The sequence below is a fragment of the Hermetia illucens genome, chromosome 1 (genome assembly GCF_905115235.1).
Source record: "Hermetia illucens chromosome 1, iHerIll2.2.curated.20191125, whole genome shotgun sequence".
NCBI classification, from domain to species: Eukaryota; Metazoa; Arthropoda; class Insecta; order Diptera; family Stratiomyidae; genus Hermetia; species Hermetia illucens.
In genome coordinates, this window is record NC_051849.1 from 40,977,226 (window position 1) to 41,033,112 (window position 55,887).

Here is a 55,887-nt window from a genome sequence, read left to right on the forward strand (position 1 = left end):
TTTTGATGCAACCTGAGGAGGTGCTCCAGCTTGGCTGTTGTACTCGCGTGACGTGGAGCTTATGTATTTCACCTTGAATTTGCGCTCTAAGAGAAAATGGTCCAAAATTCCATGAAAGTGTACTGGAAGCAGCTTATTTATTTTATAAATCAGACCTTCGCTCTACACTTTGTCGAAGGCGTGCGCCACATCGAAAAAGACCTCTGAGCAATGCCTTCTATCCACATTTAGGAATTAGTGTAACTTCTGAAACCTTCCAAGCCGTACAATTGCGTTGAATATGTGAATCACGTAAGTGACTGCAATACCTGGAAGTTTCTTCAGCATTTTTCCTGTGCTTGGATCATGTCCTGGAGATTTCTTGTGGCCCACTTGTTGTTTAAAGACTCGAGCAGTTAGTTTGGCTCTAAATGAGAAGCTTCCTTTCGGCGTAGCCACGAATATTTTTGGAAGTTTTCACTCCATTTCCATTTTTTCCATTTTTTTCAAGTGTTTTGCAAATATCGCCCCCTTTGAACGATCACAAGAAGAACCTGTGAGATCTGGGTCCGATTACGTATCATGTTTGAGATCGTTGATAATTTCTCCTATCTAGGGTCAAAAATCACATCCGAAACAAGTTACGACGATCTAATCTGCGCATGGTTATTGGCAGTCAACAAAACCTATTTCAGGTTAGAAAAACTATTCCGCTCGGAACGTTTCACTATAAGGTGAAAGTTCTTACTGTACATGATTTTGCCACTCCTCATGTTTTCATCCGAGGTCAGGGTTCTTAGCAAGAAAAATTTCGAATTCTTATCTGCGTTCGAAGGAAGAATCTTCCGAAGAACTTTTGGCCCCTAGAAGAAGTTGGACGATTCCTTGGCCTATATTTTTTTTGGAGTTGAGTATAAAATGTTGGACTATCGTAACGGTCGGACTACCAACTAAACACCTCAACTACGTTAGAGAGCTAGCCTGGTATCGTTTGTCACATTACTTCCGGCTAAACCTCGAGCTCACCCCCTTGTGCAGCCTTCAAATCAGGGAATTCCTTTCACTAACGGGAGCGGAGAAGAGGAAGGGAACTATTAGGTTAAGTAACCAATGCCATTTGGCCCCTTCATCGGTCGAGCCCTATCTTTTTCCAACGAAAAGAACCCGAACGTAATATGCAACACAGCTCCGCCTGTCAGCGCTCCTCAGCATTCCCTCGACAATGTTGTCTGGAGAGAGATTCCCTGTATTTGAATAGAGTTGCTGGTAAATGACATCCCACCGTCTACAAAAAAAAAGGTGTGATAGGCGTCGTCCACAACTCCATTGAAAAGACATAATCATGAGATCGTGCCTTTCCAATTTTGTGTAGATTAGACTGAAAACTTCCATGCCCACTTAGGAGCTAGGCAAGGAAATAGTCAGCCTCATCTTGCTTCCTATTCAGTCACGCAAGTTATCAATCGTTCCCACGATCACCATCCCGGCCGGTTCAATATTTGCCATTAGCCGACTTAGGGCCAAAACTCCAGAGGCAGTCTTGTTCGCTGCTACTTTGATTTGCTCGAAAAAGCTCATCTTTTAGTCAAGAGTCAGGTCAAATTACTTTACAGTTGGCAGGGTCGGAGTTCCCTTTCTAGTCAGGAATCTTACTTCGATTATTTCCGATACAAAGTTGAAATTAAAAGCAATCGTCTATCCACTTACCCGTCGCATCAATATGCTAAGTCGGCTTTGCGCTTGTTCGACAGTGTGGTCAGCAACAAGTGCCGCGACATCATCTGCATTACCGACCAGTCGCGACTTTTCTGGCATGCCGAGGCTAAGCAGGAAGGGTTCCAAAGGTTCGGCCTTAGAATGGATCCCTGCGCTACTTTCAACGTGAGCTCCGTGTGTGCCTAATGTGCTTAGAATGTCTTACCATCTTACGGAGGAACACCACCCGTCGAACTAGGCGGTTGTGTGTTTCTGCTCGATGAACGGCATCCACGGCTTGTATAACAGCAACTGTGGATATACCTCCTCTAAACCCGAATTGCCGTGGAGATAAGTCTTCGGCAGCACGTATCACTTCAATGAGTCTACTTCTGATGAGGAAGTGTCAAGCATGCAAAGTGGTCAATATCAAAATGGCAACTCAGGGTCGCCTTCCTTTGCTGATTAGCACAAGCCTCGCTACCTACCAACGAGAAGGGAAAGTGTCCCCTTTCAGTCAAGCCTTGAATGCGCCGAGCAGTATGTTTGGTCGATGTTGGAACACCAGTTTGTATACCTTTGCTGGGATACCATCGGGTCTTCACGTCTTCTTATTTTTCATATAGAGGACTGCCTCTTCCAACTCTTTTATAGAGAAAAGTGCGCAGTTCTCAGCGCTCTTCGTGCCACCGTCAGTGTTTTCAATTGTTTTTAATTTCAAGAAATAGGTAACAATAATATATAGATTGGGAAATGAATAAAAAAAAACAATCTTTTAAGCTAACAAAAATAACTTAAATCTAATTGCCACTGTGCCACAATTTAATTTAATTAAAAAGAAAAAAAATATTTCTACTTTCTCTTTTTTTATTTTTTTTTACTTTTTTAGTTAAAAATTTGTATTTGTTTTTCTAATTTTTTGTTATTTTATTTTTCCTTTCGCTTTAAATATTTTTTTTTATTTTTGTTTTACAATAACAATAACCATAGCAAGAAAAAGTAATTCAACAGTTGTAATATTAACAAAGAGACATAGACACCCATTCAATATGTACATATTTACAAAGTCCCACCAAGACAAAAATGACTGAGGACGGCCGCCGCTAACCGGGAACCCGCAGCCACCAGTACCAGGATTTCTCTTTTTCATCCCGCTTAATATCAATTGCTTTCGCTCTGGAGTATCTCCAGTCGAATTCCGGAGCCCCCACAGTCAAGTTCAGGGGATATTTTCCCCTTTTGTCCGTGGTCCACCTATGTATATGATACATAACTGGATCACCGGCAAAATCAAGAATTAAACCTTTCCTGGCAAGATACAACACTTCGGGAGGAATGAAGCCTGTCGTGAGAGTTTTCACCAAACACCCATCTTTTGGGTAGAACGGCTGAAAAACCCAAGGGTTCTCGCCATGCCAAATGGGTCGCACTATATGATTCCGAATCAATCTCACGATAACTGCATATATCACCTTATTAGTTACATAATGTTCATAGTTTGATGAAGCAATTCTATTGAGCCCGTGCAAGCGCGCAGACATTTCCTTTCAAAGATCCTTATTTTCTCCATTTGGCTAGCACTCAAATTAAACCAGATAGGACACCCGTAGGTGAGCGCCGGTCTAACCAAAGTAAGATAGCAAATAATCTTGACCTTCCGGCTCAGATGTGGAGCATAAAAGAGTCTTCGAAGAAACATGAATGCCGTGCGAGCGCTTCTATCTATTTATCTATCTAACGCACTTCTTATGAGGAATGCGCTCAGAACTATCCTCGTTCGTGACAATGTGGAAATCTCTTCAACACCTTTTCAAGTTCCTACTGGCGTACGCCAAGGAATTTCGAAACAGAATCGTTAATTTGCGGGTTGATTTTAACCCGCCAGCTGTTCATGAAGAACTTTATGTCATTGAACATCTTCTGTAGTTCACGCTGGGAATGCCATCCATACCGGATGATCTCTTATTGTTTATCCTTCTAAATATGGAAGTTAATTCCACACATGAGACGAAGTAATCAAGCAGATTATCATTCGGTATGAGATCAGTCTGCAACGCAGGCTAAACCGGAGAACTCTAGTCCCGTTTATATTTGGAATTGCGGATACCTCGTTCTTCAATTTGTGAAAATTGCGTTGGCTCTAAGTCCGTTCTATGCACCGATTCCAAGTGCTAACCTATAAGTTCGAGTTTCAGAGCATCATCTAGCACTATTTAATTGCCTTGCGTATCAGCAGTTATTGTACTTGAGTCAATGAGGTGTTGTAAATCGTTACCATCGACTTTGATTCTTGACATTTATCTTTGTAAACATGGCATCTGAATCACTTGGGGAAATACCTTTTAACTTCTCCCCCCATTAGGAGTTCACTTCATTTATTAAATATTGGCGAATAAGAATCCACGCGATTTTGAGGAGTGATTTGAACTCAACCAATGTGGGATGATGATAGTCCCCATATCTACGATAGATTTTATTGACGCGAGTGAGCAGAAAGGCTTTTACTTTTTTGAGCCGATTTATGGCTGCAGTTTCATATCTTTCTATATTATTACGAGGTTTAATCTTAGGGACGACTTGTTCAATTGTATCGTCACGCGTCAAGTTCTCCAGCTTGAGAAGATACGGAAGTATTTGCTCGTTGCTAAAGCTCCTGTCACCTGGCGCAATTGTATTATATTATCGGTTTCCCCATCAAGAGGTGGGCATTCCTCTCGATATCTCCGAATAAACCTATATTGGAATTTCCTCCAATCTGTTTGAATAAAGTTTAGCTAGATATTATCTTTATAGTCTTTTCGGGCTGGATCATCCTCATCTATACGGATTAATTGACTGTCCCACCGCAACCTGTTGAGCCGGATTTTACCCACAACTTGATGGTAATGGTATCGCTCATAAATTTCGTTGTTATGTAGGCTACGGAATCGTCCATCCTCATGTAGGGGGCCAAAAATTCTTCGGAGGATTCTTCTCTCGAATGCGGCAAACAGTTCGCAATTTTTCTTGAATGGCATGTGCTATGTTACCTGTTTAACACTGTAAATTCCGAACGACTCCGAATATAAAAAAATCGCGTTACCCATATATTTTACACTATATCTTGATACAATTGTGCCAAATAAAAAGAAAATAGATTCCTCTGATCGACACACGGGATGACTCCTTTAAAGAGGATCGTTCCTCTTGCATTTACCAGCATTACGGATCACTTTTTCCAGGGCCAGGTTAAGGAGGACGCATGAAAGGCATCCTCTTGTCTTAAACCGTTGTTGATGTCGAATGGCCTCGGGAGTGATCCTGCTGCTTTTGTTTGGCCTCGCACATTGGTTAGGGTCAGTCTTATTAATTTCGTTGGGATATCGAATTCTGGCCATGACCATTTACATTTTACCCTGGCTATATACCATCATAGGCGGTCTTAAAGTCGATGAAAAAATGGTGCAACTGATGTCCTTATTCTAACAGTTTTTCCATTGCTTGCCGCAGAGAGAAAATCTGATATGCTGCTGATTTGCGGGAGTGAAGCCTCTTTGGAATGGGCCAATGATGTTCGGAGCATATGGAGCTATCCGGCCTAGCAAGATACCGGAGAATATCTTATAGATGGTACTCAGCCACTCGATACCTCTATAACTGCTGCACTGTGTGATATCTCCTTTTTCATGTATGGACAGATAATGCCTTATTGTCAGTCGTCATATATTGGTTCGCTGCCCCACACTTTGAGCATAAGTTGAGGATTCCTAAAATTAAATTTCAGACGTGCGTCTGCAATGCATGAATCCAGATAGGGACACTGCTCCCAGGGCAGAGATGAGGCTGCATCTGATGAGTTACCTCTGCCCTGGACGAAACCGTCAGTCACCTTTTTGCCTTTTTTTGTTTCGATCGTTTCCCACTGCATACTGACAGAATGTATAAATTCCGTACTGTAGGCAGTGAAAACAGAATACAAGAGACTTCCATACATTCAGGATTCAAATTTAGGCTTATTAATATGCCTGAAACGATAATGGCGACCCATAAATATTTCGGTGCCAGCTCCCATCACAATTTCGTCTATCGTTCCTCACGAATTCAAAATTTTTGAATGTTATCGCATGCCTCAGACAAAGGTGGTTTTCTGAAATCAAGATAATGTCAGGCTGTTGCCTGGTAGTGAAATCAAGGAGATACGCTTTTCGGTGGATTCCTATGATGATTCACATTAAACGTGATGATCCGGAGACCACCTAGTGGTACCGCTGTGACTGCAGACCTAGCGGCAGGCAAGCTGTTTGTGTAAATATTCTATTATACTGTTTATGTTTGTATTGTCTACGTGTAGCGTTTGCTACATGTTTTCACACATGGTTAATATTTTATTGAGGATGGTGTTTATCCCGCCACTTGCATCTTGTTGGAGCTTCTTATCTCACCCTTGTCGGACTACTTCTGGTTGGTAATTGGTGCCAAAGGGACGGTACCGTTTAACGCCGCTGACAACTTGGTGCCTGCTGTCTTGTGACCTTAACATTGCGATATGCAGGACATCCACAATACGAAGCCGGATGACCTCCGCTTCCGCAGTTGACTCAGAAGGTTTTTTTCCTGCACTTTGCTCCAATCAGCGAACATTCAGCTGCGGCTTGGCACTTTTCTACACTTTACACATCGCAAGATCTGGAATAATAAAAACTTGTTGTTTCGTTTACGTTGGTGTGAATATTTATTCTTTGCAAATTCCGATATTTCGGGAACCACTTGTTCCCTTCATCAGTGCTAACAAGTTGTTAGCCCCCATTAACCCCGTCGACCATGTCTTGTTTATTGCGCTGCTCAGTTTCCTTTTGGCTCATTCATTATGGTACATGCCTCCTTCTGGTCGTTGCAGCATTTCACTATTCTAGTGGTGCACGGGTGATAGCACGATAAATACCATATGAGCACCTCTGACCTAATCTAAAGTTCGAACCAGGAACGTAGTCCTTCCAATCATATGGCTCTCCACCCTCGGTATCCGAGCCAGCATTTTAAACTGAACAAATATTTTCCTCGATTTGAATACAAGTATATTATCCTTAGCTTCCCATCTCTCGTCCTTTACTGAATAAAAATATTCCTCTTCGAGTCCAACAAGGCATGGGCTCCTTATGCCGAAGGAAATGAATTCACTCAGGTGACCAACTAATTGCTATATCTAATGTAATAACTGATCCAAACAACATTTATTTTTGCTCGGCAATTTTCAATTTGCTCCCCATGCAGAAAAAACGGGAATTGCATCTGCAAGGGTTAAACCCAGCCGCGTGAATCGCCTACTCCGACACGAGGACTCGCAGTCGATTTGCAATTTTTCAGGTGTGCTCCCAGAACAAGCGAGAATACTTTCACCTCGTCAATCGGCAGCTACCTGAGAGGATTAATACTTTTTTACCGCGGATTTGTCATCCTTTTGCGATTTACAACTAATAGCGGTAATCGAGCCACATCCTGCCAATGTGCCCGCGAACACACTACACGACCCGCCGCTTCTGTTCGGCCGTCGCCAGCCAGCAGTCCCGGCTCGGTTACTGTTCTTCCTGCCGCGGCGTCCCGCCCCGGCCCCCGCTTGCGCATAGTGCGCCTGCACGGCCCCGCGCCGGGGGATGGGCACCCCACCGACATCCAACCGATTCAACTTGACAAGTTGCTTAAAAAAATTCAGAATGCTCCAAATACCGCATCAGGTTCTCGATTTGCAGGCCGCCTCGACAGCTCCTTGGTCGGCGGAATCTTATGGCGCGGCCGAACCAGCAGCAATCCGACTCCTGCCCAGCATCCGCTTCTGCAACAAAACGGCAACCTGATCGGGCGGATGCGTCCCATCAGGCAGGAAGTTTCCCGGTATCGGAGCAGGTCCTCGGGAAAATTACAAACTTGCCGGAGCGTCGCTCCATCATAACCGGACTAAGACGCCGCACCGAGGCTCTGTCAGGGGATCGCACACTTGACGGTGGAGCGCTCCGTCAGGTACCGGTTTCCAATGTACATGCCTGCAGCCTGCGAGATGTTCGGTACTTGCAGGAGCGGCGAGGGTACAGTCGGCGCAGCAATGTCGTGAGATGTTTGGACTGAGCGCTTTGGTCGGATGCGCGCCGTTGATGCGGCGACTGTTCCAGGCTGTCTTGTCGTGGAAAAGGATTTGTCTATGGAGTGAGTGCATGTATACGTTCGTGTATGGTGAGTGCCAAAGAGTTCTGTGCGGAGGGTTACCGGCCCGTGAGCTTCGTCCTTTGCTGCAGGCATAGTTTCATCCTGAATTCGGAGTTGTGCCTGGACCCAAGTCATTTCTCGGACGATGCTGCACCTAGGAGTTGGCTTCCGGTATCCAGTGCAAGGAATTGATACTGACGAGTGCGAGTTTCGCTTGCGAGGTTCAAACAGTGAAGAATTTGCAATTCACCAAATTATTTATTTCCCATCTCAGAATTCAAAGCCTTTTGCGTAAAGAATGACTGAGAAACTTTTATCTATTAACAGAAAGTTATGCATAATTACGGAATTCGCACAGTCATGCAAGGAGCACGACGTTCGAAGAAAGTGTGGAGGCTGCAACCCTTTAGTGCGCTTCATAGCACATGTGATCCGTGTGAAGAATGTCAAGGGGTTGCCGCTTGTTATGCGAAGTAGAAGAAAAACGCATACAAAATTGCGAACGCTATTGCGATTATTTTCGTTATTATTAATTGCGGCACCGTACTCGGCTCCTGAAAATGACTATAGTGATAGATATAACTACAAGATAAAGTTTCAAGACGGCAGGATCCACGTCAATATGGGGATGTGTTAAGGTCTAAAAGCAAACAGTACTATAGTTACTTAAAAAAATATTACAAAGTCCACATGCCAGCTAACTTCACCAGAACGGTCCAAAGCTGGGCTGTAAAGTTTTAGGAAGTAGTGAAAAAATTAAGACTTGCTTTTTTCGATTCACTAGTGATATTTATTATGCTCTAAGTCCAGACTTGTTACCACTGTTGAAGGAAACAAGTCATCATAATCAACAACCGGTATCCGATCTAGGCCTGCCTTAGTAAGGAATTCCAGACATCCCGGTTTTACGCCGAAGTCCACCAATTCGATATCCCTAAAAGCTGTCTGGCGTACTGGCCTACGCCATCGCTCCATTCTAGGCAGGGTCTGCCTCACCTTTTTCTACCATAGATATTGCCCTTATAGACTTTTTAGGTGGGATCATCCTCATCCATACGGATTAAGTGATCCGCCCACTGTAACCTATTGAGTCGGGTTTTATCCACAACCTGACAGTGATGGTATGGCTCATAGATTTCGTCGTTATGTAGACTACGGAATCGTCCATCCTCATGTAGGGGACCAAAAATTCTTCGGAGGATTCTTCTCTTGAACGCGGCCAAGAGTTCGCATTTTTCTTGCTAGGCCAAGTTAAAGAGGACGCATGATACCACATCCCCTTGTCGTAGACCGTTGTTGATGTCAAATGGTCTGGAGAGTGATGCTGCTGCTTTTATCTGGCCTCGTATATTGGTCATGGTCAGCCTAGTCAGTCTTATTAATTTCGTCGGGATTCCGAATTCCCTCATGGTCGTGTACAGTTTTACTCTGACTATGCTATCATAGACGGTTTTAAAGTCAATGAAAAGATGGTGCAACTGATGTCCATATTCCAACAGTTTTTCCATCGCTTGCCGCAGAGAGAAAATCTGATCTATTACTGATTTGCATGGAGTGAAGCCTCTTTGGTATAGGCTAATGATGCTCTGGGCGTATGGGGCTATCCGACCTAGCAAGATAACGGAGAATATCTTATAGATGGTACTCAGCAACGTGATACCTCTATAAGTGCTGCACTGCGTGAAATTCCCCTTTTTATGTATGAGACAGATATTGCCTCTTTGCCAGTCATCAGGCATTGATTCGCTGTTCCATTTCCCTCTTTGTCTCGGCAGGATGAACATCGAAGTGTGTAAGGTTTCATCCTACTGACATGTTGGTAAAACTTCCGCGCCTCGTGCGGTTGCTCCTTGTACTTCTCGAGTTCATAGACCTGTTGGTTCTCCCAGCCTTCCTTTTTCCGTCTGTGAAGTCGCTTCTTCGCTCAACGGAGTTCGTGATAAGTCTCTGCGCGTGCCCGCGTTCTTTGAGAATGCAACATTACTCGGTATGCAACATTCTTCCGTTCCGTTACTTGCTTACATTCATCGTCGAACCAGCCGTTTCGATTCTTTTTTGCGGCTGGGGTCAAGTATCTTTGTGGCCGTATTTATGATAATGTTCTTCAGGCGATTGTGAAGATCATTTGTTGATGTTTCATCTCCAGGATCTCTGTTGATAGCTGTTATTGCGGCATCCATTTCCCCCTTATAGGTGTCGCGGAGGGCTGTGTTGTGGAGGGCTTCAGTGTTAACTCTTACTTGATTGTCAGAGGGGATTCTGCGTTGTGCTGTTATTCGAGCTCGGAGCACAATGCCAACGAGATAGTGATTCGAGTCTATATTGGCGCCCTATATGTTCTGACATTCATCAAGGCTGAGAGGTGGCGGCGTTCGATCAACACGTGGTCAATTTAGTTAAAAGTGGTCCCATCTGGAGAGGCCCACGTTTGTTTGTGGACCGTTTTCTGCGCAAACCAGGTACTTCCAACAACCATTTCGTGTAATACTGCTAATTGAATAATCCGCAGTTCGTTATCATTTGTATTTTGCTGTAAGCCATGGAAGCGAAAGTATCGCCTGAATACGGGCTCCTTCCCTACTTGGCAATTAAAATCCCCAAGTGTGATTTTGATATCATATCTGGGATAGGTTTCGAGGGTTTGTTCTACTGCCTCGTAGAAGGTGTCCTTCTGCGACTCTGCAGTCTCCTCTGTAGGGGCGTGAACGTTAATGAGGCTTATATTTTAAAATTTGCCTCACAAGCGCAGAGTGAGCCTTTCGCTTATGTCTTTAAAGCCGATAACAGCAGCTTTCATTTTTTGGCTGACTAAGAAATCTACTCCGAGCACATGGTTTACTGGATGGCCACTTTAATACATGGTGTAGTGACTCTTCTCCAGAAAACTGGTCTCTGTCCAACGCATTTTCTGCAACGCTGTTACATCAGCCCTATATTGGGGCAGGGTATCGGCTAGCTGCTTGGAAACTCCATTTCTGTACAGGGAGCGGAGATTCGCGAGCGTTGTCGTTGCCGGGTTCGTCGTTGAGCTATCAGTTCAATTCGAGGTTCCTGTTATGGCTTCGTAACAAGTTGTTTTCCGTGTAGGGTTGTCAGCCCTACCCAACCTCCAGCCTGGAGGACCAGTTGACACAATTAGTGTCCCATTTTTAGGGGCGGGTGTCTCCCGCAGCAGCTTTTCTATAAGAAAGAGCTCCCAGCGGTCACCACGTGGAGGTGGAGATTGGGTTTGGTAAGTAGAGCTATTGGTGTTAGTTCAGAAGGCGTTTCTCATGTTTTATGCTCCATCGTGGGTACCAATCCACGTTTCGCCCTAGGACCTATACTACCCTTTGACCACCAGGGAACAAGTGGTTTCCGAAATATCGGTATTTGCAACCATAATAAATATGGAAATAATTAGAAACACCGCGAAATTACACTTATATTAGGAAGTAGGTTAGAAAACAGAAGGGATGCAGTTGGTAAGAGATGCTATGAAGTTTAGCTCACTACCCTGTAGAGATTAGTCACTCCTCTCCCAGGGGACTAAACACAATGGTCGCTGCTTGTGGTGAGAGTTGAAGTAGATCGAAATTTGTAAGAGAGGACCTGTAAACTTTGATATTACACACGCGCTTGAAATATCTCTATCGGATAAGGATAGGTTTTTCGTGGATGGGATCCGGCTGCCGAAAATCTGGGAAAATCTTTTTGGAACCCGCGGACGATCCTTAGTAACGTTGTCGGTGAGAATTGAGGGACTCCCAAGTCCACATTCAATTGATGACTGACTAATTAGGTAGAAGTTTTCTTCCACATTTTTACGGACTCTTTTTTAAGGTTTTGTGTAAACACAAAACCTTATTAAAATCGGTTTACTGTCTGTCTGTTTGTCTGTCTGTCCGTCACACGCATTTTTCTCGGAGACGGTTATAGCGATTGAAACCAAATTTGGTAGAAAGGTGGGAACTGTGAACGCTCACGCATACAGTGAATTACGTCCTTTTACGTCAAATTTAAGGGGGGGGTCCCCATACATGCAAAAGGGGGGTTTAAAATTTTTCTTCATCGAATATAGTCATGTGGGGTATCAAATTAAAGGTCTTGATTAGTACTTTTCAAAATCGATCTTAGTTTTGACATTCGTTGGAAGGGTGAGGAGCGCGGGGGGTTGAAAGTGATCACTTCTTTAAGGGGGCCATTCTCAGAAACCACCAAACCGAAAAATCTGAAAAAAATCAGGAGGCTGCCACTATATGGTGCCTGGGCTCCGAAATACCTTCCATGCCGATATCTGTTTAAATAAAGTTAATAATAGTATATTACTACAAGTTTTTGTAATTGGTTAGAAACCCCCCTTAAGTTCATCCTAGTACCATGAAATTTTGCAGTGATATAGGCTATAATATAGAGCATGATCTTACCAAGTTTGGTGGAAATCGCACTATTACTAACAAAGTTATAATACCTCAAATTTGTTGCTTCTTTGAAAATTGAAGACTATGAATGTCAATATCACCCGAAAGTGGATACTCTCACATAATATATGGATATATTACGTGCTACGTACTAAGAAATACACAAAACCTTTCGTACCTGAAGCGTCCAGCTTCCGGTTTCCCGACTTGTTTTGGGTTAAATACCAAAATTTTCCAAAGGGGGGATTGATGGTTTCGTGCAGTATTCCGACTTATCATCAACTGGATGCGGACTTAGGTGATTATAAGGCTGTTTTTTTTTCGGATGTAATTCGCATTCGTGACGTATTTATAATTATATTTAAAGCCACTTTCGGTCAAGCTGCTCTCAGGGCAACAGCACCTAATGTGTTGCCCCTATCCTGGACGAAACTGTCAGTGGTCTTTATGGTCGATGAGTTGCGAAATTTTCGTTCCTGAACAAGAAGGCTCGCGGTATTAGGGAGAAATTTCGATTAAAGCTGAATAAGTTGATCATCATTATTAGCGTAACAACCGGTATCCTCTCCAGGCCTGCCTTAATAAGGAACTCGAGACATACCACCATATACTTCGCATTAACAATAATAATCGTTGGTGCAACAATCCATATGGGATCAGGGCCTTGAAGTGTGTTAGATCACTTCATTCAGACCGTTACGGTACACTGCAGTACACTTTAGGAGGCAATGTGGTCAGCATTGCGCTCGTCCGAGGTTATTACCCTGATTTGACTCAGGTACTCATTCACAGCTGAGCCGACTGGTATCCCACGTCAAATTACGATACAAATCCCAGATTTGAACCGCGACCTTCCGTACGCCAGCCTTGTGCTCTAACCACTCAGCTATCCGGACATTAAAGTGTAGCCCAAAATCTCGTGGCCTCTGCTCGATTTGGATGATGGCAGTATGTTCATCTCAAATTGTTCTTCAAATTATGTAAATATCGTCTGTATGGGTCAGTAACTGGGTGAATTTGGGGAATATGGTACCTCTCGCATTTACTTCAGCATCAAAAGTGATCTTGATGCTTTTATCTGGCTTCGCACATTGGCCAGGGTCAGCCTAATCAGTCTTATAAATTTAGTCGAGATACCGAGACCTTTAATGCCCTTGAACTTTTTTTGTCTGGCTAAAGTCGATGAAGAGGTGGAGCAACTGGTGTCCATATTCCAACCGAGAAAATCCGATCTGCTGTTGATTTGCTTAGACTGAAGCCTATTTGGCATGGGCTGATGATGTTTTGGGTGTATAAGACTATCTGGCCTACGAAGATAGTGGAGAATATCTTATCTCATTCGAAGGAGGTGTTCTTGTTAACGGAGACTGGGTTTCAGTCAGAGCTTTGGGTATATTATTCCGATTAAGAAGGAAGAACAAAAAAACTGCAGGAGTGTCCAAGAAAGTGGCTTCCGTTGAAAAATTGGATGCAATTAAAGGAGAGGTTTTGTGGAGGTGACATACGCGTTTTCCCTGTTGTTTCAACTCAATTAATCTTTCCAAAAAAACTCACAGAAAGTGTACAAATCTTATTTTCCAATGGAATGCCATAGCCTTGTACCAATGCTTATATATAATTGCCATTATCCTCTCAATTGGGCCTAGAGCGTCAACATTATTAGGGCGCCATCGCCAATATGCCATGTTTTTCCAGGAGACTCACACGGCGACGTTGAAATATTTGCATTTTCTTATTTGAGGCTAAACAGTGCTATTTATTCGGCTACTAACGTCGAGTTCGGGGTTACTATCAACAGAGAAATAATGCAAAGTAAATGCCACCAGCATAGTCGAGATTCTTGAGGAAAGACGAAAGAGTCAATAAAACCTCTGCATATCCTCTGGAAAAGGCAGCATGAAGGACATCACCGATGACTTGACTTTGATTTCACATTCAAATTTTCAATCGATGCAATACAGGATATTTTGCGGAGTCCTATGTCACTCTGACAATGGCTATTGAATTCTCCGGAAACTGGAACCGGAAGTTGTCCCTGCGTAGATTTTTTCAGATACATTCTAACCTCCGAACGATTCGAAGCGTTTTGGTGAGGTCAGCGCAGGAAGATTTAGAACGGAAGCCAATATGCTCTCTCTCAATCAAGTTTTCAAGGTGTTCTTGGATACTATGCAATACTATTCTAGCTTGTACTTTTGATCATCATGATCATCTCTTTTTTCCCTTACGTATATCTTTCTTCTGGGATTTATAGGACTTAGCCATAAGTGGAAGAAGTAACTCTACAGAAAATGTAGAGGTTACAATGAGCAATTCCGCAGGCAGGCTGTAAATCTCAGCGATTTTGTCCTACTCGAGAGGATTCTTGGTACAGATGATTTCACTTCTGTTTGGATGGATAGTTTAGATTTGCATGATACGGCGACTAGTCAACTCATCCACAAGATCGTCGTGAAGTGTTCTTACCACCTCTTAAGCTGCTCGTCATCGGACACGTTCTTGACTAGGCGACCAGATTCCATCATGATGCACCATACTGTACTGAAATCGTTATTTCTTGCAGTTCTTCTGCCTTCGTGACCGACACAATGATAAATTCCCTTTTGTGATGTTAGCTCTATGAGTTGGGGTTTAAAGATAGACTCTGTTACCTGCTTGTTGTAAAAGGGGACTAAAATGGATCAAAATTTCTGGGCTGTGAGCAGTGGGGAGTTCGGCGCGCCAGAACTCGGTTACTGTGAAAAAGTACGAGAGAGCATACGCAATTCCACCATTGCATTAGTGTCTGAAACAGGAGCACCAAACAATAACATCGTACACCGTTTTCTGAAAAAGTTTGCAGGTGGTCGGAAGTGGTCGTCTATTATCCTTAAAAGATGTTAACATCAAATGCGGATACCAACTGCTTCCTCACTTTATTCATTTGTAAATGTTGGGATTCCGAGATCTTTCCCAATGGCTGGAAGAAGGAGATCATTGTTAATATTCCGCAGAAGGACTCCCAATTTGATTGAGATAACTGGATGGATATTTGCGTGCTTCCTAAGGATTCGGTGGCTGGAAAGTTGGGTATTACATATGATTCTAAACAAGGAAACTATGGTAGAAACCTTAGGGAAAATACGTGGAGTGGCAGACGATGGCTAAGATAAATGCTTAGCCATAGAAACCCCCTATAAAATGCATTAGTGGACATTATCTTATTGCATTCACCATAGCGAAGTTGATCAAGGAATAGGGAAAGAGCTAATATATAATACTTTTATGGAAGAAAGAAACCGTAGTTAGTAGATCTAGATACGTAAATATGCACATTTCCTTAGCTTAGCTCCGAAGAGAAGGGATGGAATGATTAGCGGGTAGATAACTCGCATATAACAATCCATTTGCATCAGTGTTTATAGCATTTTCCTGATCAATTCCTGGCTTAAAAGTATGTATGTCTAGTTCTGAAAAGAGTTCGATCCCAAAACGGACACGAAAAAACGTGAGGAGGAAAAGGCGCGGTCTCGGAGTGGAAGCAACACCCCTCCCCCTCTGGAAAATACATAATTAATCTAATCTATAATTTCATTAAACTTTCCCTACTTCGGGCCTCCGTGAAAATTCCTGGTCCGCCCTGAAATCCTCCTCTCTCGGCTGGTCTGGCATTTTCCTAGGAGTTGCAATCTCTTTCACAAAATCTGTACCGGAACACCATGCATTTTGGTAGAGGAGAAGGTCTAAATGTGGCCCCCCCTTTTGTTTTTCGAGCATGAAAAGAAAAATGAAGATCGGCATGTCAAGTTTCATGTGCTATGCATTTCAATATTCTCCTGGTCATTGATTCGTAAGGAAAAAACATGATAAAATTATATATATATATTTTTAACAAAATCGTATATTTCGACGTATCCAAAATTTTGGTTTTGATGTAAAGTGTGGGTAATATGGCACCCAGGGGGCCATATTGGAAGTATGAAAAATTCTTTAAAAAATATTCTCCAAAACTTAACAATTAAGTAAGAAATAAACAATAAATTACCTTCTTTTCTTAAAATTAAGTAAATCTAATGGATTTTAAATAATAATGAACATAATAAAAACGAAATCAAGATAAAATACATATAAAATAAAGTTATCGGCAAAAATCGCAAATATAATAATCTCCTTCGTTTCCCGCACAAACGCAATGAGCCCATAAATTGCATCCCTGGCATTGAATCCACTCCTCCCCTTGTTGGTCATTTGAATACCTTGCATCACAAAATAAGCATTCTGCATCTAAGCTCCTTGGTATTTTATCATTTGAAGGTCCTTCGTCGAAGCTGTCGGATTGTGTGTCTAAATGATTTTCATCTGAGACAGTGGTTTTCCCTCCACGGCTACGACTTTGGATATTGTCAGGATTCTGATTTCCATCTGAAGCACTTGATGTACCTGCCAGGTGTGTTCTATATGCAGAAGAAGTGAGTACTTTTGGTGTGGTACGTTTTCGCCCTCGATTCGAAGTTTTATTTTTAGGTTTTGGTATTGGTTGAATAATTTCTGGTGAAACTATGATGTTTAACTGATGATCTCATCTCTTTGCGATGCAGTCAAATTTTCCTGTGTGTTGCTCCCTGGGTGGTTTTCGGAAGTGTTTTCATCGTTTTAAACTTGAGCTTCTGCTAAAAAATCTGCGTCAGAAAAAATCTGCGGATTAAAGGGGTAGATTCCGGTGACGCGAAATCCATTTGCAGCGATTTCTCCTGTTGAGCTTCGTAGATAGGCTCGACCAAACAATTCGGCGATATCGTAGGGTTTAAGCAACCGATCGGAATGCAACAAGAAATTTCGGATTTCTTCACTATAATAGGGTTTTAGTGCCCCCATAAAGGTTTTATCCAGGGGCTGCAATTTATGCGTGGTGTGAGGTGGAAGAGTAACTATTGTTACATAGTTCTCATGAGCTAACTCCAGAAGTTCAATGTTACGAGTGTGGCTGTAATGCCCGTCGAGTATTAACAGTATAGGCGACTCCTTAGTTGGATTTGTTTTAGAAAGAAAATGACGAAACCAATCGGTGAATAAATTCTTTTGAATCCAGCCGGATGGGTGGACTTTGCCAATAGCACCATGCGGAGCTCCTTTCATAAGTATATCGGAATAATTTTTTCTGGGGAAAATCATCATGGGTGGTATAAAAAACCCGGAAACATTCATACAGCAAACCACGGTCATCAATGATCCTCGTTCCGCAGCAGTTAAAGCACCTATTTGTTTTTTGCCTTTCTTCCCAATTATTTGAGGAACTTTAGATTGAACGATTGTCAGCCCGGTCTCGTCAACGTTGAAAATGCGATCAGGAGGGTATCGAATTTTTTCCATTTCCGCCTTCAAAATCTCAAAAAATTGCTTTACTGCCTCAAGGTTAAAGCCTTGAACACGGGCAAAAGATGTTCCTAATGGTTTCCTTAAAGAAAGTTCGTGTTTGTGTCTTCGTAGAAAAAGGTCTAACCACGAACGCCCTGCTATTTCCTTTGTAAAATTGTTGGGTATGTTATTTTTCAAAGCTAACTGATAGGCCATTCGCCGAACATCTATTCGTGTTAGACCATAGTATTTCGCTTCCATTAGAAGAATATACTCCACGAGTTTCTTTTCTATATTAAGTGGAAGTACAGTTTTCCTGCCTAGCGGTTTTTCAACAATTTTTTCAGACTCTCCTAGATCGTGCACCAACCTTCTTAATGTAGTCCTCGGTACGCCAAACATTTTTACGGCTTTTTTGTAACCCATTGTCTTACTCCTGACTGCATCTATAGCTTTTTCATTTGTTCCGGGTCCCATGTTTTCCTCTTTTTGGCTACGGTTAACATAATGCTGTTCCGGGGCATCTATAGGAAACAATGCAGCAATCTTTAATACTTTTGTGTTTCAAACATCGATTATGGCCCCCGGAGGCCATAATCGAAACCGAACGGGGGGCCATATTAGACTTATGCAATCACAGAAAAAAAAAGCAAAAAATAAAACGAAAAGTAAGCCGTGCTTCAGCATTACCTTGATATGTAATACTGCTGAACCTGTAAAAACTTTTTAGCACAAAACACCATTTAAACATGCCACATTTACAGGAATACCGACAACAAATATCTTCTTGGAAGAAAGTTAGAAGAACACAAAGAACAGAAACTAGAATTTGTCTCTACCATTTGTCATTTAAATGACATATGGATACATAAAAAAACAGCTGTTAAGATTGCGGTTGTTGCACAGTGGCGTTTTTATCTGTGGCTGTTTTGTGTCGCGTAGAATCGTGATAATGATGATTATTAAACTGACCGAATATAGGTTTTGCAAGTCAAATTTGAAATTTCCCACACTTGTCAAATTAACTTCATAATAGTCCAAACTAATTTCAGACTTTTCATTTTTAATTCAGAATTTTCCGTTTCAAATTCAGACTTTACCATTTTAAAATCAAATTTTTTCATTTAAATTTTTTTCAACATTTTGTTATACAGTTGTAAGTCAACTTTTTACCATTAGGTGAGGATGGGACCAGAATTCTTTAAAAACAGTCTGAGAAGCCCATCATTTTGTTCCTAATGGACTATTGCTTTCAATTGGTCTATGAAAAAATCAATCACCTTTGAACTGTGCTGTTTCTTTCCGACTTCTAGATTCAAAATCAAAAATAAAAGAATGCGCTCTTGCTTATGGCTACAATTGATTCAACAGTTAATTGTAGAACCTTATCAGTACACATCTATGATCATCCAAGAATTGAAAAATTTTGAGTTGTTGGGGTGCTAATTATTTGCAAACATTTACCTGGAGCGAGAAAATCGGAAACCGCTTTAATTACTTAACTTCTCTACCAAAGTAACCTTCCTCCTAGATGTTACTTAATTGTTAAAGGGTTAGATTGACCTTTCTATTGAGTGACCGCACTACCTAACTCTCTGATAATTAAATATCTCTTTAGGGGAAAGATCCCTACAATGCTCCATTAGAACAAATAATGATACAAAATTGACAGACCACTCATTTTCAAAGAATCCCAGTTACATTATTCATACCAGTCATTGGTGGAAAGTTGGTCTAAAATTTTATGAATTTGGAGTGGTAAATTCTGAATTCGTTATGAACAGTTTAAAATTGGCTTGGAAAATTATGAAGTCATTAGAAAGTTCTGAAAGTAGTTCGGAAACCTTTGCAATTGGTTAAAAAAAGTTCTGAATTGACTTGCAAACCTACATATATATGCATATTCGGGTACAATATCCATCTTTCGTCAGTCAGTACATTGCCTGACGGCGGATTTTTTTTTTTTTTTTTGTGCGTACACGGAAGTGGAAAATCTTAGAAAGACACGTCCGCCGCAGCTCCGCCGCCCGAACGGCGGAACAACAGCGGGCGCGTGTGGGATTCACACCCACTAAAAACCACCCCCGGTCTCTCCAGCCCCAGCCCCGCGGGACCACCATTGAGGTATTACTTCGCGGGGTAGGTTTGCTCTTAGGCACTCATCCTTCTCCTATTTGCAGCTTTCCTCCTTCTTTGTTCTTTCAGCAACTCCTCCTGCATTTGGATGATTGTGGAGCTAACCGCAAGCCACTTCTCCTCGGACTCCAGCATCTCAGTAACCAAGCTCTCCGGGGTCCCGCTCCTGCCCAGCACCTGGTTTAAGCTCCTTCTCTCCATCGCAAATCGTGGGCAGTGAAACATCACATGCTCTGGATCCTCCGGTATGCCATCGCATCTGGGACAGTTCGGAAAATCATCCAACCCAAAGCGGTGCAGATACTGCCTGTAGCAACCACCGTGTCCCGTGAGGAACTGGGTAATGTGGTAGTTGGTATCCCCATGTTTTCGCTCAAGCCACACCCTAATGTTGGGAATGAGTCCTGTGCGTCCACCGACCTTTCGCAGACTCGTCCCATCTGTGTTGCCAGAGATCAAGCGACTCTGACCTTGCCGCATTTCTACGCTGTGCATGCCCCTTCATATGTCTTGCATTGTACAGGACACTCATTTCTTTGGCCAGAATGTCAACCGGGATCATGCCTGCCACCACCAATACTGCCTCATCTGATGTGGTTCTAAAAGCACTGCAAACCGTCAAAAGCCATCCGCCGGTAAACCGAGTTCACCTGCTTCCATCTCTGAGAGTTTGCAAGCGCCTCTACCCACACAGGCGACGAGTAGAGCAGGATGGAGCGCACCACTCCGGCTAGCACCAACCTCCGGCAATGTTTCGGCCCACCAATATTTGGCAACATTTTTGCAAGTGCCGTGGTGGCACTGGCTGCCTTTTGGCATGCATACTCTAGGTGCTCCCTAAAACTCAATTTGGTGTCAATTATTACCCCCAGGTATTTGATAGCCGGCTTTGATACGACCGTATGTCCACCGACCTCCACTTTTACAGTATTATTTTTCCTGCGTTTCGTTATCAAGACCGCTTCCGTTTTCGCGTCCGCCTAAGGTCAGCCCGGCCTTTTCTAGCCAGGACTTTACCGCTCTCACTGTTTCCGTTGCGTAAACCTCCACATCTTCTGGGTGTTTTACTGCAACAACCACAGCTAGGTCATCAGCAAAGCAGACAATCGTAGTCCCCTCTGGGACGGGAAGAGCAAGCACCCCATTATACATGATATTCCACAACAGGGGACCAAGTACCGATCCCTGTGGTACCCCGGCTGTGACAATGTACTCTTTGGGGCCCTCATCCGTCCCGTACCAGAGAGTCCTCTCTGAGAGGTAGTTTTCCACCAAATTCGCTAAGTATCCGGGGACACCTATGTCAGCCAACGCCCCTTTAATTCTATTCCAGTTGGCCGAGTTGAATGCGTTTTTGACATCCAACGCCACCACGGCACAGCAGCCGCCAGAAATCAGTGCACCCTTTGCCAGGTTTACCACCATGCCAATTGCGTCCACCGTAGAGTGGGCGCGTCGGAAACCAAACTGGCGTTCCGACAAACCATTGTTGGCTTCGACGATGGGCAGGAGTCTATTGTAGATGACTCTCTCCATCATCTTCCCCATTGTATCCAACAGGCAGATAGGACGATACGACGCTGGGTTTCCAGGTTGCTTGCCAGGCTTCGGAAGCAACACCAACTTTTGCTTTTTCCACTGGGCAGGGAATATTCCTTCTTTTAGGCACGCCTCGAAGGTGTTGGCGAAAAGGTCGGGCCTAGTCTTCACTGCCAGTTTCAAAGCTCGGTTGTGGATGCCATCCAAACCTGAGGCCTTGTTGTCACCGAACCTACCACATATTTCCCGCAGCTCCTCCACAGTTACAGGCGGTATTATGCCGTCATTTGGCTGGACAAAAACTTGCCTTCCCCTATTTTCGTGGTGAGGGAACAGAGTGGTAACAATCTGTTTCAGGAGGCGCGGACAGGTCACCTGGGGTGATTTCCGCAGCCTTTTCATCACCACTCTGTAAGCCTCGCCCCAAGGGCGGCATGGTCGCACAGCTGTTTAAAGCAGTTCTTTTTGCTCCTCCGAAAGGCTTCCTTTAGGCGGCCACTGCAATTGCTTGTGTGCCTCCTCTCGACCGTCGCCACCGCGTTTTCCCCTGAGCCTCTGGCAAAGCCTCCTTGCCCGAAAACATGCGGCTCGCAAACTTGCGATTTCATTGTTCCACCAGTAGTTGGGTTGCCTACTGGGGAGCAATCGCCTTCTGGGCATAGTAGCATCGCATGCTTCCGTCACCCATCGAGCTGATCTGGGTGGCTTTCTCTCCAGCCATACCATTCAGGGAATATGTCGGATTTGAGCACCGCGGAAAACGTGTCCCCCTCGAACGCTTTCACTGTCCAGCCAAGCATACCACCCGGCATTTTGCGAAAACTCTTTTTCGAGCTCGATCCGCCCTTGATCTCTATGCAAGATTGCCTGGTGGTCGCTGTGAGTATAGTCCTCACTGACATGCCAAGCGATTCTACTGGCTAAAGTGGCACTCACGTATGTCAGGTCCACTATAGACCCCAGGCCCCTTCCCCGGAAAGTGTACGAAGACCCAACATCCGCCAGTACCACCTCCAGCTCCGCGAATGCTTCGAGGAGAACACGTCCCCTCACATTAGTTATCCGGCTGCCCCATTCAAGAGCCCACGCATTGAAATCGCCTCCTATTATGATCGGCCAACGTCCCCTTGCATCCAAAACAAGAGCAGCAAGCATCCGCTCATACTCGACGAGTGTAGCGCTGGGTGGAGCATAGCAGCTGTAGATGTGGATGCCCTTCACCTTCGCTCTGATGAAGCCCTCCTCCGGGTGCTCCATTATTTCCTGGAAGGCTTGTTCTCCACAGGTCCACAGCGCTGCTTGGCCCGTTTGGTCTGTGACCCAAACAATACCACCGCGGTTTCGGTATGGTTCACTTAGTATGGCCACATCGATGTTTTTCTCGCGGATGGTTTGCGCGAGTAGATCCTGCGCCGCCTCGCAGTGGTTGAGGTGGATTTGTATCAACCTCATCTGCGATTTGTGCTAAGGGCTCTCCTGTATTCCGGGCACCTGCTGCTGCCTGCAATGTGCCGATGGTCCACACCCTCCTTTCCTTTGCACAGTAGACAATTTGGGTCAGCTCCGCAGTCCTTGCTGATGTGGCCCTCCACTCCGCATCTCCTGCATTGCTTTGACCTGTCATTTGGGTTAGTGCATGACTTCGCAATGTGACCAAAGCCAAGGCATCTAAAGCACCGTTTTAACGCCACCTGTTCCCTAAGGCGACACATAACCCAGCCTATTCTCACTCTCCCTGCTGCTAACAGTTTGAGTGCGTTCTCCACTGGTAGGCTGATGATGGCGGTTTGTGTTCCCCCATAGGCTTTCCTTAGCGTTTTCACCGCTGACTCTTGTAGTCCGGCAAGATCGAACTGTTTCTCCAACGCTTTCGCGAACCTCCTCCTTCGTCGTGATTTCATCTATATCTTTGCAGATTATAGTGATCTCCGGCCTGCTAGCTCTTATGTCGGTTTCCTGCCCTAAAGTCTTCCCGATTTGGCTTAAGGATTTGTCCGCGGTTACATCCTTGGATTTCTTAAGTTCCAACATAATATCTCCCTTCTGCGACCGTCTAATACGGCTGACGTTGTCTCCCAAATTGGTGAGTTCGGGGTCTGCCTTCACTTTCCTGAGAATGTCGGCGTATGACCCTTCGCCTCGTTTGGAAATGAAAATCACCTCCGGTCTAATCTTCCTCCGATAATTTCTTTTCCGCGGTTCTACCTTCCTCCAAGCTTCCGCATCCGCCTTTGAAGGTTCGATCCCTTTTCTCGAGGTAGCCACTGCAATATTTTCCCTGGTAGCTTCAGACATACTTTTCATGAACTCCGCCTTTTTGGGAGTTAACTCCTTTCTTCTTTTCGGGGTTTGCTGGCCTGTTGAGTCATTCAGCTTCTCGCGCAGCCTCTTCCCCGGTTTCTCCTCTTTTGTGTTTTGAACCGGCGTTACTTGAGTTGCCTGGTTCACTTTTCCAATCGGCGACTTCCCTACTCGTTCATCCTGGGCCTTGCCGTACGTCAAACGGATGCCTCTTATCATGGCCCTTATATTTTGGTGAATGTTCCTGCGCTCCTTTATAAATTCACACAGCTCCATGATCTTTTTACCGAGGGCAGTAAAGGCAACTCCAGACTGATCATTGCCCAAAACATCGCTCGGGTGAATCGGCGTCAGCGATTCTTCCTCATCGAAGACTCCCGCTATACGCTTCCCATTGGGGGTAGCGATCGTGGGGACTTGTGCCCGTGTGGGAGGGGATCTGCGAAAAATCGAGCTCCTTCTGAACGGATCCATCACTGGAGCCAGTTCAAGTTCCTCCCGTACGCTTGTAACATTAGATGCCACAGTAGCCAAGGTTCCCACTACTGAGGCACTGCGGTCGTTGGATATCGACGGCCGGGAGCCCGCTTGCTCACTCCCAAAAACCGCTGGCACTGGGTTTCCGAAGCCCTGCACCGTAACTTCATTCTTCTTCTGCTCCTCCATGTTTGGTTTTATTTCTGGGTATCCTTCCCATAGCCAATTTTTATCCACGGGTGGGCGTTTAGTTCCCACCTACCCGGCCTGCGCATAAACATGCCCATACACGCACATCTCCGGATGCGTGCATGTGCATGGCCATGACACATTCGCCGAGCATTCCCTTATCCGCACGAAGGGACGCGCCTGATGGGAGATTTGGCAATTCCACACAGGCGTAGGATATCTATATTGACGATCATAATATTATGCCTTTCCTTAAGGTTTAGCGGGCTAGAAATTTGCAGTACGAGCTATTCGTCAGAAAGAAAAATTTTGTTTTCTTCATCCGGTTCTGCTGTTTCGTAACTTTATTTCCTGAACGGTTTAGGAAACCTCCATTCACTCGATATTTACTACTTGCAGAGTGTCGAACGATCACCCTTTCACTGTACAACATGCATCGCCTGTGCTGTCGGAAGGGATATAGAAAAATATGATAAAAAGATATTAAATGATAGTTTTATATGAACGTAGTTAAATTCAAGCAAAAAGACAAGATTTTCAGCTTTGTTGTTGTTGTAATTTATGTCATGCTCACTTATGACGCGTAATGTGACTACCAATGTTGCTACACTGTGAAAAAATTCTAGGAAATAGTAAACTTCGGTACCCAAAATACTCTGTTCTAAATTGAACCTGTCAGCGTGCATCAATAGTACAAGACGAAAATATTCCTTCATATATTTCGAAACTTTCGTATATATATAGGACATAGAAGACATAAATATTATGCACATTCTAAACAAACATTGTCTGTTACTACATATTGATGTTTACATATCCCCCACCCTTGCGATAAACGTTTCGTAACTCAAAAAAGTTAGTTTTTCAGAAATTGAAAAAAACCGTTTGCTGTTAGAGAAGTGAGTTTTCTCTTCATTCGAAAATCACGCACCTTTCCATATATTTGAATTTGTTCATAATGTAAATATTAAGGTTTTTGTAATTACGACTGTTTTTATGTTTTTTGAAGGTAATTCGCAAATATCCTTTTGAACCACCCGAAGTTTTGTGTCATAGCGACAACTATTTGCATTGCAGTTCAGGGTTCATCTTCCTTTTATAACTTTGGCTGTAATAGTTAGATTGCATTCAAACTTTGTGTCCTATGTTATCGCTTATACTAATGCCACATTTCATAATTCTGTCACGAACTTAAGTATATTTCTAGAATATATTTATACGCAATTATTAACTTTATTTGTGCAGATATCGTAATAGAATGCAGATAGATTTGATAGAGATGCAATGCTGCGATTTTTTTCAAATTCTTTGGGACGGATAATTTCTGTGAACGAGACCTCTTTCACTTTTTGGGGAACACATTCGGAGTCCTCACTCCAGGGGAGCTTCAATCAATATATAAAAGAACAGATTATTTTCGAAAAGTACTAATTGAACCCTTTTGTTTGATATCCTACTTGACCATATTCTGTTGGAAAATATGCTCCCCTCTTTCACATATATGGGGAAAGCCCCCCTCAAACCCAGCACAAAATGATACCACTCGTTGCGCGTGTAGCGGTTCACAGACCACATATTCTAATCAAATTTCGTAATGATAGCTCCAGCCGTTTCGGAGTAAATTTCGTGTGACCGACGGACATTGAACCGATTTTAGTAAGGTACTGATGGACTTCAAAAGGTACTAAATTTGTCACCTTTGGTAACAAAAGGACAACATTGTATCGAGATTTCCAGTGTAATCTTTGGTTTGTAGTCTCCACCTCTACACTTTATGCACATTTTTTTGATTACTTAAAACACCCCTTTAGGGATACTGGCTCTCTAAGTCTGCACATTATTCCGCCACATCAATAGGCTAAAAATCAAGGATTGTATATATCCATATGGTAGTCTCTTGCTTTTTGCAGCGTTCCTCCTAAGCAATCAAAACGAAAATGTTCTTCAATCCTACGTTAAGCCCTTGCAATAGACAAGCTATCTCCTGCTTATATCTTAAATGCAAAAATCTTATTTCAGTTTATGAGAAACCTTTGGAAAAGGTAGCATTATTTTCTTTTAACTGCCCATTTGTGGCGCCTCTTAATATTTCATTTTCTACCATTGATTTGATGAATAAAAGGTGAATAGATGAGTCTTCCTAACACCGCTAAAGTGACCCAAATTTTTATCTTCACCACAATGTCAGTTTTTTATCTAGAAACTGTTACTATCATTTGATTACAAAAATAAGCGGAAGATTTTACATGACGAGTAATTTAACTAACGAATTAGCAACAAGGTCTTAAAAAACCCTACAGTTATTATAACACTTTATCACAATCTCCCTCAAAAAAGATGGTATGATTCAAACCAAACATAGATATCTCCTTTCATATAATTTATCCTGTGTTGGACTTGAACTAATTTGTGTTTATAGCTCTCCACTTATCAATGTGAAAGAGTTCATTAACAGTTTCTTATTAATCCTTGAACGAGATTTAACTTCTAGACCAACAATTCCAGCCTATCATTGATTTGGTTTACTCAGGCAGATAGACAGGCAGATCCTTGTGTTGAGATAACACTACGGATTTGAGCACCATATTTTAAGATAAACTCATCGCTAATCTGTTTCCAATTATTTTCAGCAGGTCGAAAACGTGGGTATAAACCCAAATATTTAAAATTATAGTTTAATACCTCTGGATTTTGTTTTGAAATTACTTCAAGGACATTTGCAGACTGAATCATCATAAAACTTGGGTAATCCTCTCCCTCAAATATTAGTTATCCTTTCTTCGACACTACACAAGGTCCTAAGCGGCGGCCATTATCCGCTTTTGTCTTGGAAGGTAAAAAACTTGGAACTATACCTGGTTCCCTGATGACAAATTTGAATATGGTTATAATACCTTAGTTAGGCTTTTACTGTATTTATGCACTCCTTATTTGGGTAATCTCCATAAAATTTCAGAATTTCATCGAATTTTCCTGAAGGTATTGCCAATTAGACGATAGGGTGTACAGGTCGGATTCCTGATTCCAGAAAGCGTCTGAACAATTGCATTACTTGAATGTCCTCGATTACCGGCATCATTGTACTAAAAATTTATTTGGGTTTCAACTGACATGCAACGGGGTCAGCTACTTTTATGTGTCTACTATTGTCACTGCTGTTTTTATTGGTATTTAACGAAATATTATAATAAATGCATATTTTACGGATTTACGTTTTGAAAAGTATGTGACTATGCTGAACCAAAGTCGGTTTAACCCAAGGAAGGTACGAATTTCGAAGGATGTACAACTTCCATGAACATTTCTCTAACATCCTTTTATTTTACTGGTATTGAGAGGGCCTCTTTTTAAGCAGATGATGAATTATAGAAATTTGGCGATAGGTATTCAGACGTTTCGTGTCTCCACTTTATAGGTAATTTTCAATAAATGAATGGTAGAACATTTTTTTTGGTGATGCCTTTCTTAATTTCGAAAGTAAGATATTTCGAGAATTAGTTCTTTTTCTCAACATCATATGAAATACATAACATTGTGACGGTTTTCAAGTTTCATTGGAAGAAATATATTCTTAAGGTGACTGCTGGGAGCTGTTTTTTAACGCTCCTGGTGACGCGGAAGATGAAGGCGAGTCTCCCGCGTCTAAAAACGGGACAAATTGCACCAACTGGTCCTCCAGGTTGGGGTTTGGTTAGGGCTGACAACCTTTCACGGAAAACCGAAGTTACGAAGCCACACCAGAGCCTGAGACTGGACGGATAACACAACGACGAACCCGGCAACGACAAAGAAATAACGATTTGCGCACTTTTTCATAGAACTTGCGCTCCCTGTACAGAGATGAAGCTGCCAAGTAGCTAACCGATACTCTGTTCCAATATAGGGCTGATGTATCAGCGTTACAGGAGATGCGTTGGACAGGGACCGGTTTCTTGGAGAAGAGTCCCTGCACCATATATTATAGCGGCCATCCATGTGTTCGGAGTAGGTTTTTTAGTCAGCCAAAAAATAAAACCTGCTGTTATCGACTTTCAAAACATAAGCGAACGGCTATACACTCTGCGCTTGCGAGGCAAATTTAGAAACATAAGCCTTATTAACGTTCACGCCCCTACAGAGGAGATTGCAGAGTCTGAGAAGGATATCTTTTACGAGGCAGTAGAACGAACCCTCGAAACCTGTCCCAGATAAAAAATCAAAATCATACTTGGGGATTTTAACAGCCAAGTAGGGAAGGAGGTCATAGTCAGGCGATACGTTGGCTCCTATAGCTTACATCAAAATACAAATAATAACGGACTGCGGATTATTCAATTAGCAGTGTTACACGAAATGTTGTTGGAAGTACCTGGTTTGTGTGGAAAGCGGTCCACAAACATACGTGGGCCTCTCTAGACGGGACCACTTTCAACCAAATTGACCACGTGTTGATCGAACGCCGCCACCTCTCAGCCTTGATGGATGTCAGAACATATAGGGGGGTCAATATAAACTCGGATCACTATCTCGTTGTCACGGTGCTCCGAGCTCGAACAACAAAACCACCCAGAATCAATAGTACAGGGAGCAACCGAACCAGGCGGGGAAATTTTACCAACAAGTCAACAGGATGAAGCCTTACACACTTCGTTGTTCATCCTGCCGAGACAAAGAGGGAAATCTGATTTCCGACAGAATGGACATATTGGAACGATGGGTTGAGTACTTTGCATGCAATGCACTTTCCATGCAATCATCGGCTTAGAAATCATAAGTCGCCAGGAGCCGATGGAATTACAGCCGAATTGGTTAAATATGGAGGCAACCAACTACACCAAGTGGTTCATCAACTTGTGCTCAAGATGTGAAACAGCGAGTCAATGCCTGACGACTGGCAACGAGGCACTATCTGTCTCATACATAAAAAGGGAGATATCACACAGTGCAGCAATTATAGAGGTATCACGTTGCTGAGTACCATCTACAAGATATTCTCTGCTATCTTGCTAGGCCGGATAGCCCCATACGCCTAGAATATCATTGGCCCATACCAAAGAGGCTTCACTCCAGGCAAATCAGCAACAGATCAGATTTTCTCTGTGCGGCAAGCGATGGGAAAACTGTTGGAATATGGACATTAGTTGCACCATCTTTTCATCGACTTTAAAGCCGCCTATGATAGCATAGCCAGGGTAAAACTGTACACGACCATGAGAGAATTCGGTATCCCGACGAAATTGATAAAACTGACTATGCTGACCCTAACCAATGTGTGAGGCCAGATAAAAGCAGCAGGATCACTCTCAAGACCATTCGATATCAACAACGGTCTATGACAAGAGGATGCCCTATCATGCGCTCTTTAACCTGGCCCTCGTGATCTGTGATGCTGAGATAAATGCAAGAGGTACGTTCCTTTTTAAGTCCACCCAACTACTGGCCTATGCTCCCGATATAGACATAATGGGAGAAACAACCCGAGACGTACAAACTGCCTTCATCCAGGTCGAGCAGGCGACGTGAGATCTTGAGCTGCACATCAATGTAGGCAAGACAAAGTATATGGTAGCAACGTCAGCACCAACATCAAACCGCACTGGTCAAACGGGAACACTAAAGATATGAGATTAAGTTTGAGACCGTTGATAATTTCTCCTGTCTGTGGTGGAAAATCACAACCGATAACAGCTACGATGATGAAATCCGCGCACGGTTGTTGGCAGCCAACAGAGTCTATTTCAGATTACAAAAACTGTTCCGCTCGAAACGTCTCACCACAGGGTCAAAGCTCTTACTGTACAAGACAATGATCTTGCTAGTCCTCAGGTATTCTTCGGAAATTTGGGTTCTTAGAAGAACAATTGCGAACTCTTGGCCGCGTTCGAGAGAAGAATCCTCTGAAGAATTGTTAGCCCCCTACATGAGGATGGACGATTCCGCAGTCTACATAACGAACGAAGTTGTTGATAAAATCCGGCTCAATAGGTTACGGTGGGCGGGTCACTCAATCTGTATGGATGAGGATGATCCAGCCCGGAAAGTCTATGAGGACAATATCTATGGTAGGGAAAGAAGACGAGGCAGACCCTGCCTGAGATGGAGCGATGACGTAGGTCAGGACTCCAGACAGCTTTTAGGGATATCGAATTGGTGGATCTCGGCGCGGATCTCTGGAGTTCCTTATTAAGGCGGGCCTAGACCGGATACCGGTTATTGCGCCGTTGAGAGTCCGCTCCCGTCATGAAGCCGCCGTCACTACAACTTTGGCCACATAGCTGATGTTTGAACTGAGTTATACCTCGTTTATCTCTTCTTGCTGAGTTGGATGTGGGCTGCTGATGTTTGCCGCATCAATTAAAGTGGGTCAATTTCATCTACTTTGCTCTAGCTGTTCGCCTCTCTTTCAATGAGTCGCTTCACTCCCATGAATAGACTAACTTGCACATTTGATTGAACTCTCTCGTGAGTTACGCATCCCTATCAACGACATAATTTTTGTTTGAAGCACTAACTTTTAATTGAAATTCTAACTGTATCAAGTTGCTGCACGGTTGATCCTTTTGGGGAGCAAAATACTTCGGTGGTTCGAACAATTTCGGTGAGGTGACCTTCAAAGTGAGCCACGTGGACATCCAGGACCATCGATTGACAACGGCGAGCTGCGTTTGCTAGTTGAATCAGACACACGTCAGTCTGTGAGAGACATTGCAGAGAAACTGGGCGTGCACTATTCGACAGTTTGTCGGTACTTGCAACAACTTGGAAAGGTGAAAAAGCTGGACAAATGGATTCCGCATGCCCTTACGAATGGAAATTTACTGTTCTTTACTCTCCCGCAACAGAAGCGATCCATTTTTGCACAGAATAGTGACATGTGATGAAAGTCCTGGGGGGTTTAATGTGAGTACCTGTCGTGTAGGCATAATCCCACGGTCCTCTGCGGACACGGATTGATTTTGGGACCACAATCAGACCCTCGCCATGACTAGCACAGCGGTACTGGTTTATACTGAGTGCAGGATTAGCATTCATATCAGTGGATGCGAGGCCTATCTAACACCTCTGCCGCGACTAAGGGGTACGGCGCCCGAGTTGTACAGCGTAACTCCACGCTTGAGCTCCGACGACAATCGTCGCCGATCAGCACAATGGCTAGATGCTGATGGGCCACCGAAACATATGCCGAAACCGAGCCTGCTTCCGAAGAAGGTAATGGTGACTGTTTGGTGGTCTACAGCTGAAGTTATCCACTATTCTTTCTTGGCACCTGGAGAAACGATAAATGCACAGAAGGTCATCAGAGGTCATCAAAATTGTCACCAGAGGTCATCAAAATTGCCTTCGACGAGTTTATCAACTCCTGAAAATTGGACTTCTACGAAACTGGCATACATGCTCTTGTTTCTCGTTGGGTGTTTTGTGTCGACTGCCACTTATTTCGACGAATTAAATAATTTTTTGTAAACTTTACAGTCGTTTCAAATTTTAGTATCCCCTTCGACTTTCTCTAGTGTCATCACCGGATCTACAATCTCGTTGCCACAGACGCAGCGAGAAAGAGGCAATTATGTCTCCGATAAGTAGCTTTAATATAGAATAGGACTAATAAAAAACATGAAAGTATCTAATATCTAAAATTTTATTTGATCCGACTGTTTTCAAACATGGCAGTTATGTGATTTTTTCCTTTTACATATCGTAGTCGATATTATTGTGTTACTTTCTATTCATAATATTTATAAGTCAAAATGTTATGTTCTAAGTAAAATTTGTTTATATAACATACACGCATACGCATAATGGCCGTGGCTATCAAAAGAAGGCATCAAGTCTGCAATAGTGCATGAACCATATTATCGCCTCTCTTAGATATAAACCCTTGATTTCGCTCTAGCTTTGAATTAACTAAACTTGTTGAAACCATTCGAAAGAAAATCTTTCCCTACGGCAGCGGGAAGAACACTTTATTATTGAAAGATCTTAAGCTTTACCAAATGGTCGAGGTGCATACATAAGTGAAATGTTCGGCCCAGAATAAAATCTCAGATACTAATAAAAAAATGCAATTTTATTTTTGTTACTTTTTTTTCTCTTTGTACCTAATGGGTTATAGGTAGAATATATATTAATATCTTTTAAATATGTTCTGTTTCGACGGTTAAAAACTCGTAGCCACTAACAATGTTTTTTTTTTGGGATATTCTAATCAAATCTTTTGTGGAATATCCGAATCAAATTACTGAATACTCTTCGTTGCAATCTATAAAATGTTTGCCTGTTTCATTCTAAAACCTCGGAGGTTACAAATTTTAACTCTTATCAGCTCTGCTCTTATCGAGGTTCGTACATTCTCGAGAAATGAAAATTGCAGTCCAAAAATGTTAATTCTTGAGATCGTCAATAAAATCAAAAAGTTACATACAATTTAGTTTTTGAATAGAGAGATCGAACGAACTAAGTAGTTCTGTTACTACTCGCAATTTGGAAAAGTATTTGCGATACCTACAAGGCATTAGAATTAGGCCAATGGTAGAATAAATAAAATTGAGATTTCCTTGGATACATCTCCACACTCCCACAGGAAAATGGATACTAAGATTAGGTATAATTTACGGGACCTAACTTAACATTAATTTATGTTTTTACAATATTTCCATAACAACATTGAATTGAAAATGATTCTGTACCGCTTCAATTCGTTTGTTTCTGACACAGGTACGGCCAATGAGGAAAATTTGGATGAAAGGATGAGTTCTTCCACTCCCTGGAAGCGGAAGAACCACGGATGCACATTTGGTTAAGGGATGGGGAACAAAACAAAACACTGCCTAAGGCCTGGTAAAATTGGATGAAAGATGATAATTATTCGTCAGTTCCCAGGACCGGCGTTTACTGGAATCTGGGACTGAAAACAGAGAATGTGCAAAATAAATATGAATCTAGACCAATTTTTGTCGTTCAGTAATTTACTTTCAATTGCCATCAGAGAGCAAGAAGTTGGTTGGCATCAGAGAGAACATCAGAGATCTCAAATGAATGTGATGACGGTACATAAAAAAGCCACAATAGAGTGGCAAACAGCATTCGCCGAAGCCTTAACAGTCAAGTCTTTTCTCAATAAACGACAAATACCAAAAATGTGGTCGACAGATTGTTTTAGTGATGTTTAGTGATGTCAGAGAGAAGAAAGTGGAATTTTGTCGTTTGTTTCAACATTTTTTTTTTGGAAACCATCGTCTTGAGGGAAATCATATGTACATAAAAACATGAACCTTTAAAGCTTAACAAAGTAAATTTCGAATAATTTACGAACTTCTCACGAAGATTTTTGTCTGAAGTTTTGAAAAACTTCAAACAGTACTCCCCGCACCTTCTTTTAGACTCCTCGCCCTACACAATTACCTTAAATTACTAATATTTTATATTTAGAAGTACATTTAACTATTTCATCATCATCATTTATCATTTCAATTACTTAACTACGTGAATCGTTGCTTTCACTAAAACTCTGCTCGCTCGACTCACGTCGATTCCCTACCGGTTTTGGCTTGTATTCAGTTATAACAACGGTCACAGAATTGACGGTCACTTCACGTGTTTGGGCAGTTGAGCGATCCACATTCTTCAAACGGGCAGGATATTTTTTGTGTTTATTTTTATGTCGCGATGATATCCGTGATGATGACGATTTATTTGATGTTCCATTTGGTATACCCGATGCCCCCGGTAAGGTGGCAGCTTGTTGAGCAACTAATGCTGAATTTAGACGCGGTTTACGCGTCGATGTGCCTAGAAAGAAGTGTAAACAATGGCTTGATAAATATTAACAGGACTAGAAATTTCTTTATCAATGTTTAAGGGAAGCGTATTGATTTTTGTACATATATTGCAAATCATGTAATCCGAATCGCGGTCGCTGTAAGCAAAATCTGGCAATTAAAATCAGTGACGTAGAGAGGATGGTTAAAACTAAATAGACGTCGAGCCGTTGAAGAGCTAAGGCAACGATTTCGGTAGCAGTTGCAGTTGATGCAACCATAATTTTGCAACTTTCAGGGCCAACCATTTAGAGTGGAAGAATAGAGCAACCAACAGAGCCTATTTCAGCTTACAAAAACTGTTCCTCTCGAAACGTCTCACCATAGGGTCAAAGCTTTTAGTGTACAAAACAATGATCTTGCCAGTCCTCATGTATTCCTCGGAAGCTTGGGTTCTTAGCAAGAAAAATTGCGAACTCTTGGCCGCGTTCGAGAGAAGAATCCTCCGAAGAATTTTTGGCCCCCTACATGACCGTCCGGTTGTGGATAAAATCCGGCTCAATAGGTTACGGTGGGCGGGTCACTTAATCCGTATGGATAAGGATGATTCCACCCGGAAAGTCTATAAGGGCAATATCTATGGTAGAAAAAGAAGACGAGGCAGACCTGCCTAAGATGGAGCGATGGCGTAGGCCAGGAGGCCAGACAGCCTTTAGGGATATCGAATTGGTGGACCTCGGCGCAAAACCGGGATGTCTGGAGTTCCTTATTAAGGCAGGCCTAGAACGGATACCGGTTGTTGATGATGATGATGAATAGAGTAACTTTTTACATTGATGACAGAGGTTTGGATGGATCCACGCCCTGAGGAAGGCGACAAGTAGTCACCGAAATATGCATATTTGCCAAGTAATAAATAATCTTTTAGTAAAACGAAATTACGTTTGGATTTTCTACTTATATTACTTGTGATCTTAAAGTATGGGTTCCCCTTACAGAGCACCAATTACATAATTAAATCTACAGAACCGGTTTTGCATTTGGGTTCATACCGACGAAATGTGGTTGAGGTAGTTTTTCAAGTGAACTCAGTTCCGAGTTAAAATCCAAACTAGTTAGGCGTTGGGAAAGGCTAATATCTTGCCTATCTATTGCAATTAGCATGCTTACCTATCGGGAAAATCTCGCGAGCAGATGCTTCATCAGTTAGTATCGAAGAGTGAGATCGCAATAGAGAATAAGAGACTGCTATCATAGACCTAAGAAATAGTGCAATCCTTTTTGACCAGACCTCCTTTGGATCAACAGTATCAGTCTCTAGGAAGTACGATACAGAAAGTATTTCATCTGACGGGATTCTCTTTACGTTGCCATATGCATGGGGTGTTTGCAGCGCAGAATATTATATTTTATGTGTGGGGGTAGGCAAAGTACCAGTGGAATAAGATAGAAAAAGATGGTATGATATATCGAGTCGTATTCACTCCCGTACATAACTATGGGGCATTAGCATTGTAGTGGTACCAATTACTTCCAGACACTACACTACCTTTCTTTTCTACCGAAGTGATTTCCCTAAACGTTGCTAGAGGGGTAAAGTAGAGCAGTCATTTGGTAGAAGAGTCAGTCTACTCACAGCTCTCATACCACAATGAGAAGCAGGATCGATATTGGATTTATATAAATCAATTAAACATGGTGGTCAAAGGGTAGTATAGGTTCCAGGGCGAAACGTTGATTGGTACCTACGATGGAGCGTAAAACCTGGGAAACGCCTGCTGAACCAACACCAACAGCTCTACTACCAAACTCTATTTCCACCTTCACGTGGTGACCGCTGGGAGCTCTTTCTTTACGAAAAGCTGCAAATGAAGAAGGATGAAGGCGAGTCTCCCGCACCTAAAAACGGGACAAATTGTATCAACTGGTCCTCCAGGTTGGGGGTTTGGTAGGGCTGACAACCCTACACGGAAAACAACTTGTTACGAAGCCACAACAGGAGCCTCGGACTAGACGGATTACAAAACGACAAAGGAATAACGATTTGCGGATTCTCTTATGGAACGTGCGCTCCCTGTACAGAGATGAAGCTGTTGAGCAGCTAGCCGATATCCTGTCCTAATATAGGGTTGATGTAATAGCGTTACAGAAGATGCGTTGGACAGGGACCGGTTTCATGGAGAAGAGTCGCTACACCATATATTATAGTGGCCATCTAGTAAACCATGTGCTCGGAGTATGATTTCTTAGTCATGGAACCTGCTGTTATCGGCTTTGAAAACATAAACGAACGGCTATGCACTCTGCGCTTGCGAGGCAAATTTAGAAATATAAGCCTCATTAACGTTCACGCCCCTACAGAGTCGGAGAAGGTTACCTTCTACGAGGCAGTAGAGCGAACCCTCGAAGCCTCTCCCAGATATGATATCAAAATCATACTTGGGGATTTTAACAGCCAAGTAGGGAAGGAGCCCGTTTTCAGGCGATAAGTTGGCTCCCATAGCTTACAGCCCAGGCAAATCAGCAACAGATCAGTTCTCTCTCTGCGGCAAGCGATGGAAAAACTGGACATCAGTTGTACCATCTTTTCATCGACGTAATGATGTACACTATGAGAGAATTCGGCATCCCGGCGAAATAGACTGACTCTGTGGCGCAGCAGGGTTGGCAACATTAGAAATTTATTTCGAATGTTGTTAATGTGACAGATAAATGCCACGACCGGTGCCCTAGAGTAGTAGTTGTTGTGTGAAGTAGGTCTTGCCAACTGATTTGAGAATTGTATAAATAATTGAATATAGTTAGTTGTGAACCATCGACCGGACTGGTCGACTTCATTTTAGCAGAAAAATAGAAAATGTTCTTTTATTATCTAAAACTATCTATTATCTAAAACTCAAATAATAATTATAAATACTAGTTGTAAAAAAATAAATGTGGAAATAACACTTTTCATCCATTCTATCCCGAATTGGGGGTCAATTATTAAATTGGTGACCCCGACACCGAACGCGATCAGTGAGTCAAAATGAAACGTGTCCGCGCATCCCAGTGTACGGAGCGCCCACAGTTGAGCTTCACAACCTGCGTGGAAACAAGAAAAAACTCTCTTATGGCCAGCGCCCGTAAGTCATAAAAAAAGCATCGTCGTGGAACTGGAATCGAGTCCACAGGTACCAGTCGGGTAAACGGCCGCCCGATCAGCCAAGTGGACAAGTGAGCCCCGTCTAGGGAGTGAAACGCAACCCCCGATAATGAAATACTCCTCGGACGTGCAAAGCGCTCACGGAAAATGAAGTCTTTGGACGAGTGTCGGCTCCAACTCAAGTGTTCGGCATTCAGTGAACGAAAACAATTTGTGAAAAAAACATCGGAACCAAGAATTTCGGTTGCAAGTTGGCAAAATACAGCACGGCCATAATCACAAGACAACTGAAAATCTTTGAGCATTAATAAGTATATTCTAAGTTAAATTAGATTTTATTGTAATTCAAATAGAATTTAAATTGATTGATTTAAATTGAAAACCACTGCAAGAGACGGCGTCAATATTTTTTAAAATTCACCGTTGGAGTTCTGTCCTCGTGATTTTTTTCTTTCGTACGGGCATTTGGGGTGCGGTCTGCCGTCGTCAAGTTATGGAATTAGGGTCTGTTCAAATTCGGTACAGCCGCGTCCTCGACTCATCTCGCATCGTTTTAACTTAACTATTGTCATGTCTGTCAACAAAACAAACGCGCCAGGCGCGTCGGACCCTCAAGTGATCGCCCTCGCTGTGCGCGTCCTCCCTTTTTGGCGAGGGAACCCGGAGCTGTGGTTCGTCCATCTGGAGGTGCAATTCCAGGTTTCCGGAATCACGGCCGACGCGACAAAATTCAACTACGCCATTGTAGGTCTGGATGAGGAGGCCTGGTGACAGATATTGTCAAAACGGCCTCCTATAATGTACTAAAAACGGAGCTAATAAAGCGGCTATGGGTAAGTGAGTCAGCGCTGGCCGCTGCGGCTGATAAGGTGCATGAGGTACACGCGCGTCCCACGATAGCGGCCGATCTGCAGCCTTCAGAAAAAATAGGCGAGCTGAAGGGCGAGATGAAGGTAAGTGAGTCAGCGCTGGCCGCTGCGGCTGATAAGGTGCACGAGGACCACGGGCGTCCCACGATAGCGGCCGTTCTGCAGCCTTCAGAAGAAATAGGCGAGCTGAAGCGCGAGATGGCCGCTCTTATGGCCAGCATGGCGGAGATGAGGGCAATGCTGGACGCTCAGCGTTCGGGCGGCAGGTCGCAAGCTCGCTCGGTGCGGAGGTTTCGGTTCTACCGGTACTCCGGCACCACCGGCTATTCCCACAACCTTTAAAACTTTGCGGCAGCAAATTCCACGAGGAATTAACACCTACGGTTATGGGCAAGTGGACGTAAGTCTTGGCTTCCATAGGACGTGGCGATTCATCCTGGCGGATGTCAGCTTCCCCATTTTAGGCGCAGACTTCTTGTGTCTAGTGGACCACAACCAATCTTAACTCGTCAGGCAGAATCTCATCACACCTCAACAACAATTTATCCGTACTTTTGGAGGACATTACTGACTCTCGTGTTCGGGCACTCTTCCAAAAGTTCAGCAAGATTACTACCGAATGTAGTCTCTCTAAACCAGTGAAGCACAATGTGCAGCACCACATTAACACTATTGGTTCCCCTATCGTCTCGAAGGTGCGTCCTCTACCACCCCAGAAGCTGGCTTTTGCACGGAAAGAATTCGAGCAACTTATCCAACAGGGTATCTGCAAAAGTTCAGATTGCTGTTGGTCTTCCCCACTACATATGGTCCCTAAGCTAAACGGCGAATGGCGCCCATGTGGGGATTATAGAACGATAAAAGCAGAGACTGTTCCTGACCGATATCCCATTCCATTCATCCACGACTTTGCACATCATCTCGTAAGCTGCCGCATTTTTTCGACCTTGGATTTAACCAACGCGTACCACCAAATCCCTGTAGCTCCATTAGACATTATAATGACAGCAATATGCACACCCTTTGCACCCTTCGAGTTCACACGGGTGACTTTCGGGTTGTGCAATGCGGTGCAAACCTTTCAAAGGTTCATCCATTCCGTCCTGTAAAACCTCGACTTCTGTTTCGTGTATTTGGATGATGTTTTGGTCGCTTCTTCCTCAGAGTCTGAGCATTTAGCCCAACTTGAGTGCATTTTTCAACGTCTCCTTGAGGCCGGTTTAGTCTTAAACGTTAATAAATGCAAGTTTCTCCAGACACATGTTAGATTCCTCGGCCACACCATTTCCCCTGACGGAATACAGGCCGATCCAGACAAGGTGCAAGCGATCACAAGCTTCCCGCGTCCGAGAACTATGAAAGAGCTGCGGAGGTCCTTGAGCATGCTAAACTTCTATCGTCGTTTCCTGCCCAAGGCCGCCCAACACCAGTCCGTATTGAACGCGTACTTGTCTGGCCCCAAAACAAAAGACACACGAGAGATTGTGTGGTCTGGAGAGGCTGTCCGCGCGTTTGACAAATCTCGACAACAACTGGCTCCTGCCACACTCTTGGCATTTCCTCAACAAGATGTACCCCTAGCCGTTTTTGTTGATGCCTCTGATATCGCAGTAGGTGCTGCTCTTCAACAAAAGGTGAATCAAGTTGCTGACGCTTTGTCACGTGTCTCCGAGGTAAACATCCCCGCCTCACTGGACTTCTCGGCTATCGCCAAGGCGCAGGAGGATGACGCAGTGCTTCAGAACCTCAAATCCAACCCCAAATAAAAATTTCGGGAGTTGCCCATCTTCTGCTCGAACCTCTCTCTCTGCTGCGAGTATTCGGAAAAGGGACCCCGGCCATACATTCCGGCCACTTTTCGCAAGGAAGGGTTCCACGCAGTTCACGACTAGTCATCGAAAAATATTTTTGGCCCTCCATGAATAAGGACGTCAACTCCTGGGCCAGAGAGAGCATCGCATGCCAGAAGTGTAAGGTCATCAGGCATGTAAGAAAAGAAGTGGGTTCATCCCCATGCACTACCAAGCGATTCCACACAATACACCTCGACATCGTAGGCCCTTTGCGAGACTCGCACGGTTTTAGGTATGGCCTCACAATCATCGACAGGTTTACGCGATGGCCTGAAGCAATACCTCTGAAGGACATTATGGCGCAATCTTGTGTCGAAGCCCTCTGTCGAGAGTGGGTCCACCACTTTGGTGTCCCTGCAGTGATTATCGCTGACTAGGGGATCTAATTTCAGTCCAACCTTTTTTCGTAGTTAGGCAAACTGCTGGGATTCAAACGCCAGCGGACTACTGTATACCACCGCAATCCAATTGGATTCTAGAGCGGAGGCATCGGACGCTGAAAACCGCCATTATGGCCCGCGACGATCCGTCCTGAACTCAAGTCTTGCCTCTCGTCCTGTCTGCGCTCCGAAAGAGCTGGACACGTGCATGCACGTCCTGGTCAGGACGGATGTTGTCCGGAAGCCACTGTAGCCTCCATACGAAGGCCCGGCCCGGCGGGGAGAATATTTCTTCCAGCTCGAGATCGGGGGACACAAAAAGGCGGTTTCCTTGTCCAGGCTGAAGCCCGTTTGCGCACCAAAGTAACGTCGCGTTCGCTTCGCCGAATGATGGAGAACGCAGTTCCGGATTCGCTTGCTGAAACCCCTAGGTTTCATCTGGGGGCGGAGCCTACATACCAATTCAACACCAATAACGGCCTACGACAAGCGGATGCCCTATCATGCGTCCTGTTTAACCTGGCCCTTGAGAAAGTAATCCGTGATGCTGAAGTAAATGCAAGAGATACGATCCTCTTTAAGTCCACCCAACTACTGGCTTATGCTGACGATATCGACATCTTGGGGAGAACGATCCGAAACCTACAAACTGCCTTCATCCAGATCGAGCAGGCGGCTGCATATCAATGAAGGCAAGACAAAATATATGGTGGCAACGTCAGCACCAACATCAAACCGCACTGGTCAAACGGGAAGAATAAAGATAGGAGACTACAACTTTGAGACTGTTGATAACTTTTCCTATATAGGGTCGAAAATCACAATCGATAACAGCTACGAGGATGAAATCGGCGCACGGTTGTTACCAGCCAACAGAGCCTACTTCAGCTTACGAAAACTATTCTCCTCGAAACGTCTCCCCATGGGGCCAAAGCCCTTACTGTAAAAGACATTGATCTTGCCAGTCCTCACGTATTCCTAGGGACTTGGATGCTTAGCAAGAGGATTTGCGAATGAGGATGTACGATTCCATTCCCTATATAATGATGAAATCTATAAGCAATACCATGACCGTCAGGTTCTGGATAAAATCCGGCTTAATAGGTAGCGATGGACGGGTCACTTAATTCGCATGGATCATCCAGTCCGAAAAATATATAAGGGCAATATCTATGGTAGGAAAAGAAGACGAGGTAGAGCCTTAGATGCCTGAGATGAAGCGGTGGCGTAGACCAGGACGACGGACAGCTTTAGCTCCGCGCAAAACCGAGATGCCTGGAGTACCTTATTAAGCCAGGACTAGATGGGGTACCGGTTGTTGTCCCGTTGATAATGATGATGAAATTACCAGTTTACGGCGCTCCTTTGTTGTTCGACCAAAAAATGTAATGTTATAATACCCAAACACGACAAAAAACTTGCAAAATAAAAAAAAAACCTATGAAGTGCGCGACAAACGAATGCTTTTTGACACTGAAGGAGACTGTATCAAATAATCTGAGTTGATATTCGGCAATCTACCTAGAACATCGATCCTGTATGCTACAAACAACAATTTTTGGCACTATCTTTATTCGAAACTCGTTCATTGAAATCTCCTAGTTTTGATATCACAGTCATGTAAAATTAAAAACAGTGACTGTATCAAATAAGTTGGGAGTCACTGAAGATTCGATTACTGATCAGCGAAGGGTTAACCCGATTTTAGCTGAGTTCATTTGATTAGCTTAACATAGAGACCCCTTGTCCCAAGTGGATTATGGAAAGAATCTAATAAGCATTTAGCAGTTTAGTACTATTTGCCTTCTTGACATTAGTGGACACTAGACCCAAATCTTTCGGGAACTGTATTGGTAGCTTTTCTTTGCTTCCCACGAAACACCGTTACCTGAACCACATTTAGATTCTCGCTGAAACCCAGTTGCATTGGAACTAGCGGCATTCCCCCTAACAGTCGCTGCTGCATCGGAATGCTTGCACCAAAGCAAAGTTCTATAAATCATCCAATTTGTCACAGAAGCACACGCAATGCACGGCCGCCGCAGCACCGCGAGCCCGCGAATCGTGCCAGAAGCGCACTCACCGCGGAGATCCGCGATATACAACAAAAACACGCAGCCTATATATAAATAATGATAGTGCACTAACCTTTTCGTACGTCACACATTAAACACTTGAACGCTTCGGCCGTGTTTCGATACGTACAAACACTACAGTCCCAGAAATTGTCTTCTAACACCTTCGATTGACGTTTTTGCCTGCGAATCGGTGATTTCTTGTGATCCATTATTCATCTGGAGATGTCGGGCAGAAATACTGAACCCTTGGGCGCTCGGCGGGTTGGTTTTTCACCAAAACAATCCTCGGTTTGTGGCGAACTCAGCACAATACAAGACTTCTGTAAACTAGGCGCCCGTCTGACAGTTGGACGAAGCGGCCATATTTACACCCCATTCGAGGCTTGCGAGAGATTAGGGTAGGGGCACACGCAATGTCAGTTGCGCTGTGGAATTTTCTTGAAGTCGGAATCCTTTATTCAGGGAATTTACTAGAAAGAGGTAAAATCCATTTCAATTATTTGCACCCTTATCATGAATTTTCTATTGGGGTTTCATTGCTTGTGAATTAGTACTAATCACTTCTTCGGAGTGAATATTTCATATTTTATATATTTGTGGTGGGTGTACACCGTAGGAAGAATATCGACCATTGATTGTTAGCTGTTTGCGTCTAAGCTAGTGCTTTCGCCGACACCTCGTGTCGAGAACTAGAACCACAGCAAACATGCAGTGAAACGTCATCAAAATTCGTTACAGACTGAAATCGGTTGAGTCATGGAATGTAGGAGTTCCGGAGAATGCAAATATTTGGCCCAGGTAATTTCCTGAGACAAAAGGTTGCTTAGTTAGTCATTCACTACTTAATGGGAGCAATTGAAATTTGACCACAGCATGTCGTAAAATTGAGATGATTTTGGGTTCAAGGCTGATTGTACAATGGTAATGTGTATGTGTGTAGCGGAGTTTTTCATTATCGTGACGGCCGGCGGTGGTTCTTGGTTCCACCCTACTGGTCTTCGGATGCACTATCACCTTGGGCCGCTATGTTTCGTCCCAGTTGAATTCCTGCGGAGGCTGTAAATTAACTAGTATTATCTTACGTGGTTCACACTACTTCTATTCATCGAATAAAACACTCGGTGTGTGATGTGCCACCTTATGTGGTTGTTGCCAGTCCACTTGGCAATACCTTACTCTTCTTTCTTTGTAAATTAGATTATAGTTAGTCGGAGCAGCTAAATGCCAAAACTCCAGACTAACCAGTTATGGGAGCAGCAATTGCCTGAACTCCACAATGATCTAGTCAAGCAGTGTAAATTTTGGGAGCAGCAAATTGCCTGGACTCCACAGAATAAAACACTTTAGGCTTGTATTCAATAGTTCTAACGAACTATGTATTTTTAATTTATATTTCCTATTTTATACAATTTTTACCTATACTTAGTAGGCCGGTACATATGAATTTACAGTATTTTAGAGAAAATATTACATAGTAGGCAATGATAAAGTGGATAAGTTTACAGTATTTTACACGGTGTTTCAGTATCACCCCTGTTTATTCGAACACTTTCCAAACTAATTTACAATTACTTGGTCTAACTACCTTTGCTTATGCACTTTGACTCTAGTTGAGCTACCGCCAAACACAGCTGGTTGAATACTCCAGTTGAGGCTTCTTTTTTCGAACTACTAGACTGCGCCGTTCGATCCCATGGCCATTTGTTTGAATATTTTTTTCACCATTTTGAAGGTTTTGTGTAAAACAAAACCTCACTAAAATCGATTCAATGTCTATCTGCCTGTCTGTCCGTCTGAAACAAAACCTTATTAGAATCGAGTTGGTGTCTGTCTGTCTGTCTTTTTTTTTCGAGGAGGTGGAAATCTTCAGAAGACACTGGTCTGGACACACCAGTGTGTGGAATTTTTACCCATTAAAACCACCCCCGACTCCCTCCCCGCCCCGCGGAACCACCCTAAGGTATTACATCACGGGGTGGAGTTAGCTAATTCTAGCTTAATCCCGTTTCTTCTATACGTGGCGTACGTGACCGCGCTTTTCTCCTCTCCTCTGCCTTTCGCAATTTACCTTGAATAGATGCGATCAAAGGGTGGTCAAAGGGTAGTATAGGTCCCAGGGCGAAGCGTGGATTGGTACCCACGATGGAGCATAAAACCTGGGAAATGCCTGCTGAACCAACACCAACAGCTTTACTACCAAACCCTATCTCCACCTCCACCTGGTGACCGCTGGGAGCTCTTTCTTAACGAAAAGCTGCAGATGGAGAAGGATGAAGGCGAGTCTCCCGCGCCTAAAAACGGGACAAATTGTACCAACTGGTCCTCCTGGTTCGGGGTTGGGTAGGGCTGACAACCCTACACGGGAAACAACTTGTTACGAAGCCATAACAGGAGCCTCGGACAGGACGGATTTTAAAACGACGGACCCGGCAACGAACACGGAATAACGATTTGCGCATTTTCTCATGGAACGTGCGCTCCCTGTACAGAGACGAAGCTGACGAGCGGCTAGCCGATACCCTGTCCCGATATAGGGCTGATATAACAGCGTTGCAAGAGATGCGATGGACAGGGATCGGTTTCCTGGAGAAGAGCCACTACACCATATATTATAGCGGTCATCCAGTAAACCATGTGCTCGGAGTAGGTTTCTTAGTCAGCCAAAAAATGAAACCTACTGTTATCGGCTTTGAAAACATAAGCGAACGGCTATGCACTCTGCGCTTGCGAGGCAAGTTCAGAAATATAAGCCTCATAAACGTTCACGCCCCTACAGAGGAGACTGCAGAGTCGGAGAAGGATACCTTCTACGAGGCAGTAGAACGAACCCTCGAAGCCTCTCCCAGATATGATATCAAAATCATACTTGGGGATTTTAACAGCCAAGTAGGGAAGGAGCCCGTATTCAGGCGATACGTTGGCTCCCATAGCTTACACGAAAAAACAAATGATAACGGACTGCGGATTATTCAATTAGCAGGGTCACACGAAATGGTTGTTGGAAGTAGTTGGTTTGCGCGGAAAGCGGTCCACAAACATACGTTGGCCTCTCCAGACGAGACCACTTTCAACCAAATTGACCACGTGTTGATCGAACGCCGCCACCTCTCAGCCTTGATGAATGTCAGAACATATAGGGGGGTCAATATAGACCCGGATCACTATCTCGTGGGCATGGTGCTCCGAGCTCGAATAACAATACCACCTAGAATCCCTTCTGACAATCAGGTGAGAGTGAACACTGAAGCCATCCACAACACAACCCTCCGCGACACCTATAAGGGGGAAATGGATGCCGCAATAACCGCAGTCAACAGAGGACCTGGAGATGAAGCATCAACAAATGATCTTCACAATCACCTGAAGAACGTTATCATGGATACGGCCACAAACATACTTGGTCCCAGCCGCAAAAGGAGTCGGAACGGCTGGTTTGACGATGAATGTAAGCTAGCAACGGAACGGAAGAATGTCGCATACCGAGTAATGTTGCATTCTCAAAGAACGCGGGCAAGCGCAGAGACTTATCACGAACTCCGTCGAGCGGAGAAGCGACTTCAAAAGACGGAAAAAGGAAGCCTGGGAGAACCAACAAGTCTGTGAACTAGAAAAGTACAGGGAGCAACCGCACCAGGCGCGGAAGTTTTACCAACAAGTCAGCTGGATGAAACCTTATACACCTCGATGCTCATCCTGCCGAGACAAAGAGGGAAATCTGATTTCCGACAGAATGGGCATATTAGAGCGATGGATTGAGTACTTTGATGAGTTACTGAACAACCAGAACATCGGCGAGTTGGAGGTCCCGCCAACTGAAGACGACGGACAAATACTGCCACCACCAAGCTTAGGAGAAACAGTCCGTGCAATTCATCGGCTAAAAAATCATAAGTCGCCAGGAGCCGATGGAATTACAGCCGAATTGGTTAAATATGGAGGCGACCAGTTACACCAAGTGGTTCATCAACTTGTGCTCAAGGTATGGGATAGCGAATCAATGCCTGACGATTGGCAACGAGGCATTATCTGTCTCATACATAAAAAGGGAGATATCACACAGTGCAGCAATTATAGAGGTATCACGTTGCTGAGTACCATCTATAAGATATTCTCCACTATCTTGCTAGGCCGGATAGCCCCATACGCTCAGAACATCATTGGCCCATACCAAAGAGGCTTCACTCCAGGCAAATCAGCAACAGATCAGATTTTCTCTCTGCGGCAAGCGATGGAAAAACTGTTGGAACATGGACAACAGTTGCACCATCTGTTCATCGACTTTAAAGCCGCCTATGATAGCATAGCCAGGGTAACACTGTACACGGCCATGAGAGAATTCGGTATCCCGACGAAATTAATAAGACTGACTAGGCTGACCCTGACCAATGTGCGAGGCCAGATAAAAGCAGCAGGATCACTCTCAAGACCACTCGACATCAACAACGGTCTACGACAAGGGGATGCCCTATCATGCGTCCTCTTTAACCTGGCCCTCGAGAAAGTGATCCGTGATGCCGAGGTAAATGCAAGAGGTACGATCCTCTTCAAGTCCACCCAACTACTGGCCTATGCTGACGATATCGACATCATGGGAAGAACCACCCGAGACGTACAAACTGCCTTCATCCAGATCGAGCAGGCGGTGCGAGATCTTGGGCTGCACATCAATGAAGGCAAGACAAAATATATGATGGCAACGTCAGCACCGAAGACGAATCAACCAACAACATCAAATCGCACTAGTCAAACACAAACACGAAGAAGAATAAGGATAGGAGAATACAACTTTGAGATCGTTGACAATTTCTCCTATCTAGGGTCGAAAATCACAACCGATAACAACTACGATGATGAAATCCGCGCACGGTTGTTGTCAGCCAACAGAGCCTATTTCAGCTTACAAAGACTGTTCCGCTCGAAACGTCTCACCATAGGGTCAAAGCTCTTACTGTACAAGACTATGATCTTGCCAGTCCTCATGTATTCCTCGGAAACTTGGGTTCTTAGCAAGAAAAATTGCGAACTCTTGGCCGCGTTCGAGAGAAGAATCCTCCGAAGAATTTTTGGCCCCCTACATGAGGATGGACGATTCCGTAGCCTACACAATGACGAAATCTATAAGCGATACCATGACCGTCCGGTTGTGGATAAAATCCGGCTCAATAGGTTACGGTGGGCGGGTCACTTAATCCGTATGGATGAGGATGATCCCACCCGGAAAGTCTATAAGGGCAATGTCTATGGTAGAAAAAGAAGACGAGGCAGACCCTGCCTAAGATGGAGCGATGGCGTGGGTTAGGACGGCAGACAGCTTTTAGGGATATCGAATTGGTGGACCTCGGCGCAAAACCGGGATGTCTGGAGTTCCTTATTAAGACAGGCCTAGACCGGATACTGGTTGTTGCGCCGTTGATGATGATGAGATGCGATCATGCAGTTGGCCGCATCCCAATTCTCTTGTTTTGCTAGCATTTTCGCCAACAGATTTTCTGGTACCAGCACCTCTCCTAGAGTCTCCTCTAGATTCCTCCTTTCTTCCACAAATCTCGAACAGTGGAAGAATATATGCTCTGGGTCCTCTGGGACTCCATCGCAATTTGGACAGTCGGGTGAGGTCTCCAATTTAAACCTGTGCAGGTATTGGCGACATTCTCCATGCCCCGTGAGAAACTGGGTGAGATTATAATTAATCTCGCGGTGTCGTCTCTCCAACCACTCCTTGATGGCAGGAATGAGCCTGTGAGTCCACTGACCCTTTCCCGAGCGTTCCCACCGCTCTTGCCATCTATTTATGGATCCCTCCCTCTCAGCGTAGTTCGTCTACGATAAGGGAGAGATTGGCTTCGCATAGTATATATTCGCCATCTCATCTGCCAAGATGTCAATCGCCATCATTCCATAGATGACGAATGCTGCATCATCTGAGGCAGTCCTGAAGGCAGAGCATATCCTTAGGGCTCTCCTGTATACTGCATTCAGTTTACTAGTGTTAACTGACATCCACAACGCCTCCCTCCAAACTGAGGTCGCATAGAGCACGATTGAAGTCACCACCCTGGCTATAAGCAACCTCGCCAGGGCCATACTAGCAGTGGATGATTTATCATAAACATACTGTACGTGTTGCTTATAGCTGAGCTTCCTGTCTATCACCACCCGCAAGTATTTGATGGTCGGCTTGGAAGTGATGATATGATTCCCGATTCTAACACAGGCGTAATTTCTCTTCTGGCGCTTCGTGATGATAACCGCTTCTGTTTTTTCCTCCGCAAGCGTCAGACCAGAGCTCTCTAACCAGCATTTGACAGCACTGATTGCCTCGCTTGAGTATAACTCAGCATCTTCCAGATGCTTTGCGACAACAACCAGCGCTATGTCGTCAGCGTAACCCACCACTGTGGCTTCTTCCGGAAGGGGAAGATTAAGAGCATCGTTGTATACAATATTCCACAGTAGTGGGCCCAATACGGAGCACTGCGGGACACCCGCGGAAACAACCTACTCCTGGCGTCCGTCATCGGTGTCAAACCAGAGCCTCTTTTCAGGTAAATAACTATCGACGATAGCAGCGAAATAGGCGGGAATACCAACCTTCGGTAGGGATTTGCGTATTAGATTCCAATTGGTCGAATTGAATGCATTTTTCACATCCAGGGTGAGGATTGCATCTTCGGCCAAGCCAGTAACCAATTTGATGGCATCAATGGTTGATCTGGCTTTACGGAACCCATACTGCCGATCTGAAAGGCCACCTTGGCTCTCAATAATCGGGAGTAATCTATTATAGATTACCCGTTCTAACATTTTCCCCACTGTGTCCAAAAGATATATGGGTCGGTATGAGGATGGTTCACCTGGAGGTTTACCAGGCTTAGGCAGAAGTACCAACCTTTGCCGCTCACATACCGCTGGAAATATTCCCTCGAACATGCACGCTTCGAATAACTCAGCAAACATGTCCGGCCTGGATTTCACGGCAAGTTTAATGGTCTTATTCGGTACTCCGTCCAGGCCCGCGCTTTATTGTCTCCTATTCTACCGCAGATCTCTCTGGTAACTGGCGGGATTGCCGTAACATACAAAGATGGTTGGAATGTGTCGGTGCTCTCCTCTTGCTGGGGGAATAACCCCTGGATGATTTTCAGCAAGGGGGTGGGACACGTGATCTGCGGAGATGAACGGCCTCTGAATCGTCCCATCACGATTCCATAAGCTCTCCCCCACGGGTTTACGTCCGCTTCTGAGGCAGAGTTCCTTAAAGTATTTCCTCTTGCTTCGCTGGATGGCGAACCTGAGGGTTTTGCGGGCTGCCTTATAGGCGCACTTTTTCTGCTCCTGATCGACTCTACCTACCGTCCTCTGAGCCGCTCTTCTGGCTTGGTGGCAGGCTGATCATTCCACCAGTCAGTTCATCATTCCACCAGTAGTTTGGTCTTCTACGGGGGAATGAGCACCTCCTAGGCATGGACGCGTCATATGCTTTGGCGATGCATTGAGCCAGATGGACGGCTCTTTGCGTGGAGGCGGCTGCTTTATCAGGTTGATCTAACCACAGTTCTATAAAGGTCTGCTCATCCAAAGATTTTGCAGACCAGCCTGAAATCTTTTTCGGTTTCGGGCATAAGAGCTTTTTGCCCTGTGGCTCGACACATGTCTCAAAGAAGATTGCCTCGTGATCGTTGTGGGTGTAGCGTTCGCTGACGCACCAGGACATACCGCGCGCCTGCCAAAGGCTGACAAAGATTAGGTCTACAGTCGAGCCTGACCCCCCTTTCTGGAAGGTGTTTACAGCACCTTCGTTAGCCAACTATTTCCATCTGCGCGAAAGCTTCTAATAAACTGCGCCCCTTAGCATTTGGTTCTCTGCTACCCCACTCTAGGGCCCAAGCATTGAAATAACCAGCAATCACCTTTGGACTTCGTCCCCTTGCGTCGAGAACAAGATTATCAAGCCTTTGCTCGAATTCAGACAGTGTCAAACCACTGGCTGCTTGCCTTGCAGTACATTGAATGACCTGTCGACCACAAGCTCATATCGCCGCTCCGCCAGTCGAGTCTGTGATCCATATGCCACCGTGACGGTTTCTATATGGTTCACTTATGATGGAAATTTCCATCTCAGATTCGAACGTGGTCTGCTCAAGTAAATCCTGAGCGATCCTGCAATGATCAGATGCAGAATCTATCCAACCGAAAAATCTGAAAAAAATCACAGTGGTGCATCTCTACGAAATCTAGGCCTCGAAATATATCCGGTTCAGATATCTGCAAAGTTAATAATAGTATATTTCCATATTTTAGAAATTTACCCGGCACCGCTCCTTATGTTCATCCCAGAAGTACAAAATTGGCATGCGTGTAATGAAGAGTATAATGCACAATTTGGTCAAGTTTAAAGAAAATCCAACTATTATTAACAAAGTTACAGGGGGTAAAACTTTACCATTTTTGTGACACATATCAATTCGTCAATACCACAACGAAATGAGTTCTTATGAATGGAACAGAGGAGACAGAACCAGGGTCTAACAGCCCTCATCAAAAGCTTGCGGGAATCGCTTGATCTCCAAAAAAATAAAACGGAAAACGCGTGAGGATCGAGAGCCTTCAGGTGCCAGACATCGGCGAAAGCAACTCCGCATCGGAAGATGTCCATGGACACCTCAGATAAGTCTACTGTAGAGGAGGAAATCGGACTTCCCATCCCTGCCATTACCGAAACTAGCCCTGGCGCTGCCGCCTTTAATAAAAAAACTGGAAAAACCGAAATCATCAACAAAACCGACCGAAAACGACAACAGCAAATCCTTAAAGCACCTGTAACCGGAGAAATGGCCTTCGACCGAAAAAGAAATTCGAAAGAGAAAAATCAACTTCATGCAGGCAAGGAGAATCCATCTCGATGTGAGGATTACATCTGAACAGCCAAGGGATTATCGAAAACTCATAAAGTTTTTCAGAGCAAGGAATTCAATTCCATACATACCTCCTCCCGGAGGAAAAGAATATCAATATCATCATTCGAGGACTCGAGGGAATAGCACCAGAGGATAGAAAGGAAGATCTTGAAGAACAGGGCTTCCACCCTATAGAATGCTTCATTATCAAGATGAAGAACGGACCGTCCAGACTCCTAAATGCACTAATGACAAAAAATCCATTTTCCACCTAATAGTGTAAGTCGTGTCACAATAACCGCGGACAAGTGCCACAACTGCCAGCAATTTGGGCATTCAGCAGATACCAAAGCACGGTGTGTGGAATGCGAAGGATTCCATCACTACACCAAGGGAAGTGAAGAAAGCTATCCGCAAAAACTGCAGGAGAAAACATCCAGTAAGTTACGACGGATGCCCAAAAGACCCTAAGAACATCAAAAAATTCTTCGCTCAAATAATTGAAACCAATCCTTCCCCAAAGCTAATTCAACCTAATTAACTAATCAACAAGACGACCAAAAACTCCCACTTCCACAATGAACCCTAAACCTGTATAAATGGATGAAGTGTTGAGTAACATGCAATCGCAGATCCAAAATATGACGGACTGATAACAAAAATGGTACAGAATTTATTTAATTCGCAGATACCCTTAGCCCACCTAATTAGGAACCACCATGGAAAATATTAAACTCAATATCCTCTCGTGGAATGCAAATTCCGTCAAAGGAAAAATGGCAGAATTGAAATTGACGAATTGATCCTTTATGAGACAGAAGAGAATATCTATTCTACTCATACAAGAAAGCTTTCTCAAGCCAATAGACTCATTAAAAATTACAAACTTTGACATCTACAGAAATGAACGACTTAACGGCTGTAGAGGAGGAAATGCAATCTTCCTTCATCGAAAGGAGTATCGAACACCACCGCCTGGAATCCATCCCATCGCAGGAATGGAAGCTAATATCAACGAAGCAAGGACGGGATCTTCAGATATAAACATTATATCAGCCTACCGACCACCAAATGCAGACAGCTTCCCGATGGACCTTCAACTGCTGCCCAGCGAAGATAAACCTACTTTTCTCGCTGGTGACCTCAGCATGGTTGCCTTTAACAATTTTGACATCAGAAGGCAGGCCCTCGGTTTCAAGGATCTTTCATCAAAGAAGATGCTGGTCTCCTTGACTGATCCAATACCACAGATTCTGTCAAAACGAACCCATGACTCTTGAATATATACACGGAGTCCAGGCTGCATGGATCTATTTTCACATATCGGCGTTAGATCAGTTGCGTCCACATTACCAGCTTCCCTTTCTTCCGTTTTTCCAGATACCGGCGGAAGAGAAGGTTCTGACAGGCAAGCCTGTAGTTCCTTCTCCTTTGCGGCCGTATTTTAGAAGAGTTAGGTAACAGTGTCACCGACCGACCGGCCGTAGTCAGATTTCCATTTCCTCTCGTTAAGGGAGTTGCTGTACTATCCTTTTTTGCTGGCCGCGCCAGTAGGCATCGGGTGTAGGTTTTCCACTGAAGTGGAGAGCCATAAAACAGATTTCCCCGGGGGGGAACATGAATTAGGTGAGGCCTCCAAAATTCGTGCCTCGACCACGACCTGATTTCTCAGAGTCGCGGGTGGATTCGAAGTCTGTGACTTCTTACCACTTGGAGAGTTACAATCCTCATGTGTTTTTGGACACTCTTAGTGTAGTAATGTGCTGCTGTGCTGCTAGCAATCGGTATTACGGCCTCCGTTACAGTTCGTGGACAACCGTTGCCGTTTTCCTTAAAAAATGCAACATAATAATTTTGCGTCTCTTAAGGGGGATTCGAAATTTTTCGAGTCATTCCTTCTTCTTCAACCGCGCAGGTTTCTAGTCTGCCGAAGACTTCATCATTTTTTTCAGTCCAGTGAGCCCGCTTTCTAAGCTCAGACCCCCACCTATAACTTTTTCGTGGTTTTTTCGATGTCTTGCCATTTAGGCTTATTAAAAAGGAAAAAATTGCCATTTTTTAGAAATAAGGGAGATTAAAGACTGATCACATTAAAATCTTTCGGATTTTTGTGGAGCAGTGTGTGCAGTTTAGGTTCCCACTTTAACTGCTTCTCATTGACATATATCTCATTGATTTTTACGATATATCTTAGTAACATTCTCTGCCGACGGCAGCACTAAATTAAAAGTTACTTGACGCATTTCGTTGTTTTGTTCAGAATCTGAAAATGGAGCTATCTTCAGGGCTTCAAACAACAAGAATGATGAGCTGGTATGGTTTACAGACCAGGTGCGTATAGATGTATTGATGACAAATGGTAGGGGATAGGCCACATATTGACATAGGGATCTCCCAGAAGAATTTTTCGATTTCTAATAATCATATGTATCAGAGCACCTATTGAGAGTAAAATACGAAGGAACCTACTCTAAACGGAAAAAAATTTCTTGGGCTCAACACTGTTTCTCCTGTATACTAATGATATATCTTGCTGTGAGAAGCCAAAATAGTGACATTTGTAGACGACACTGCTATCCTTACCACAGATAAAACTACGGCAGAAGCTGCGAGTGAGGTCAAATATTTAGGTATGAAATTCGATGCTAAGCTCGGCTGGAAAAGACACATTCTAAGACAGAAGGGCGGGTTAAATGCCAGATACACACAGATGTACTGGCTATTGGGGCGGAATTCCCAGCTGACCATTGACAACAAGCTGATAATTTATAATTAGACCCTAAGGCCTATATGGGCGTACGGCATCCAGCTCTGGGGCTGTGCCAATGAATCAAACCAGAAGGTCATACAAACGTTCCAAAACAAAATGCTTAGAAGCATAGTAGACGCTCCCTGGTTCATTCGTAATGAGAATCTGTATAGGAACTTGAAAGTACAGTTGGTTATTGTCATTAAAGACTAAGCAATTAAACATAGCCACGGGCTACCATCACATGAAAATAGCGAAGTCCGAAAATTGATATAATGAGACGCGTGCAAAGAGTAAAGCCAAACAACTTGCTAACATAAAGGATGCCTAAAGTTATAAGCTACTGAGGAATCGTCAGTTAAAACTCTTAAACAAGTCGGGAAACTGGAAGCTGGACGTTTCAGGTACGAAAGGTTTTGTGCATTTCTTAGTACGTAGCACGTAAATATACGCATAAATTATGTGAGAGTATCCACTTTCGGGTGATATTGACATTCATAGTGTTGAATTTTCAAATAAGCAACAATTTTGATGTATTTAAACTTTGTTAGTAACAGTACGATTTCCACCAAACGTGGTGCTAGGATGAACTTACCAATTACTAAAAATTATGGTAATATACTATTATTAACTTAATTTGAACAGATATTAGTATGGAAGGTATTTCGGAGCCTAGGCACCATACAGTGGCAGCCTCCTGATTTTGTTCAGATTTTTTGGTTGTGTGCATTCCGAGAATAGCCCCTTTAAAGAAATTATCACTTTCAATCCCCTGCGCTCCCTATCTTTCCAACAAATGTCAAAACTAGGACATCATCATCTCTCGACTGTGAACTGAGTGCTTGCGATTTTGCTTTCTTCCGAATTAATTTAATTTTTTTCCGAATTATTTACTGATTGCATTTGATATTATCATTTACATTTTTCCATATTCGTTACTTTCCTCGTGGTATTAACTACTTCGGGTCTGTAATTAACAAAGTGAAGGTGTTTTCTTTTGGTGAATTCAATTGAAAATTACAGTCGGAATAGTGGCTTTAACGGTCTGACTAACTACTGACTTACTGTTTTGGATTTTTTCATCTTGCGTATTAACATAGTGCAGCAAACTTTGCAAATTAACAATTTATATATAACTCAGTGTGAGGCGTCTGCATTTCATTCGCGAAGCCGTCGGTTCGAAGTTGTGGAAGTCCGCCCTGAACTTTTTTATTTTTATTTTTTCAAACAATCTCGCAGTGTGTAATTCCGTCATCCAAATTACTCTTTGGCAAATTACTCTTTCTGCCCCCTTCGGCGTGCTATTCCGTTTACATTTTCATTTTAATTGACGCAACCTTTTGTCTGTGCATAATAGTTCACCTGCGATTTGCATATTTGTAGGCAATTATTTTATATTTTATTTTATTGAATAATGGCGTCACCCCCAATTTACGACATCCGATGCGCACAGTGTAACGAGCCTGAATCCGCGCGCTCTAAGTTCCTCGATTGCGACGGTTACTGCGGGAAATCTTACCACATCAAATGTCTAGGTATTCCTGCAGTATTCTTAGAGATTCGAGCAAAGTGGTGCTAGCTCTTCTCACCTGTATGAAGAATTGTTTGACAGTTTGTCTGAACTCCTTACCGTCAGATTCCCTTCCCTCCCTTTCTTCCTTTGTGGAGATTTCAACCTCCCCATGCTCAACTGGCCTAATCATCCTAGTCTTCCAATTCCTTCCAACAACCTCTCCCATTCTTCCCTCCCACTTTCTTCCTTTATGTATACTTGCTTTGCCCTGAATTTCAATACCACCAAAAACTCCTTGGGCCGCACTCTCGATCTCTTCCTTTCCAACCTCCCCGAGCGCCACCTCTCTTTATATCCTGGTACATCCCCGTATGTAAAAACCGACGCTCACCATCCCGCGGTTGAATTTGAAGCGGAGCTCCCTCGTTCAAAACCCAAA

The 55,887-nt window shown here is 43.8% G+C and overlaps 1 protein-coding gene across 2 annotated transcripts; it reads right to left on the minus strand.

Moving 5' to 3' along the window:
* Window positions 1-31,827: 31,827 nt before the first annotated feature.
* LOC119661322 (YY1-associated factor 2) lies at window positions 31,828-42,659 on the minus strand. Of its 2 annotated transcripts, none has more exons than XM_038070617.1 (2): window positions 42,360-42,659; window positions 31,828-33,995 (listed from the first exon to the last, which is right to left on the minus strand). In XM_038070617.1, the coding sequence occupies exons 1-2, from the start codon at window positions 42,496-42,498 to the stop codon at window positions 33,682-33,684; spliced, it is 453 nt and encodes a 150-aa protein (XP_037926545.1). In that variant the 5' UTR covers window positions 42,499-42,659; the 3' UTR covers window positions 31,828-33,681. The 2 variants fall into 2 exon arrangements, with proteins under 2 accessions (XP_037926545.1, XP_037926546.1); XM_038070618.1 differs by lacking the exon at window positions 42,360-42,659 and adding an exon at window positions 42,100-42,341.
* Window positions 42,660-55,887: the final 13,228 nt, after the last annotated feature.

Excerpts from the sequence above, each read along its gene's own strand:
- LOC119661322 (XM_038070617.1), bottom strand. The coding sequence starts at position 42,498 with ATGGATCACAAGAAATCACCGATTCGCAGGCAAAAACGTCAATCGAAG. Across the intron at positions 33,996-42,359 it reads AATGTGTGACGTACGAAAAG|GCACATCGACGCGTAAACCG; the intron begins GTTAGTGCACTA and ends ACTTCTTTCTAG.